The sequence below is a fragment of the Podarcis cretensis genome (assembly GCF_951804945.1).
Source record: "Podarcis cretensis genome assembly, chromosome: 11".
In the NCBI taxonomy this organism is placed as follows: domain Eukaryota; kingdom Metazoa; phylum Chordata; class Lepidosauria; order Squamata; family Lacertidae; genus Podarcis; species Podarcis cretensis.
In genome coordinates this window covers 11341992-11414080 of record NC_137180.1, presented here as the reverse complement: position 1 = coordinate 11414080, position 72089 = coordinate 11341992, and positions in this window count along the sequence as shown.

Below are 72089 nucleotides of genomic sequence, written 5' to 3'. Positions count from 1 at the left end.
CTTGTCCTGTGATAAAAAGCTTCTGTTTCGACCGCCAAACCTCTCAGGGGAGCATTTGCAACCGTTTGGCACCATTTTTGAATGAATGGGGAAAAGGCAGATTTTTGATGAAATTGTGACCCCGGGGCTTAGGGGTTTTTTCAATAAAATCATTTTCCGCTGGTTATGTTGTTGAGGGCTGATTTCTTGTCCTGTGATACAAAGCAATCTCTTTCAACCGCCAAACCTCTCAGGGGACCATTTGCAACCGTTTGGCACCATCTTTGAATGAATTGGAAAAAGTCAGAATTTTGCTGAAATTGTGACCCCGGGGCTTAGGGATTTTTTCAAAAAATCTTTTTCTGCCGGTTATGTTGTTGAGGGCTGATTTCTTGTCCTGTGATAAAAAGCCTTTTGTTTCGAGCGCTAAACTTCTCAGGGGAGCATGTGCAACCGTTTGGCACCATTTTTGAATGAATGGGGAAAAGTCAGATTTTTGATGAAATTGTGACCCCGGGGCTTAGGGATTTTTTCAATAAAATCTTTTTCCGCTGGTTATGTTGTTGAGGGCTGATTTCTTGTCCTGTGATAAAAAGCCTTCTGTTTCGACCGCCAAACCTCTCAGGGGAGCATTTGCAACCGTTTGGCACCATTTTTGAATGAAATGGAAAAAGTCAGATTTTTGCTGAAATTGTGACCCCGGGGCTTAGGGATTTTTTCAATAAAATCTTTTCCCGCTGGTTATGTTGTTGAGGGCTGATTTTTTGTCCTGTGATAAAAAGCCATCTGTTTCGACCGCCAAACCTCTCAGGGGAGCATTTGCAACCGTTTGGCACCATTTTGGTGTGTATTGCCAAAAGTCAGATTTTTGCTAAAATTGTGACCCCCCCGGGGCTTAGAGATTTTTTCAAAAAAATCTTTTTCTGCCGGTTAAGTTGTTGAGGGCTGATTTCTTGTCCTGTGATAAAAAGCCTTCTATTTCGAACGCCAAACCTCTCAGGGGAGCATTTGCAACCGTTTGGCACCATTTTTGAATGAATGGGAAAAAGTCAGAATTTGCTGAAATTGTGACCCCGGGGCTTAGGGATTTTTTCAATAAAATCTTTTTCCGCTGGTTATGTTGTTGAGGGCTGATTTCTTGACCTGTGATAAAAAGCCTTCTATTTCGACCGCCAAACCGTTTAGGGGAGAATTTGCAACCGCTTGGCACCATTTTTGAATGAATTGCCAAAAGTCAGATTTTTGCTGAAATTGTGACCCCGGGGCTTAGGGATTTTTTCAAAAAATCTTTTTCTGCCGGTTAAGTTGTTGAGGGCTGATTTTTTGTCCTGTGATAAAAAGCTTCTGTTTCGACCGCCAAACCTCTCGGGGGAGCATGTGGAACCGTTTGGCACCATTTTTGAATGAAGTGGAAAAAGTCAGGTTTTTGCTGAAATTGTGACCCCGGGGCTTAGGGATTTTTTCAAAAAAATCTTTTTCTGCTGGTTATGTTGTTGAGGGCTGATTTCTTGTCCTGTGATAAAAAGCCTTCTGTTTCGACCGCCAAACCTTTTAGGGGAGAATTTGCAACCGTTTGGCACCATTTTTGAATGAATTGCCAAAAGTCAGATTTTTGCTGAAATTGTGACTCCGGGGCTTAGGGATTTTTTCAATAAAATCTTTTTCCCCTGGTTATGTTGTTGAGGGCTGATTTCATGTCCTGTGATAAAAAGCTTCTGTTTCGACCGCCAAACCTCTCAGGGGAGCATTTGCAACCGTTTGGCACCATTTTTGAATGAATTGGAAAAAGTCAGATTTTTGCTGCAATTGTGACACCGGGGCATAGGGATTTTTAAAATAAAATCTTTTTCCGCCGGTTAAGTTTTCGAGGGCAGATTTCTTGTCCTGTGATAAAAAGCCTTCTGTTTCGACCGCCAAACCTCTCAGGGAAGCATTTGCAACCGTTTGGCACCATTTTTGAATGAATTGGAACAGGTCAGATTTTTGCTGAAATTATGACCCCGGGGCTTAGGGATTTTTTCAATAAAATCTTTTTCCGTCGCTTAAGTTGCTGAGGGCTGATTTCTTGTCCTGTGATAAAAAGCTTCTGTTTCGACCGCCAAACCTCTCAGGGGAGCATTTGCAACCGTTTGGCACCATTTTTGAATGAATGGGGAAAAGGCAGATTTTTGATGAAATTGTGACCCCGGGGCTTAGGGATTTTTTCAAAAAATCTTTTGCTGCCGGTTAAGTTGTTGAGGGCTGATTTTTTGTCCTGTGATAAAAAGCCTTCTGTTTCGACCGCCAAACCTCTCAGGGGAGCATTTGCAACCGTTTGGCACCATTTTGGAGTGTATTGCCAAAAGTCAGATTTTTGCTGAAATTGTGACCCCGGGGCTTAGGGATTTTTTCAATAAAATATTTTTCCGCTGGTTATGTTGTTGAGGGCTGATTTCTTGTCCTGTGATAAAAAGCCTTCTATTTCGACCGCCAAACCTTTTAGGGGAGAATTTGCAACCGTTTGGCACCATTTTTGAATGAATTGGAAAAAGTCAGATTTTTGCTGAAATTGTGACCCCGGGGCTTAGGGATTTTTTCAAAAAATCTTTTTCTGCCGGTTAAGTTGTTGAGGGCTGATTTCTTGTCCTGTGATAAAAAGCTTCTGTTTCGACCGCCAAACCTCTCAGGGGAGCATGTGGAACCGTTTGGCAGCATTTTTGAATGAATGGGAAAAAGTCAGATTTTTGCTGAAATTGTGACCCCGGGGCTTAGGGGTTTTTTCAATAAAATCATTTTCCGCTGGTTATGTTGTTGAGGGCTGATTTCTTGTCCTGTGATAAAAAGCAATCTCTTTCAACCGCCAAACCTCTCAGGGGACCATTTGCAACCGTTTGGCACCATCTTTGAATGAATTGGAAAAAGTCAGATTTTTGATGAAATTGTGACTCCGGGGCTTAGGGATTTTTTCAATAAAATCTTTTTCTGCCGGTTAAGTTCTTGAGGGCTGATTTCTTGTCCTGTGATAAAAAGCCTTCTGTTTCGACCGCCAAACCTCTCAGGGGAGCATTTGCAACCGTTTGGCACCATTTTTGAATGAAATGGAAAAAGTCAGATTTTTGCTGAAATTGTGACCCCGGGGCTTAGGGATTTTTTCAATAAAATCTTTTTCCGCTGGTTATGTTGTTGAGGGCTGATTTTTTGTCCTGTGATAAAAAGCCTTCTGTTTCGACCGCCAAACCTCTCAGGGGAGCATTTGCAACCGTTTGGCACCATTTTTGAATGAATGGGAAAAAGTCAGAATTTCCTGAAATTGTGACCCCGGGGCTTAGGGATTTTTTCAATAAAATCTTTTTCCGCTGGTTATGTTGTTGAGGGCTGATTTCTTGACCTGTGATAAAAAGCCTTCTATTTCGACCGCCAAACCGTTTAGGGGAGAATTTGCAACCGCTTGGTACCATTTTTGAATTAATTGCCAAAAGTCAGATTTTTGCTGAAATTGTGACCCCGGGGCTTAGGGATTTTTTCAAAAAATCTTTTTCTGCCGGTTAAGTTGTTGAGGGCTGATTTCTTGTCCTGTGATAAAAAGCGTTCTGTTTCGACCGCTAAACTTCTCAGGGGAGCATTTGCAACCGTTTGGCACCATTTTTGAATGAATGGGGAAAAGTCAGATTTTTGCTGAAATTGTGACCCCGGGGCTTAGGGATTTTTTCAAAATATCTTTTGCTGCCGGTTAAGTTGTTGAGGGCTGATTTTTTGTCCTGTGATAAAAAGCCTTCTGTTTCGACCGCCAAACCTTTTAGGGGAGAATTTGCAACCGTTTGGCACCATTTTTGAATGAATTGCCAAAAGTCAGATTTTTGCTGAAATTGTGACTCCGGGGCTTAGGGATTTTTTCAATAAAATCTTTTTCCGCTGGTTATGTTGTTGAGGGCTGATTTCATGTCCTGTGATAAAAAGCTTCTGTTTCGACCGCCAAACCTCTCAGGGGAGCATTTGCAACCGTTTGGCACCATTTTTGAATGAATTGGAAAAAGTCAGATTTTTGCTGCAATTGTGACCCCCGGGGCTTAGGGATTTTTTCAAAAAAATCTTTTTCCCCCGGATAAGTTTTCAAGGGCTGATTTCTTGTCCTGTGATAAAAAGCTTCTGTTTCGACCGCCAAACCTCTCAGGGGAGCATTTGCAACCGTTTGGCACCATTTTTGAATGAATGGGAAAAAGTCAGATTTTTGCTGAAATTGTGACACCGGGGCATAGGGATTTTTAAAATAAAATCTTTTTCCGCCGGTTAAGTTTTCGAGGGCAGATTTCTTGTCCTGTGATAAAAAGCCTTCTGTTTCGACCGCCAAACCTCTCAGGGGAGCATTTGCAACCGTTTGGCACCATTTTTGAATGAATTGGAACAGGTCAGATTTTTGCTGAAATTATGACCCCGGGGCTTAGGGATTTTTTCAAAAAATCTTTTTCTGCCGGTTAAGTTGTTGAGGGCTGATTTTTTGTCCTATGATAAAAAGCTTCTGTTTCGACCGACAAACCTCTCAGGGGAGCATTTGAAACCGTTTGGCACCATTTTTGAATGAATTGGAAAAAGTCAGATTTTTGCTGAAATTGTGACCCCGGGGCTTAGGGATTTTTTCAATAAAATCTTTTTCCGCCGGTTAAGTTGTTGAGGGCTGATTTCTTGTCCTTTGATAAAAAGCCTTCTGTTTCGAACGCCAAACCTCTCAGGGGAGCATTTGCAACCGTTTGGCACCATTTTTGAATGAAGTGGAAAAAGTCAGATTTTTGCTGAAATTGTGACCCCGGGGCTTAGGGATTTTTTCAAAAAAATCTTTTTCTGCTGGTTATGTTGTTGAGGGCTGATTTCTTGTCCTGTGATAAAAAGTGTTCTGTTTCGACCGCTAAACTTCTCAGGGGAGCATTTGCAACCGTTTGGCACCATTTTTGAATGAATGGGGAAAAGTCAGATTTTTGCTGAAATTGTGACCCCGGGGCTTAGGGATTTTTTCAAAATATCTTTTGCTGCTGGTTAAGTTGTTGAGGGCTGATTTTTTGTCCTGTGATAAAAAGCCTTCTCTTTCGACCGCCAAACCTTTTAGGGGAGAATTTGCAACCGTTTGGCACCATTTTTGAATGAATGGGGAAAAGTCAGATTTTTGCTGAAATTGTGACTCCGGGGCTTAGGGATTTTTTCAATAAAATCTTTTTCCGCTGGTTATGTTGTTGAGGGCTGATTTCTTGTCCTGTGATAAAAAGCCTTCTGTTTCGACCGCCAAACCTCTCAGGGGAGCATTTGCAACCGTTTGGCACCATTTTTGAATGAATTGGAAAAAAAGTAAGTTTTTTGCTTAAATTGTGACGCCGGGGCTTAGGGATTTTTTCAATAAAATCTTCTTCCGCTGGTTCTGTTGTTGAGGGCTAATTTCTTATCCTGTGATAAAAAGCAATCTCTTTCAACCGCCAAAACTCTCAGGGGACCATTTGCAACCGTTTGGCACCATTTTTGAATGAATGGGAAATAGTCAGAATTTGCTGAAATTGTGATCCCGGGGCTTAGGGATTTTTTCAAAAAAATCTTTTTCTGCCGGTTATGTTGTTGAGGGCTGATTTCTTGTCCTGTGATAAAAAGCCTTCTGTTTCGACCGCTAAACTTCTCAGGGGAGCATTTGCAACCGTTTGGCACCATTTTTGAATGAATGGGGAAAAGTCAGATTTTTGCTGAAATTGTGACCCCGGGGCTTAGGGATTTTTTCAATAAAATCTTTTTCCGCCGGTTATGTTGTTGAGGGCTGATTTCTTGTCCTGTGATAAAAAGCCTTCTGTTTCGACCGCCAAACCTCTCAGGGGAGCATTTGCAACCGTTTGGCACCATCTTTGAATGAATTGGAAAAAGTCAGATTTTTGCTGAAATTGTGACCCCGGGGCTTAGGGATTTTTTCAATAAAATCTTTTTCCGCCGGTTAAGTTGTTGAGGGCTGATTTCTTGTCCTTTGATAAAAAGCCTTCTGTTTCGAACGCCAAACCTCTCAGGGGAGCATTTGCAACCGTTTGGCACCATTTTTGAATGAATTGCCAAAAGTCAGATTTTTGCTGAAATTGTGACTCCGGGGCTTAGGGATTTTTTCAAAAAAATCTTTTTCTGCTGGTTATGTTGTTGAGGGCTGATTTCTTGTCCTGTGATAAAAAGCCTTCTGTTTCGACCGCTAAACTTCTCAGGGGAGCATTTGCAACCGTTTGGCACCATTTTTGAATGAATGGGGAAAAGTCAGATTTTTGCTGAAATTGGGACCCCGGGGCTTAGGGATTTTTTCAAAATATCTTTTGCTGCCAGTTAAGTTGTTGAGGGCTGATTTTTTGTCCTGTGATAAAAAGCCTTCTGTTTCGACCGCCAAACCTTTTAGGGGAGAATTTGCAACCGTTTGGCACCATTTTTGAATGAATTGGAAAAAGTCAGATTTTTGCTGAAATTGTGACCCCGGGGCTTAGGGATTTTTTCAATAAAATCTTTTTCCGCCGGTTAAGTTGTTGAGGGCTGATTTCTTGTCCTTTGATAAAAAGCCTTCTGTTTCAAACGCCAAACCTCTCAGGGGAGCATTTGCAACCTTTTGGCACCATTTTTGAATGAAGTGGAAAAAGTCAGGTTTTTGCTGAAATTGTGACCCCGGGGCTTAGGGATTTTTTCAAAAAAATCTTTTTCTGCTGGTTATGTTGTTGAGGGCTGATTTCTTGTCCTGTGATGAAAAGCCTTCTGTTTCGACCGCCAAACGTTTTAGGGGAGAATTTGCAAACCGTTTGGCACCATTTTTGAATGAATGGGGAAAAGTCAGATTTTTGATGAAATTGTGACCCCGGGGCTTAGGGATTTTTTCAAAATATCTTTTGCTGCCGGTTAAGTTGTTGAGGGCTGATTTTTTGTCCTGTGATAAAAAGCCTTCTGTTTCGACCGCCAAACGTTTTAGGGGAGAATTTGCAAACCGTTTGGCACCATTTTTGAATGAATTGCCAAAAGTCAGATTTTTGCTGAAATTGTGACTCCGGGGCTTAGGGATTTTTTCAAAATATCTTTTGCTGCCGGTTAAGTTGTTGAGGGCTGATTTTTTGTCCTGTGATAAAAAGCCTTCTGTTTCGACCGCCAAACCTTTTAGGGGAGAATTTGCAACCGTTTGGCACCATTTTTGAATGAAGTGGAAAAAGTCAGGTTTTTGCTGAAATTGTGACCCCGGGGCTGAGGGATTTTTTCAAAAAAATCTTTTTCTGCTGGTTATGTTGTTGAGGGCTGATTTCTTGTCCTGTGATGAAAAGCCTTCTGTTTCGACCGCCAAACCTCTCAGGGGAGCATTTGCAACCGTTTGGCACCATTTTTGAATGAATGGGGAAAAGTCAGATTTTTGATGAAATTGTGACCCCGGGGCTTAGGGATTTTTTCAAAATATCTTTTGCTGCCGGTTAAGTTGTTGAGGGCTGATTTTTTGTCCTGTGATAAAGAGCCTTCTGTTTCGACCGCCAAACGTTTTAGGGGAGAATTTGCAAACCGTTTGGCACCATTTTTGAATGAATTGCCAAAAGTCAGATTTTTGCTGAAATTGTGACTCCGGGGCTTAGGGATTTTTTCAAAATATCTTTTGCTGCCGGTTAAGTTGTTGAGGGCTGATTTTTTGTCCTGTGATAAAAAGCCTTCTGTTTCGACCGCCAAACCTTTTAGGGGAGAATTTGCAACCGTTTGGCACCATTTTTGAATGAAGTGGAAAAAGTCAGGTTTTTGCTGAAATTGTGACCCCGGGGCTGAGGGATTTTTTCAAAATATCTTTTGCTGCCGGTTAAGTTGTTGAGGGCTGATTTCTTGTCCTGTGATAAAAAGCCTTCTATTTCGACCGCCAAACCTTTTAGGGGAGAATTTGCAACCGTTTGGCACCATTTTTGAATGAATTGCCAAAAGTAAGTTTTTTCCTGAAATTGTGACTCCGGGGCTTAGGGATTTTTTCAAAAAAATCTTTTTCCGCCGGTTAAGTTTTTGAGGGCTGATTTCTTGTCCTGTGATAAAAAGCCTTCTATTTCGAACGCCAAACCTCTCAGGGGAGCATTTGCAACCGTTTGGCACCATTTTTGAATGAATGGGAAAAAGTCAGAATTTGATGAAATTGTGACCCCGGGGCTTAGGCATTTTTTCAATAAAATCTTTTTCCGCTGGTTATGTTGTTGAGGGCTGATTTCTTGTCCTGTGATAAAAAGCCTTCTATTTCGACCGCCAAACCTTTTAGGGGAGAATTTGCAACCGTTTGGCACCATTTTTGAATGAATTGCCAAAAGTCAGATTTTTGCTGAAATTGTGACTCCGGGGCTTAGGGATTTTTTCAAAAAAATCTTTTTCTGCCGGTTAAGTTGTTGAGGGCTGATTTCTTGTCCTGTGATAAAAAGCCTTCTGTTTCGACCGCCAAACCTCTCAGGGGAGCATTTGCAACCGTTTGGCACCATTTTTGAATGAATTGGAAAAAAAGTAAGATTTTTGCTGAAATTGTGACGCCGGGGCTTAGGGATTTTTTCAATAAAATCTTTTTCCGCTGGTTCTGTTGTTGAGGGCTAATTTCTTATCCTGTGATAAAAAGCAATCTCTTTCAACCGCCAAACCTCTCAGGGGACCATTTGCAACCGTTTGGCACCATTTTTGAATGAATGGGAAATAGTCAGAATTTGCTGAAATTGTGATCCCGGGGCTTAGGGATTTTTTCAAAAAAATCTTTTTCTGCCGGTTATGTTGTTGAGGGCTGATTTCTTGTCCTGTGATAAAAAGCCTTCTGTTTCGACCGCTAAACTTCTCAGGGGAGCATTTGCAACCGTTTGGCACCATTTTTGAATGAATTGGAACAGGTCAGATTTTTGCTGAAATTGTGACCCCCCCGGGGCTTAGGGATTTTTTCAATAAAATCTTTTTCTGCCGCTTAAGTTGCTGACGGCTGATTTCTTGTCCTGTGATAAAAAGCTTCTGTTTCGACCGCCAAACCTCTCAGGGGAGCATTTGCAAACGTTTGGCAACATTTTTGAATGAAGTGGAAAAAGTCAGATTTTTGCTGAAATTGTGACCGCGGGGCTTAGGGATTTTTTTCAATAAAATCTTTTTCCGCTGGTTATGTTGTTGAGGGCTGATTTCTTGTCCTGTGATAAAAAGCCGTCTGTTTCGACCGCTAAACTTCTCAGGGGAGCATTTGCAACCGTTTGGCACCATTTTTGAATGAATGGGAAAAAGTCAGATTTTTGATGAAATTGTGACCCCGGGGCTTACGGCTTTTTTCAATAAAATCTTTTTCCGCTGGTTATGTTGTTGAGGGCTGATTTCTTGTCCTGTGATAAAAAGCCTTCTGTTTCGACCGCCAAACCTCTCAGGGGAGCATTTGCAACCGTTTGGCACCATTTTTGAATGAATTGGAAAAAGTCAGATTTTTGCTGAAATTGTGACCCCCCAGGGGCTTAGGGATTTTTTCAATAAAATCTTTTACTGCTGGTTATGTTGTTGAAGGCTGATTTCTTGTCCTGTGATAAAAACCATTCTGTTTCGACCGCCAAACCTCTCAGGGGAGCATTTGCAACCGTTTGGCACCATTTTTGAATGAATTGGAAAAAAAGTAAGATTTTTGCTGAAATTGTGACCCCTGGGCTTAGGGATTTTTTCAAAAAAATCTTTTTCTGCCGGTTATGTTGTTGAGGGCTGATTTCTTGTCCTGTGATAAAAAGCCTTCTGTTTCGACCGCCAAACCTCTCAGGGGAGCATTTGCAACCGTTTGGCACCATTTTTGAATGAATTGGAAAAAGTCAGATTTTTGCTGAAATTGTGACCTCGGGGCTTAGGCATTTTTTCAATAAATTTTTTTTCCGCCCGTTAAGTTGTTGAGGGCTTATTTCTTGTCCTGTGATGAAAAGCCTTCTATTTCGACTGCCAAACCTCTCAGGGGAGCATTTGAAACCGTTTGGCACCATTTTTGAATGAATGGGGAAAAGTCAGATTTTTGCTGAAATTGTGAACCCGGGGCTTTGGGATTTTTTCAATAAAATCTTTTTCTGCCGGTTAAGTTGTTGAGGGCTGATTTCTTGTCCTGTGATAAAAAGCCTTCTGTTTCGACTGCTAAACTTCTCAGGGGAGCATTTGCAACCGTTTGGCACCATTTTTGAATGAATGGGGAAAAGTCAGATTTTTGCTGAAATTGTGACCCCGGTACTTAGGGATTTTTTCAAAAAATCTTTTGCTGCCGGTTAAGTTGTTGAGGGCTGATTTTTTGTCCTGTGATAAAAAGCCTTCTGTTTCGACCGCCAAACCTCTCAGGGGAGCATTTGCAACCGTTTGGCACCATTTTGGAGTGTATTGCCAAAAGTCAGATTTTTGCTGAAATTGTGATCCCGGGGCTTTGGGATTTTTTCAATAAAATCTTTTTCTGCCGGTTAAGTTGTTGAGGGCTGATTTCTTGCCCTGTGATAAAAAGCCTTCTGTTTCGACCGCTAAACTTCTCAGGGGAGCATTTGCAACCGTTTGGCACCATTTTTGAATGAATGGGGAAAAGTCAGATTTTTGCTGAAATTGTGACCCCGGGACTTAGGAATTTTTTCAAAATAATCTTTTTCCGCCGGTTAAGTTTTCGAGGGCAGATTTCTTGTCCTGTGATAAAAAGACTTCTGTTTCGACCGCCAAACCTCTCAGGGGAGCATTTGCATCCGTTTGGCACCATTTTGGAGTGTATTGCCAAAAGTCAGATTTTTGCTGAAATTGTGACCCCGGGGCTTAAGGTTTTTTTCAAAAAAAAACTTTTTCCGCCGTTTACCTTCTCGAGGGCTGATATCTTGTCCTGTGAAAAAAAGCCTGCTGTTTCGACCGCCAAACCTCTCAGGGGAGCACTTGCAATCGTTTGGCACCATTTTTGAATGAATGGGGAAAAGTCAGATTTTTGCTGAAATTGTGACCCCGGGACTTAGGCATTTTTTCAAAAAATCTTTTGCTGCCGGTTAAGTTGTTGAGGGCTGATTTTTTGTCCTGTGATAAAAAGCCTTCTGTTTCGACCGCCAAACCTCTCAGGGGAGCATTTGCAACCGTTTGGCACCATTTTGGAGTGTATTGCCAAAAGTCAGATTTTTGCTGAAATTGTGATCCCGGGGCTTAGGGATTTTTTCAAAAAAATCTTTTTCCGCCGGTTAAGTTTTCGAGGGCAGATTTCTTGTCCTGTAATAAAAAGCCTTCTGTTTCGACCGCCAAACCTCTCAGGGGAGCATTTGCAACCTTTTGGCACTATTTTTGAATGAATTGGAAAAAGTCAGATTTTTGCTGAAATTGTGACCCCGGGGCTTAGGAATTTTTTCAAAATAATCTTTTTCCGCCGGTTAAGTTTTCGAGGGCAGATTTCTTGTCCTGTGATAAAAAGACTTCTGTTTCGACCGCCAAACCTCTCAGGGGAGCATTTGCATCCGTTTGGCACCATTTTGGAGTGTATTGCCAAAAGTCAGATTTTTGCTGAAATTGTGACCCCGGGGCTTAAGGTTTTTTTCAAAAAAAAACTTTTTCTGCCGTTTACCTTCTCGAGGGCTGATATCTTGTCCTGTGAAAAAAAGCCTTCTGTTTCGACCGCCAAACCTCTCAGGGGAGCACTTGCAATCGTTTGGCACCATTTTTGAATGAAGTGGAAAAAGTCAGATTTTTGCTGAAATTGTGACCGAGGGGCTTACGAATTTTTTCAAAAAAATCTTTTTCCGCCGGTTAAGTTTTCGAGGGCAGATTTCTTGTCCTGTGATAAAAGCCTTCCGTTTCGACCGCCAAACCGGTGAAATTGTTGAGGGCTGATATCTTGTCCTGTGATAAAAAACCTTCTGTTTCGACTGCCAAACCTCTCAGGGGAGCATTTGCAACCATTTGGCACCATTTTTGAATGAATTGGAAAAAGTCAGATTTTTGCTGAAATCTTTTTCCACCAGTTAAGTTGTTGAGGGCAGATTTCTTGTCCTGTGATAAAAAGCCTTCTGTTTCGACCGCCAAACCTCTCAGGGGAGCATTTGCAACCGTTTGGCAGCATTTTGGAGTGTATTGCCAAAAGTCAGATTTTTGCTGAAATTGTGACTGCGGGGCTTAGGCATTTTTGCAAAAAAAACTTTTTCCGCCGGTTAAGTTGTTGAGGGCTGATTTCTTGTCCTGTGATAAAAAGCCTTCTGTTTCGACCGCCAAACTGCTCAGGGGAGCATTTGCAACCGTTTGGTACCATTTTTCAATGAATGGGAAAAAGTCAGATTTTTGCTGAAATTGTGACTCCGGGGCTTAGGGATTTTTTGAATAAAATCTTTTTCCGCCGGTTAAGTTTTCGAAGGCAGATTTCTTGTCCTGTGATAAAAGCCTTCCGTTTCGACCGCCAAACCCGTGAAATTGTTGAGGGCTGATATCTTGTCCTGTGATAAAAAACCTTCTGTTTCGACTGCCAAACCTCTCAGGGGAGCATTTGCAACCATTTGGCACCATTTTTGAATGAATTGGAAAAAGTCAGATTTTTGCTGAAATCTTTTTCCGCCAGTTAAGTTGTTGAGGGCTGATTTCTCGTCCTGTGATAAAAAGCCTTCTGTTTCGACCGCCAAATCTCTCAGGGGAGCATTTGCCACCGTTTGGCACCATGTTTGAATGAATTGGAAAAAGTCAGATTTTTGCTGAAATTGTGACCTTAGGGATTTTTTCAAAAAAATCTTTTTCCACCGGTTATGTTTTCGAGGGCAGATTTCTTGTCCTGTGATAAAAAGCCTTCTGTTTCGACCGCCAAACCTCTCAGGGGAGCACTTGCAATCGTTTGGCACCATTTTTGAATGAAGTGGAAAAAGTCAGATTTTTGCTGAAATTGTGACCGAGGGGCTTAGGAATTTTTTCAAAAAAATCTTTTTCCGCCGGTTAAGTTTTCGAGGGCAGATTTCTTGTCCTGTGATAAAAGCCTTCCGTTTCGACCGCCAAACCGGTGAAATTGTTGAGGGCTGATATCTTGTCCTGTGATAAAAAACCTTCTGTTTCGACTGCCAAACCTCTCAGGGGAGCATTTGTAACCATTTGGCACCATTTTTGAATGAATTGGAAAAAGTCAGATTTTTGCTGAAATCTTTTTCCACCAGTTAAGTTGTTGAGGGCAGATTTCTTGTCCTGTGATAAAAAGCCTTCTGTTTCGACCGCCAAACCTCTCAGGGGAGCATTTGCAACCGTTTGGCAGCATTTTGGAGTGTATTGCCAAAAGTCAGATTTTTGCTGAAATTGTGACTGCGGGGCTTAGGCATTTTTGCAAAAAAAACTTTTTCCGCCGGTTAAGTTGTTGAGGGCTGATTTCTTGTCCTGTGATAAAAAGCCTTCTGTTTCGACCGCCAAACTGCTCAGGGGAGCATTTGCAACCGTTTGGTACCATTTTTCAATGAATGGGAAAAAGTCAGATTTTTGCTGAAATTGTGACCCCGGGGCTTAGGGATTTTTTGAATAAAATCTTTTTCCTCCTGTTAAGTTTTCGAGGGCAGATTTCTTGTCCTGTGATAAAAAGCCTTCCATTTCGACCGCGAAACCTTTCAGGGGAGCATTTGTAACCATTTGGCACCATTTTTGAATGAAGTGGAAAAAGTCAGATTTTTGCAAAAAAATCTTTTTCCGCCGGTTATGTTATTGAGAGCTGATTTCTTCTCCTGTGATAAAAAGCCTTCTGTATCAACCGCCAAACCTCTCAGGGGAGCATTTGTAACCGTTTGGCACTATTTTGGAGTGTATTGCCAAAAGTCAGATTTTTGCTGAAATTGTGACCCCGGGGCTTAGGGGTTTTTTCAAAAAAATCCTTTTACCCCTGTTTAACTTCTCGAGGGCTGATTTCTTGTCCTGTGTTAAAAAGCCTTCTGTTTCGACCGCCAAACCTCTCAGGGGAGTATTTGCAACCGTTTGGCACCATTTTTGAGTGAATTGGAAAAAGTCAGATTTTTGCTGAAATTGTGACCCCGGGGCTTATGGATTTTTTCAAAAAAAACTTTTTCCGCTGTTTAACTTCTCGAGGGCTGATTTCTTGTCCTGTGATAAAAAGTCATCTGTTTCGACCGCCAAACCTCTCAGGGGAGTATTTGCAACCGTTTGGCACCAATTTGGAGTGTATTGCCAAAAGTCAGATTTTTGCTAAAATTGTGACTGCGGGGCTTAGGTATTTTTTTCAATAAAATCCTTTTCCGCTGGTTAAGTTGTTGAATGCTGATTTCTTGTCCTGTGATAAAAAGCCTTCTGTTTCGACCGCCAAACCTTTGAGGGGAGCATTTGCAACCGTTTGGCACCATTTTTCAATGAATGGGAAAAAGTCAGATTTTTGCTGAAATTGTGACCCCGGGGCTTAGGGTTTTTTTTCAAAAAAATCTTTTTCTGCCCGTTAAGTTTTCAAGGGCTGATTTTTTGTCCTGTGATAAAAAGCAATCAGTTTCGACCGCCAAACCTCTTAGGGGAGCATTTGCAACCGTTTGGCACCATTTTGGAGTGTATTTCCAAAAGTCAGATTTTTGCTGAAATTGTGACCCCGGGGCTTAGGGATTTTTTCAATAAAATCTTTTTCCGCTGGTTATGTTGTTGAGGGCTGATTGCTTGTCCTGTGATAAAAAGCCTTCTGTTTCAACCGCCAAACCTCTTAGGGGAGCATTTGCAACCGTTTGGCACCATTTTTGAATGGAAAAAGTCTGATTTTTGCTGAAATTTTGATCGCGGGGCATAGGGATTTTTTTTTAAAAAAACTTTTTCCACCGGTTAAGTTGTTGAGGGCTGATTTCTTGTCCTGTGATAAAAAGTCTTCTGTTTCGACCGCCAAACCTTTCAGGGGAGCATTTGCAACCGTTTGGCACCATTTTTGAATGAATGGGAAAAAGTCAGATTTTTACTGAAATTGTGACCCCGGGGTTAGGGGTTTTTTCAAAAAAATACTTTTTCCACCGTTTAACTTCTCGAGGGCTGATTTCTTGTCCTGTGATAAAAAGCCTTCTGTTTCGACCGCCAAACCTTTCAGGGGAGCATGTGCAACCGTTTGGCACCATTTTTGAGTGAATTGGAAAAAGTCAGATTTTTGCTGAAATTGTGACCCCGGGGCTTATGGATTTTTTCAAAAAAAACTTTTTCCGCTTTTTAACTTCTCGAGGGCCGGTTTCTTGTCCTGTGATAAAAAGTCATCTGTTTCGACCGCCAAACCTCTCAGGGGAGTATTTGCAACCGTTTGGCACAAATTTGGAGTGTATTGCCAAAAGTCAGATTTTTGCTAAAATAGTGACTGCTGGGCTTAGGTATTTTTTCAATAAAATCCTTTTCCACCGGATTAAGTTGTTGAATGCTGATTTCTTGTCCTGTGATAAAAAGCCTTCTGTTTCGACTGCCAAACCTCTCAGGGGAGCATTTTCAACTGTTTGGCAGCATTTTTGAATGAAGTGGAAAAAGTCAGATTTTTGCTGAAATTGTGACCCCGGGCTTAGGGATTTTTTCAATAAAATCTTTTTCCGCTCGTTAAGTTGTTGAGTGCGGATTTCTTGTCCTGTGATAAAAAGCCTTCTGTTTCGACCGCCAAACTGCTCAGGGGAGCATTTTCAACCGTGTGGCACCATTTTTGAATGAAGTGGAAAAAGTCAGATTTTTGCTGAAATTGCTTAGGTATTTTTTCAATAAAATCCTTTTCCGCTGGTTAAGTTGTTGAATGCTGATTTCTTGTCCTGTGATAAAAAGCCTGTTTCGACCGCCAAACCTCTCAGGGGAGTATTTGCAACCGTTTGGCACCATTTTTCAATGAATGGGAAAAAGTCAGAATTTGATGAAATTGTGACCCCGGGGCTTAGGCATTTTTTCAATAAAATCTTTTTCCGCTGGTTATGTTGTTGAGGGCTGATTTCTTGTCCTGTGATAAAAAGCCTTCTATTTCGACCGCCAAACCTTTTAGGGGAGAATTTGCAACCGTTTGGCACCATTTTTGAATGAATTGCCAAAAGTCAGATTTTTGCTGAAATTGTGACTCCGGGGCTTAGGGATTTTTTCAAAAAAATCTTTTTCTGCCGGTTAAGTTGTTGAGGGCTGATTTCTTGTCCTGTGATAAAAAGCCTTCTGTTTCGACCGCCAAACCTCTCAGGGGAGCATTTGCAACCGTTTGGCACCATTTTTGAATGAATTGGAAAAAAAGTAAGATTTTTGCTGAAATTGTGACGCCGGGGCTTAGGGATTTTTTCAATAAAATCTTTTTCCGCTGGTTCTGTTGTTGAGGGCTAATTTCTTATCCTGTGATAAAAAGCAATCTCTTTCAACCGCCAAACCTCTCAGGGGACCATTTGCAACCGTTTGGCACCATTTTTGAATGAATGGGAAATAGTCAGAATTTGCTGAAATTGTGATCCCGGGGCTTAGGGATTTTTTCAAAAAAATCTTTTTCTGCCGGTTATGTTGTTGAGGGCTGATTTCTTGTCCTGTGATAAAAAGCCTTCTGTTTCGACCGCTAAACTTCTCAGGGGAGCATTTGCAACCGTTTGGCACCATTTTTGAATGAATGGGGAAAAGTCAGATTTTTGCTGAAATTGTGACCCCGGGGCTTAGGGATTTTTTCAATAAAATCTTTTCCCGCTGGTTATGTTGTTGAGGGCTGATTTCTTGTCCTGTGATAAAAAGCCTTCTGTTTCGACCGCCAAACCTCTCAGGGGAGCATTTGCAACCGTTTGGCACCATTTTTGAATGAATTGGAACAGGTCAGATTTTTGCTGAAATTGTGACCCCCCCGGGGCTTAGGGATTTTTTCAATAAAATCTTTTTCTGCCGCTTAAGTTGCTGACGGCTGATTTCTTGTCCTGTGATAAAAAGCTTCTGTTTCGACCGCCAAACCTCTCAGGGGAGCATTTGCAAACGTTTGGCAACATTTTTGAATGAAGTGGAAAAAGTCAGATTTTTGCTGAAATTGTGACCGCGGGGCTTAGGGATTTTTTTCAATAAAATCTTTTTCCGCTGGTTATGTTGTTGAGGGCTGATTTCTTGTCCTGTGATAAAAAGCCGTCTGTTTCGACCGCTAAACTTCTCAGGGGAGCATTTTCAACCGTTTGGCAGCATTTTTGAATGAAGTGGAAAAAGTCAGATTTTTGCTGAAATTGTGACCCCGGGCTTAGGGATTTTTTCAATAAAATCTTTTTCCGCTGGTTATGTTGTTGAGGGCTGATTGCTTGTCCTGTGATAAAAAGCCTTCTGTTTCGACCGCCAAACCTCTTAGGGGAGCATTTGCAACCGTTTGGCACCATTTTGGAGTGTATTTCCAAAAGTCAGATTTTTGCTGAAATTGTGACCCCGGGGCTTAGGGATTTTTTCAATAAAATCTTTTTCCGCTGGTTATGTTGTTGAGGGCTGATTGCTTGTCCTGTGATAAAAAGCCTTCTGTTTCAACCGCCAAACCTCTTAGGGGAGCATTTGCAACCGTTTGGCACCATTTTTGAATGGAAAAAGTCTGATTTTTGCTGAAATTTTGATCGCGGGGCATAGGGATTTTTTTTTAAAAAAACTTTTTCCACCGGTTAAGTTGTTGAGGGCTGATTTCTTGTCCTGTGATAAGAAGTCTTCTGTTTCGACCGCCAAACCGCTCAGGGGAGCATTTGAAACCGTTTGGCACCATTTTTGAATGAAGTGGAAAAAGTCAGATTTTTGATGAAATTGTGACCCCGGGGCTTATGGATTTTTTCAAAAAAAACTTTTTCCGCTGTTTAACTTCTCGAGGGCTGATTTCTTGTCCTGTGATAAAAAGTCTTCTGTTTCGACCGCCAAACCTTTCAGGGGAGCATTTGCAACCGTTTGGCACCATTTTTGAATGAATGGGAAAAAGTCAGATTTTTACTGAAATTGTGACCCCGGGGTTAGGGGTTTTTTCAAAAAAATACTTTTTCCACCGTTTAACTTCTCGAGGGCTGATTTCTTGTCCTGTGATAAAAAGCCTTCTGTTTCGACCGCCAAACCTTTCAGGGGAGCATGTGCAACCGTTTGGCACCATTTTTGAGTGAATTGGAAAAAGTCAGATTTTTGCTGAAATTGTGACCCCGGGGCTTATGGATTTTTTCAAAAAAAACTTTTTCCGCTTTTTAACTTCTCGAGGGCCGGTTTCTTGTCCTGTGATAAAAAGTCATCTGTTTCGACCGCCAAACCTCTCAGGGGAGTATTTGCAACCGTTTGGCACAAATTTGGAGTGTATTGCCAAAAGTCAGATTTTTGCTAAAATAGTGACTGCTGGGCTTAGGTATTTTTTCAATAAAATCCTTTTCCACCGGATTAAGTTGTTGAATGCTGATTTCTTGTCCTGTGATAAAAAGCCTTCTGTTTCGACTGCCAAACCTCTCAGGGGAGCATTTTCAACTGTTTGGCAGCATTTTTGAATGAAGTGGAAAAAGTCAGATTTTTGCTGAAATTGTGACCCCGGGCTTAGGGATTTTTTCAATAAAATCTTTTTCCGCTCGTTAAGTTGTTGAGTGCGGATTTCTTGTCCTGTGATAAAAAGCCTTCTGTTTCGACCGCCAAACTGCTCAGGGGAGCATTTTCAACCGTGTGGCACCATTTTTGAATGAAGTGGAAAAAGTCAGATTTTTGCTGAAATTGCTTAGGTATTTTTTCAATAAAATCCTTTTCCGCTGGTTAAGTTGTTGAATGCTGATTTCTTGTCCTGTGATAAAAAGCCTGTTTCGACCGCCAAACCTCTCAGGGGAGTATTTGCAACCGTTTGGCACCATTTTTCAATGAATGGGAAAAAGTCAGAATTTGATGAAATTGTGACCCCGGGGCTTAGGCATTTTTTCAATAAAATCTTTTTCCGCTGGTTATGTTGTTGAGGGCTGATTTCTTGTCCTGTGATAAAAAGCCTTCTATTTCGACCGCCAAACCTTTTAGGGGAGAATTTGCAACCGTTTGGCACCATTTTTGAATGAATTGCCAAAAGTCAGATTTTTGCTGAAATTGTGACTCCGGGGCTTAGGGATTTTTTCAAAAAAATCTTTTTCTGCCGGTTAAGTTGTTGAGGGCTGATTTCTTGTCCTGTGATAAAAAGCCTTCTGTTTCGACCGCCAAACCTCTCAGGGGAGCATTTGCAACCGTTTGGCACCATTTTTGAATGAATTGGAAAAAAAGTAAGATTTTTGCTGAAATTGTGACGCCGGGGCTTAGGGATTTTTTCAATAAAATCTTTTTCCGCTGGTTCTGTTGTTGAGGGCTAATTTCTTATCCTGTGATAAAAAGCAATCTCTTTCAACCGCCAAACCTCTCAGGGGACCATTTGCAACCGTTTGGCACCATTTTTGAATGAATGGGAAATAGTCAGAATTTGCTGAAATTGTGATCCCGGGGCTTAGGGATTTTTTCAAAAAAATCTTTTTCTGCCGGTTATGTTGTTGAGGGCTGATTTCTTGTCCTGTGATAAAAAGCCTTCTGTTTCGACCGCTAAACTTCTCAGGGGAGCATTTGCAACCGTTTGGCACCATTTTTGAATGAATGGGGAAAAGTCAGATTTTTGCTGAAATTGTGACCCCGGGGCTTAGGGATTTTTTCAATAAAATCTTTTCCCGCTGGTTATGTTGTTGAGGGCTGATTTCTTGTCCTGTGATAAAAAGCCTTCTGTTTCGACCGCCAAACCTCTCAGGGGAGCATTTGCAACCGTTTGGCACCATTTTTGAATGAATTGGAACAGGTCAGATTTTTGCTGAAATTGTGACCCACCCGGGGCTTAGGGATTTTTTCAATAAAATCTTTTTCTGCCGCTGTCAGGGGTTCAGGGAGAGAGGCGCAGAGGAGGGAGGAGACCGAGAGTGAGGGAGAAGGATTCCAGCCTGACGAGGAAGAGGACGACAATGACCCGAGATGGTCCATGAGTCCGTCCAGTGAATCGGAGGATTCCCAAAAGGGAGCCCCCCTGGTCAAGCCAAGGGGAGCCCAAGGGGGAAGCAGTCAGGAGCAGGGGAACGTAGGGGGAACCGCCAGTGGGAGTTGGAGATCGAGACCTGCTTCTCCACCGGAACGGAGTGAAGAGGGTGGAGTTACCAGTGTGTCGGGAGGAATAGAACAAGGAGCAGAGGGGGGAAGGAGATCGGGGCAAGACGTCCTGCCGGAAGGGGCGGAAAGCAGTACCGGGAGCAGTGTGGCTGTTGAAAGGAAGGTGAGGAGCAACGTACGCGCGCCAAGTTCAAATGTGGAGGCGCGCGGAAGTGGGGAGAGCTCTGGGGAGGAGCCTGGTGCTAAAGCACGAAGGAGGGGGCAGCAGGCAGGAGAAGACTCAGCCTCTGGGGAGTCCCGGAAAGAGGGAACACAGGGGGGCAGGAAGACCCTGCGGAAAAGGAAGGAGAGGAAAAGGTGGAGCAGCACAAGCCTCTTAAATTGGTGCAGGGGAGGGACGGACTCAGAGGGGACCCCTAACATCTAAGGGTAACAGATGTGGAGCCACGGAGTTTGGATGTAATGACGACAATGATCTTCAATAAAACCTTTTGTATATAACTTGGACTGGACTTTGGTCTCTTGTGAGCTGGGACCCAGGGTGGCTCTGACAGCCGCTTAAGTTGCTGACGGCTGATTTCTTGTCCTGTGATAAAAAGCTTCTGTTTCGACCGCCAAACCTCTCAGGGGAGCATTTGCAAACGTTTGGCAACATTTTTGAATGAAGTGGAAAAAGTCAGATTTTTGCTGAAATTGTGACCGCGGGGCTTAGGGATTTTTTTCAATAAAATCTTTTTCCGCTGGTTATGTTGTTGAGGGCTGATTTCTTGTCCTGTGATAAAAAGCCGTCTGTTTCGACCGCTAAACTTCTCAGGGGAGCATTTGCAACCGTTTGGCACCATTTTTGAATGAATGGGAAAAAGTCAGATTTTTGATGAAATTGTGACCCCGGGGCTTACGGCTTTTTTCAATAAAATCTTTTTCCGCTGGTTATGTTGTTGAGGGCTGATTTCTTGTCCTGTGATAAAAAGCCTTCTGTTTCGACCGCCAAACCTCTCAGGGGAGCATTTGCAACCGTTTGGCACCATTTTTGAATGAATTGGAAAAAGTCAGATTTTTGCTGAAATTGTGACCCCCCAGGGGCTTAGGGATTTTTTCAATAAAATCTTTTACTGCTGGTTATGTTGTTGAAGGCTGATTTCTTGTCCTGTGATAAAAACCATTCTGTTTCGACCGCCAAACCTCTCAGGGGAGCATTTGCAACCGTTTGGCACCATTTTTGAATGAATTGGAAAAAAAGTAAGATTTTTGCTGAAATTGTGACCCCTGGGCTTAGGGATTTTTTCAAAAAAATCTTTTTCTGCCGGTTATGTTGTTGAGGGCTGATTTCTTGTCCTGTGATAAAAAGCCTTCTGTTTCGACCGCCAAACCTCTCAGGGGAGCATTTGCAACCGTTTGGCACCATTTTTGAATGAATTGGAAAAAGTCAGATTTTTGCTGAAATTGTGACCTCGGGGCTTAGGCATTTTTTCAATAAATTTTTTTTCCGCCCGTTAAGTTGTTGAGGGCTTATTTCTTGTCCTGTGAAGAAAAGCCTTCTATTTCGACCGCCAAACCTCTCAGGGGAGCATTTGAAACCGTTTGGCACCATTTTTGAATGAATGGGGAAAAGTCAGATTTTTGCTGAAATTGTGACCCCTGGGCTTAGGGATTTTTTCAAAAAATCTTTTTCTGCCTGTTAAGTTGTTGAGGGCTGATATTTTGTCATGTGATAAAAAGTTTCTGTTTCGACCGCCAAACCTCTCAGGGGAGCATGTGCAACCGTTTGGACCCATTTTTGAATGAATTGGAAAAAGTCAGATTTTTGCTGAAATTGTGACCTCGGGGCTTAGGCATTTTTTCAATAAATTTTTTTTCCGCCCGTTAAGTTGTTGAGGGCTTATTTCTTGTCCTGTGATGAAAAGCCTTCTATTTCGACCGCCAAACCTCTCAGGGGAGCATTTGAAACCGTTTGGCACCATTTTTGAATGAATGGGGAAAAGTCAGATTTTTGCTGAAATTGTGAACCCGGGGCTTTGGGATTTTTTCAATAAAATCTTTTTCTGCCGGTTAAGTTGTTGAGGGCTGATTTCTTGTCCTGTGATAAAAAGCCTTCTGTTTCGACTGCTAAACTTCTCAGGGGAGCATTTGCAACCGTTTGGCACCATTTTTGAATGAATGGGGAAAAGTCAGATTTTTGCTGAAATTGTGACCCCGGTACTTAGGGATTTTTTCAAAAAATCTTTTGCTGCCGGTTAAGTTGTTGAGGGCTGATTTTTTGTCCTGTGATAAAAAGCCTTCTGTTTCGACCGCCAAACCTCTCAGGGGAGCATTTGCAACCGTTTGGCACCATTTTGGAGTGTATTGCCAAAAGTCAGATTTTTGCTGAAATTGTGATCCCGGGGCTTTGGGATTTTTTCAATAAAATCTTTTTCTGCCGGTTAAGTTGTTGAGGGCTGATTTCTTGCCCTGTGATAAAAAGCCTTCTGTTTCGACCGCTAAACTTCTCAGGGGAGCATTTGCAACCGTTTGGCACCATTTTTGAATGAATGGGGAAAAGTCAGATTTTTGCTGAAATTGTGACCCCGGGACTTAGGGATTTTTTCAAAAAATCTTTTGCTGCCGGTTAAGTTGTTGAGGGCTGATTTTTTGTCCTGTGATAAAAAGCCTTCTGTTTCGACCGCCAAACCTCTCAGGGGAGCATTTGCAACCTTTTGGCACTATTTTTGAATGAATTGGAAAAAGTCAGATTTTTGCTGAAATTGTGACCCCGGGGCTTAGGAATTTTTTCAAAATAATCTTTTTCCGCCGGTTAAGTTTTCGAGGGCAGATTTCTTGTCCTGTGATAAAAAGACTTCTGTTTCGACCGCCAAACCTCTCAGGGGAGCATTTGCATCCGTTTGGCACCATTTTGGAGTGTATTGCCAAAAGTCAGATTTTTGCTGAAATTGTGACCCCGGGGCTTAAGGTTTTTTTCAAAAAAAAACTTTTTCCGCCGTTTACCTTCTCGAGGGCTGATATCTTGTCCTGTGAAAAAAAGCCTTCTGTTTCGACCGCCAAACCTCTCAGGGGAGCACTTGCAATCGTTTGGCACCATTTTTGAATGAATGGGGAAAAGTCAGATTTTTGCTGAAATTGTGACCCCGGGACTTAGGCATTTTTTCAAAAAATCTTTTGCTGCCGGTTAAGTTGTTGAGGGCTGATTTTTTGTCCTGTGATAAAAAGCCTTCTGTTTCGACCGCCAAACCTCTCAGGGGAGCATTTGCAACCGTTTGGCACCATTTTGGAGTGTATTGCCAAAAGTCAGATTTTTGCTGAAATTGTGATCCCGGGGCTTAGGGATTTTTTCAAAAAAATCTTTTTCCGCCGGTTAAGTTTTCGAGGGCAGATTTCTTGTCCTGTGATAAAAAGCCTTCTGTTTCGACCGCCAAACCTCTCAGGGGAGCATTTGCAACCTTTTGGCACTATTTTTGAATGAATTGGAAAAAGTCAAATTTTTGCTGAAATTGTGACCCCGGGGCTTAGGAATTTTTTCAAAATAATCTTTTTCCGCCGGTTAAGTTTTCGAGGGCAGATTTCTTGTCCTGTGATAAAAAGACTTCTGTTTCGACCGCCAAACCTCTCAGGGGAGCATTTGCAACCGTTTGGCACCATTTTGGAGTGTATTGCCAAAAGTCAGATTTTTGCTGAAATTGTGACCCCGGGGCTTAAGGTTTTTTTCAAAAAAAAACTTTTTCTGCCGTTTACCTTCTCGAGGGCTGATATCTTGTCCTGTGAAAAAAAGCCTTCTGTTTCGACCGCCAAACCTCTCAGGGGAGCACTTGCAATCGTTTGGCACCATTTTTGAATGAAGTGGAAAAAGTCAGATTTTTGCTGAAATTGTGACCGAGGGGCTTACGAATTTTTTCAAAAAAATCTTTTTCCGCCGGTTAAGTTTTCGAGGGCAGATTTCTTGTCCTGTGATAAAAGCCTTCCGTTTCGACCGCCAAACCGGTGAAATTGTTGAGGGCTGATATCTTGTCCTGTGATAAAAAACCTTCTGTTTCGACTGCCAAACCTCTCAGGGGAGCATTTGCAACCATTTGGCACCATTTTTGAATGAATTGGAAAAAGTCAGATTTTTGCTGAAATCTTTTTCCACCAGTTAAGTTGTTGAGGGCAGATTTCTTGTCCTGTGATAAAAAGCCTTCTGTTTCGACCGCCAAACCTCTCAGGGGAGCATTTGCAACCGTTTGGCAGCATTTTGGAGTGTATTGCCAAAAGTCAGATTTTTGCTGAAATTGTGACTGCGGGGCTTAGGCATTTTTGCAAAAAAAACTTTTTCCGCCGGTTAAGTTGTTGAGGGCTGATTTCTTGTCCTGTGATAAAAAGCCTTCTGTTTCGACCGCCAAACTGCTCAGGGGAGCATTTGCAACCGTTTGGTACCATTTTTCAATGAATGGGAAAAAGTCAGATTTTTGCTGAAATTGTGACCCCGGGGCTTATGGATTTTTTCAAAAAAAACTTTTTCCGCTTTTTAACTTCTCGAGGGCCGGTTTCTTGTCCTGTGATAAAAAGCCTTCTGTTTCGACCGCCAAACCTCTCAGGGGAGCATTTGCAACCGTTTGGCACCATTTTTGAATGAATTGGAAAAAGTCAGATTTTTGCTGAAATTGTGACCTCGGGGCTTAGGCATTTTTTCAATAAATTTTTTTTCCGCCCGTTAAGTTGTTGAGGGCTTATTTCTTGTCCTGTGATGAAAAGCCTTCTATTTCGACCGCCAAACCTCTCAGGGGAGCATTTGAAACCGTTTGGCACCATTTTTGAATGAATGGGGAAAAGTCAGATTTTTGCTGAAATTGTGACCCCTGGGCTTAGGGATTTTTTCAAAAAATCTTTTTCTGCCTGTTAAGTTGTTGAGGGCTGATATTTTGTCATGTGATAAAAAGTTTCTGTTTCGACCGCCAAACCTCTCAGGGGAGCATGTGCAACCGTTTGGACCCATTTTTGAATGAATTGGAAAAAGTCAGATTTTTGCTGAAATTGTGACCTCGGGGCTTAGGCATTTTTTCAATAAATTTTTTTTCCGCCCGTTAAGTTGTTGAGGGCTTATTTCTTGTCCTGTGATGAAAAGCCTTCTATTTCGACCGCCAAACCTCTCAGGGGAGCATTTGAAACCGTTTGGCACCATTTTTGAATGAATGGGGAAAAGTCAGATTTTTGCTGAAATTGTGAACCCGGGGCTTTGGGATTTTTTCAATAAAATCTTTTTCTGCCGGTTAAGTTGTTGAGGGCTGATTTCTTGTCCTGTGATAAAAAGCCTTCTGTTTCGACTGCTAAACTTCTCAGGGGAGCATTTGCAACCGTTTGGCACCATTTTTGAATGAATGGGGAAAAGTCAGATTTTTGCTGAAATTGTGACCCCGGTACTTAGGGATTTTTTCAAAAAATCTTTTGCTGCCGGTTAAGTTGTTGAGGGCTGATTTTTTGTCCTGTGATAAAAAGCCTTCTGTTTCGACCGCCAAACCTCTCAGGGGAGCATTTGCAACCGTTTGGCACCATTTTGGAGTGTATTGCCAAAAGTCAGATTTTTGCTGAAATTGTGATCCCGGGGCTTTGGGATTTTTTCAATAAAATCTTTTTCTGCCGGTTAAGTTGTTGAGGGCTGATTTCTTGCCCTGTGATAAAAAGCCTTCTGTTTCGACCGCTAAACTTCTCAGGGGAGCATTTGCAACCGTTTGGCACCATTTTTGAATGAATGGGGAAAAGTCAGATTTTTGCTGAAATTGTGACCCCGGGACTTAGGGATTTTTTCAAAAAATCTTTTGCTGCCGGTTAAGTTGTTGAGGGCTGATTTTTTGTCCTGTGATAAAAAGCCTTCTGTTTCGACCGCCAAACCTCTCAGGGGAGCATTTGCAACCTTTTGGCACTATTTTTGAATGAATTGGAAAAAGTCAGATTTTTGCTGAAATTGTGACCCCGGGGCTTAGGAATTTTTTCAAAATAATCTTTTTCCGCCGGTTAAGTTTTCGAGGGCAGATTTCTTGTCCTGTGATAAAAAGACTTCTGTTTCGACCGCCAAACCTCTCAGGGGAGCATTTGCATCCGTTTGGCACCATTTTGGAGTGTATTGCCAAAAGTCAGATTTTTGCTGAAATTGTGACCCCGGGGCTTAAGGTTTTTTTCAAAAAAAAACTTTTTCCGCCGTTTACCTTCTCGAGGGCTGATATCTTGTCCTGTGAAAAAAAGCCTTCTGTTTCGACCGCCAAACCTCTCAGGGGAGCACTTGCAATCGTTTGGCACCATTTTTGAATGAATGGGGAAAAGTCAGATTTTTGCTGAAATTGTGACCCCGGGACTTAGGCATTTTTTCAAAAAATCTTTTGCTGCCGGTTAAGTTGTTGAGGGCTGATTTTTTGTCCTGTGATAAAAAGCCTTCTGTTTCGACCGCCAAACCTCTCAGGGGAGCATTTGCAACCGTTTGGCACCATTTTGGAGTGTATTGCCAAAAGTCAGATTTTTGCTGAAATTGTGATCCCGGGGCTTAGGGATTTTTTCAAAAAAATCTTTTTCCGCCGGTTAAGTTTTCGAGGGCAGATTTCTTGTCCTGTGATAAAAAGCCTTCTGTTTCGACCGCCAAACCTCTCAGGGGAGCATTTGCAACCTTTTGGCACTATTTTTGAATGAATTGGAAAAAGTCAAATTTTTGCTGAAATTGTGACCCCGGGGCTTAGGAATTTTTTCAAAATAATCTTTTTCCGCCGGTTAAGTTTTCGAGGGCAGATTTCTTGTCCTGTGATAAAAAGACTTCTGTTTCGACCGCCAAACCTCTCAGGGGAGCATTTGCAACCGTTTGGCACCATTTTGGAGTGTATTGCCAAAAGTCAGATTTTTGCTGAAATTGTGACCCCGGGGCTTAAGGTTTTTTTCAAAAAAAAACTTTTTCTGCCGTTTACCTTCTCGAGGGCTGATATCTTGTCCTGTGAAAAAAAGCCTTCTGTTTCGACCGCCAAACCTCTCAGGGGAGCACTTGCAATCGTTTGGCACCATTTTTGAATGAAGTGGAAAAAGTCAGATTTTTGCTGAAATTGTGACCGAGGGGCTTACGAATTTTTTCAAAAAAATCTTTTTCCGCCGGTTAAGTTTTCGAGGGCAGATTTCTTGTCCTGTGATAAAAGCCTTCCGTTTCGACCGCCAAACCGGTGAAATTGTTGAGGGCTGATATCTTGTCCTGTGATAAAAAACCTTCTGTTTCGACTGCCAAACCTCTCAGGGGAGCATTTGCAACCATTTGGCACCATTTTTGAATGAATTGGAAAAAGTCAGATTTTTGCTGAAATCTTTTTCCACCAGTTAAGTTGTTGAGGGCAGATTTCTTGTCCTGTGATAAAAAGCCTTCTGTTTCGACCGCCAAACCTCTCAGGGGAGCATTTGCAACCGTTTGGCAGCATTTTGGAGTGTATTGCCAAAAGTCAGATTTTTGCTGAAATTGTGACTGCGGGGCTTAGGCATTTTTGCAAAAAAAACTTTTTCCGCCGGTTAAGTTGTTGAGGGCTGATTTCTTGTCCTGTGATAAAAAGCCTTCTGTTTCGACCGCCAAACTGCTCAGGGGAGCATTTGCAACCGTTTGGTACCATTTTTCAATGAATGGGAAAAAGTCAGATTTTTGCTGAAATTGTGACCCCGGGGCTTAGGGATTTTTTGAATAAAATCTTTTTCCGCCGGTTAAGTTTTCGAAGGCAGATTTCTTGTCCTGTGATAAAAGCCTTCCGTTTCGACCGCCAAACCGGTGAAATTGTTGAGGGCTGATATCTTGTCCTGTGATAAAAAACCTTCTGTTTCGACTGCCAAACCTCTCAGGGGAGCATTTGCAACCATTTGGCACCATTTTTGAATGAATTGGAAAAAGTCAGATTTTTGCTGAAATCTTTTTCCGCCAGTTAAGTTGTTGAGGGCTGATTTCTCGTCCTGTGATAAAAAGCCTTCTGTTTCGACCGCCAAATCTCTCAGGGGAGCATTTGCCACCGTTTGGCACCATGTTTGAATGAATTGGAAAAAGTCAGATTTTTGCTGAAATTGTGACCTTAGGGATTTTTTCAAAAAAATCTTTTTCCACCGGTTATGTTTTCGAGGGCAGATTTCTTGTCCTGTGATAAAAAGCCTTCTGTTTCGACCGCCAAACCTCTCAGGGGAGCACTTGCAATCGTTTGGCACCATTTTTGAATGAAGTGGAAAAAGTCAGATTTTTGCTGAAATTGTGACCGAGGGGCTTAGGAATTTTTTCAAAAAAATCCTTTTCCGCCGGTTAAGTTTTCGAGGGCAGATTTCTTGTCCTGTGATAAAAGCCTTCCGTTTCGACCGCCAAACCGGTGAAATTGTTGAGGGCTGATATCTTGTCCTGTGATAAAAAACCTTCTGTTTCGACTGCCAAACCTCTCAGGGGAGCATTTGTAACCATTTGGCACCATTTTTGAATGAATTGGAAAAAGTCAGATTTTTGCTGAAATCTTTTTCCACCAGTTAAGTTGTTGAGGGCAGATTTCTTGTCCTGTGATAAAAAGCCTTCTGTTTCGACCGCCAAACCTCTCAGGGGAGCATTTGCAACCGTTTGGCAGCATTTTGGAGTGTATTGCCAAAAGTCAGATTTTTGCTGAAATTGTGACTCCGGGGCTTAGGGATTTTTGCAAAAAAAACTTTTTCCGCCGGTTAAGTTGTTGAGGGCTGATTTCTTGTCCTGTGATAAAAAGCCTTCTGTTTCGACCGCCAAACTGCTCAGGGGAGCATTTGCAACCGTTTGGTACCATTTTTCAATGAATGGGAAAAAGTCAGATTTTTGCTGAAATTGTGACCCCGGGGCTTAGGGATTTTTTGAATAAAATCTTTTTCCTCCTGTTAAGTTTTCGAGGGCAGATTTCTTGTCCTGTGATAAAAAGCCTTCCATTTCGACCGCGAAACCTTTCAGGGGAGCATTTGTAACCATTTGGCACCATTTTTGAATGAAGTGGAAAAAGTCAGATTTTTGCAAAAAAATCTTTTTCCGCCGGTTATGTTATTGAGAGCTGATTTCTTCTCCTGTGATAAAAAGCCTTCTGTATCAACCGCCAAACCTCTCAGGGGCGCATTTGTAACCGTTTGGCACTATTTTGGAGTGTATTGCCAAAAGTCAGATTTTTGCTGAAATTGTGACCCCGGGGCTTAGGGGTTTTTTCAAAAAAATCCTTTTACCCCTGTTTAACTTCTCGAGGGCTGATTTCTTGTCCTGTGTTAAAAAGCCTTCTGTTTCGACCGCCAAACCTCTCAGGGGAGTATTTGCAACCGTTTGGCACCATTTTTGAGTGAATTGGAAAAAGTCAGATTTTTGCTGAAATTGTGACCCCGGGGCTTATGGATTTTTTCAAAAAAAACTTTTTCCGCTGTTTAACTTCTCGAGGGCTGATTTCTTGTCCTGTGATAAAAAGTCATCTGTTTCGACCGCCAAACCTCTCAGGGGAGTATTTGCAACCGTTTGGCACCAATTTGGAGTGTATTGCCAAAAGTCAGATTTTTGCTAAAATTGTGACTGCGGGGCTTAGGTATTTTTTTCAATAAAATCCTTTTCCGCTGGTTAAGTTGTTGAATGCTGATTTCTTGTCCTGTGATAAAAAGCCTTCTGTTTCGACCGCCAAACCTTTGAGGGGAGCATTTGCAACCGTTTGGCACCATTTTTCAATGAATGGGAAAAAGTCAGATTTTTGCTGAAATTGTGACCCCGGGGCTTAGGGTTTTTTTTCAAAAAAATCTTTTTCTGCCCGTTAAGTTTTCAAGGGCTGATTTTTTGTCCTGTGATAAAAAGCAATCAGTTTCGACCGCCAAACCTCTCAGGGGAGCATTTTCAACCGTTTGGCAGCATTTTTGAATGAAGTGGAAAAAGTCAGATTTTTGCTGAAATTGTGACCCCGGGCTTAGGGATTTTTTCAATAAAATCTTTTTCCGCTGGTTATGTTGTTGAGGGCTGATTGCTTGTCCTGTGATAAAAAGCCTTCTGTTTCGACCGCCAAACCTCTTAGGGGAGCATTTGCAACCGTTTGGCACCATTTTGGAGTGTATTTCCAAAAGTCAGATTTTTGCTGAAATTGTGACCCCGGGGCTTAGGGATTTTTTCAATAAAATCTTTTTCCGCTGGTTATGTTGTTGAGGGCTGATTGCTTGTCCTGTGATAAAAAGCCTTCTGTTTCAACCGCCAAACCTCTTAGGGGAGCATTTGCAACCGTTTGGCACCATTTTTGAATGGATAAAGTCTGATTTTTGCTGAAATTTTGATCGCGGGGCATAGGGATTTTTTTTAAAAAAAACTTTTTCCACCGGTTAAGTTGTTGAGGGCTGATTTCTTGTCCTGTGATAAGAAGTCTTCTGTTTCGACCGCCAAACCGCTCAGGGGAGCATTTGAAACCGTTTGGCACCATTTTTGAATGAAGTGGAAAAAGTCAGATTTTTGATGAAATTGTGACCCCGGGGCTTATGGATTTTTTCAAAAAAAACTTTTTCCGCTGTTTAACTTCTCGAGGGCTGATTTCTTGTCCTGTGATAAAAAGTCATCTGTTTCGACCGCCAAACCTCTCAGGGGAGTATTTGCAACCGTTTGGCACCAATTTGGAGTGTATTGCCAAAAGTCAGATTTTTGCTAAAATTGTGACTGCGGGGCTTAGGTATTTTTTTCAATAAAATCCTTTTCCGCTGGTTAAGTTGTTGAATGCTGATTTCTTGTCCTGTGATAAAAAGCCTTCTGTTTCGACCGCCAAACCTTTGAGGGGAGCATTTGCAACCGTTTGGCACCATTTTTCAATGAATGGGAAAAAGTCAGATTTTTGCTGAAATTGTGACCCCGGGGCTTAGGGTTTTTTTTCAAAAAAATCTTTTTCTGCCCGTTAAGTTTTCAAGGGCTGATTTTTTGTCCTGTGATAAAAAGCAATCAGTTTCGACCGCCAAACCTCTCAGGGGAGCATTTTCAACCGTTTGGCAGCATTTTTGAATGAAGTGGAAAAAGTCAGATTTTTGCTGAAATTGTGACCCCGGGTTTAGGGATTTTTTCAATAAAATCTTTTTCCGCTGGTTATGTTGTTGAGGGCTGATTGCTTGTCCTGTGATAAAAAGCCTTCTGTTTCGACCGCCAAACCTCTTAGGGGAGCATTTGCAACCGTTTGGCACCATTTTGGAGTGTATTTCCAAAAGTCAGATTTTTGCTGAAATTGTGACCCCGGGGCTTAGGGATTTTTTCAATAAAATCTTTTTCCGCTGGTTATGTTGTTGAGGGCTGATTGCTTGTCCTGTGATAAAAAGCCTTCTGTTTCAACCGCCAAACCTCTTAGGGGAGCATTTGCAACCGTTTGGCACCATTTTTGAATGGAAAAAGTCTGATTTTTGCTGAAATTTTGATCGCGGGGCATAGGGATTTTTTTTAAAAAAAACTTTTTCCACCGGTTAAGTTGTTGAGGGCTGATTTCTTGTCCTGTGATAAGAAGTCTTCTGTTTCGACCGCCAAACCGCTCAGGGGAGCATTTGAAACCGTTTGGCACCATTTTTGAATGAAGTGGAAAAAGTCAGATTTTTGATGAAATTGTGACCCCGGGGCTTATGGATTTTTTCAAAAAAAACTTTTTCCGCTGTTTAACTTCTCGAGGGCTGGTTTCTTGTCCTGTGATAAAAAGTCTTCTGTTTCGACCGCCAAACCTTTCAGGGGAGCATTTGCAACCGTTTGGCACCATTTTTGAATGAATGGGAAAAAGTCAGATTTTTACTGAAATTGTGACCCCGGGGTTAGGGGTTTTTTCAAAAAAATACTTTTTCCACCGTTTAACTTCTCGAGGGCTGATTTCTTGTCCTGTGATAAAAAGCCTTCTGTTTCGACCGCCAAACCTTTCAGGGGAGCATGTGCAACCGTTTGGCACCATTTTTGAGTGAATTGGAAAAAGTCAGATTTTTGCTGAAATTGTGACCCCGGGGCTTATGGATTTTTTCAAAAAAAACTTTTTCCGCTTTTTAACTTCTCGAGGGCCGGTTTCTTGTCCTGTGATAAAAAGTCATCTGTTTCGACCGCCAAACCTCTCAGGGGAGTATTTGCAACCGTTTGGCACAAATTTGGAGTGTATTGCCAAAAGTCAGATTTTTGCTAAAATAGTGACTGCTGGGCTTAGGTATTTTTTCAATAAAATCCTTTTCCACCGGATTAAGTTGTTGAATGCTGATTTCTTGTCCTGTGATAAAAAGCCTTCTGTTTCGACTGCCAAACCTCTCAGGGGAGCATTTTCAACTGTTTGGCAGCATTTTTGAATGAAGTGGAAAAAGTCAGATTTTTGCTGAAATTGTGACCCCGGGCTTAGGGATTTTTTCAATAAAATCTTTTTCCGCTCGTTAAGTTGTTGAGTGCGGATTTCTTGTCCTGTGATAAAAAGCCTTCTGTTTCGACCGCCAAACTGCTCAGGGGAGCATTTTCAACCGTGTGGCACCATTTTTGAATGAAGTGGAAAAAGTCAGATTTTTGCTGAAATTGCTTAGGTATTTTTTCAATAAAATCCTTTTCCGCTGGTTAAGTTGTTGAATGCTGATTTCTTGTCCTGTGATAAAAAGCCTGTTTCGACCGCCAAACCTCTCAGGGGAGTATTTGCAACCGTTTGGCACCATTTTTCAATGAATGGGAAAAAGTCAGATTTTTGCTGAAATTGTGACCCCGGGGCTTAGGGATTTTTTTCAAAAAAATCTTTTTCTGCCCGTTAAGTTTTCAAGGGCTGATTTTTTGTCCTGTGATAAAAAGCAATCAGTTTCGACCGCCAAACCTCTCAGGGGAGCATTTTCAACCGTGTGGCACCATTTTTGAATGAATGGGTAAAAGTCAGATTTTTGTTGAAATTGTGACCCCGGGGCTTAGGGATTTTTTCAAAAAAACCTTTTCCCACCGGTTAAGTTGTTGAGAGCTGATATCTTGTCCTGTGATAAAAAGCCTTCTGTTTCGACTGCCAAACCTCTCAGGGGAGCATTTGCCATCATTTAGCACCATTTTGCAGTGTATTGCCAAAAGTCAGATTTTTGCTGAAATTGTGACCTTAGGGATTTCTTCAAAAAAATCTTTTTTTGCCGGTTATGCTGTTGAGGGCTGATTTCTTGTCCTGTGATAAAAAGCCTTTTGTTTCGATCGCCAAACCTCTCAGGGGAGCATTTTCAACCGTGTGGCACCATTTTTGAATGAATGGGGAAAAGTCAGATTTTTGTTGAAATTGTGACCCCGGGGCTTAGGGATTTTTTCAAAAAAACCTTTTCCCACCGGTTAAGTTGTTGAGAGCTGATATCTTGTCCTGTGATAAAAAGCCTTCTGTTTCGACTGCCAAACCTCTCAGGGGAGCATTTGCCATCATTTAGCACCATTTTGCAGTGTACTGCCAAAAGTCAGATTTTTGCTGAAATTGTGACCTTAGGGATTTCTTCAAAAAAATCTTTTTTTGCCGGTTAAGTTGTTGAGGGCTGATTTCTTGTCCTGTGATAAAAAGTCTTCTGTTTCAACCGCCAAACCTCTCAGGGGAGCATTTGCAACCGTTTGGCACCTTTTTTCAATTGTTGCTGAAATTGTGACACTGGGTTTTCCGCCGGTTAATTTGTCAAGGGCTGAAATTGTGAAGCCCCGGTTTCACAATTTCAGCAAAAATCTGACTTTTTCCAATACATTCAAAAATTGTGCCAAACGGTTGCAAATGCTCCTCTGAAAGGTTTGGCGGTCGAAACAGAAGGCTTTTTATCACAGGACAAGAAATCTGCCCTCAACAACCTAACAGGCGGAAAAAGATTTTATTGAAAATATCCTTAAGCCCCGGGGTCACAATTTCATCAAAAATCTGACTTTTTCCAATTCATTCAAAAATTGTGCCAAACGGTTGCAAATGCTCCTCTGAAATGTTTGGCGGTCGAAACAGAAGGCTTTTTATCACAGGACAAGAAACCTGCCCTCGAGAAGTTAACCGGCGGACCAAGATTTTTTTAAAAAAATCCCTAAGCCCCGGGGTCACAATTTCAGCAAAAATCTGACTTTTGGCAAAACACTCCAAGATGGTGCCAAAGGGTTCCAAATGCTCCCCTGAGAGGTTTGGCGGTCAAAACAGAAGGCTTTTTATCATAGGACAAGAAATCATCCCTCGAAAACTTAACAGGCGGAAAAAGAGTCTTTTGAAAAAATCCCTAAGCCCCGGGGTCACAATTTCAGCAAAAATCTGACTTTTCCCCATTCATTCAAAAATGGTGCGAAACGGTTGCAAATGCTCCCCTGAGAGGTTTGGCGATTGAAACAGAAGGCTTTTTATCACAGGAGAAGAAATCAGCCCTCGAAAACTTAACCGGTGGGAAAAGATTTTTTTGAAAAAATCCCTAAGCCCCGGGGTCACAATTTCAGCAAAAATCTGACTTTTTCCAATTCATTCAAAAATTGTGCCAAACGGTTGCAAATGCTCCTCTGAAAGGTTTGGCGGTCGAAACAGAAGGCTTTTTATCCCAGGACACAAAATCTGCCCTCGAAAACTTAACCGACGGAAAAAGAAAGCCTTCTGTTTCGACCGCCAAACCTCTCAGGGGAGCATTTTCAACTATTTGGCAGTATTTTGTAGTGTATTGCGAAAAGTCCGATTTTTGCTGAAATTGTGACCCCAGGACTTAGGGATTTTTTTTTAAAAAAAAACTTTTTCCGCCAGTTAACTTCTCGAGGATATTCCAACTTCTTGGAATCTCAACATTCAAAATGAGCTAAAAGCAGCAGTTCTCTTCCTATTTACCTGGGAGTCTTCTTCTTTGGCGACCCCTCGTAGCCGAGTAAGATTCCATAAGTGACTGTGGAGACCAATTCTGGATCCACACATCCTTCCACAGTGGGGACAGTGGTTTCTGGGTGGGAGTTGATCAAAGTGTGGATTTGCCAAGCGTGCCTTCCTCTTAGCACATTTCTCCCTTGCGTCATGAGTTCGAGTGTCTTCAAAGCCCTTGACACCTTTGGTAAAGGCTTTCCTCCAGCTGGAGCGCTCGCAGGCCAGTGTTTCCCAGTTGTCAGTGTTTATACAACATTTTTAAAGATTTGCCTTGAGACAGTCTTTAAACCTCTTAACCTGGGAGTAAAGCCCGGTGAAGACAGATGGGCTCACTTCTGAGTAGATAGGTATAGGATTGTGCTGTAAAAGATGAAAACAGGGGTTGCCCCCTTAAAACACACACACACACACACTGGCAAATCTTTAGCATGGAGATATGTTATTATCAGGTCTGGTTACATGAAGTGCTTCTCTGGAAGTGGAAACACAGTTGTTGGCCAACAACCATACGCCAAGCTTAGCATGTACTTAATTTTCTCATCAGCCTCCTTCTGTTCTCTTCTTTCTTTTCTTTTCCTGTACTCATTCTCTTGTGTTATTAATTAGACTCAAAAGGTTTCAAGTAGGGTATTTTTTATAAAAAAAGAATTTTCCATAGTGGCAAATATTATTCAGTGTATAGCTGAATAATATTAACAGTTGTATTCCTAACAAGACAACAACGACAACAAAATAATGATTATATTAACTTGTGGGATTAAAGGCTGTTGGAACAAGTTGTGAAGCAAAACTCAACATATTTTGCTAAAACAAAGAATATTGTCTGGAACAGAAAATGCTTTTCAAACAGACCCCCTATCAGAATTCCATGAAACATTATACAATATCCTGGCTTCAACGTTAACACTCAGGAGCAGGCATAGTCCCCACATTCCAGAAGTTGAATGTTTTTCTCCCTCTCTGTCTTTTTTTTTAAACATAATTTTTATTAAATTTTTCTGTTTTACAATTGAAAATAGTCATTTAAACAAACTTAAAACACCAGCGACTTCCTTTCTTCTCTTTCCAGGGTTCATTTTGCATAACATAAATCCCTGCATATTTTATATAAACTAGGCCATTCAGTTTTCCATTATTACATCTGTCAAAACTTATTTACACTGTGGAATTTATCTTAAGGCTGCCAACATTTTCAAGTGTACACAATTTGTCCCCATATATTCCATAAACATTTTCCAATCTTCTTTAAACGTATGTCCTTCTTGTTCTCTTATTCTATGAGTTAGGTCTGCAAGCTGCGCATATTCCATCAGTTTATGTTGCCATTCTTCTTTGGTTGGGACCTCACTTTTTTTCCATTTGGGGGCTAATAAAACACGGGCCGCAGTAGTAGCTTACATAAACAACCTGTTTTGACACCTGGGAATTTCCATCTGAATTATCCTCAACAGAAAGGACTCTGTTTTTTGTTTTTGTTTTTTGATAAGTGCTTTTAAACATTTTTTTCAATGAATTATAAATTACTTCCCAATACTCTTTTATCCTTTTACAGGTCCACCACATATGAAAGAATGTACCCTCGATCTCATTGCATCTCCAGCACTGATCTGATTCAGTTTTATACATCTAACAGGCCAACTCGCAGTTAAATACCATCTGTAAATCATTTTCAAGTAGTTCTCCTTCAAGGAATAACATGCCGCAAACTTCAGATCGCTCTTCCAGAGTTTTTCTCCCTCTCTCATCACACTACAACTTGTGGGCATTCAAAGAAGATGAACATTGGAAGATTTAGGACACATAAAAGTAAGTAATTCTTCACACAGTCAAACTAGGGAAGTCGCTTCCCCAAGAGGCAGTGATGGCTACCCACTTGAATGGTATTATTATTATTATTATTATTATTATTATTATTATTATTATTAATTATATACCGCCCTATACTCTGAGGGTGGTTCACAGAAAAGACTACAACATATATAAACAGAATGAAAACAACCCAGTAACATCCCTCCTACAAAAGAGCCACATTTTAAATGTAAAACAGATCAACCAAAGGCCTGGTTTAAAAGCAATGTTTTTGCCTGGTGCCTAAAGGTGTATAATAAAAGTGCCAGGCGAACTTCCCTGGGGAGAGTGTTCCACAGATGGGGAGCCACTGCAGAGAAGGCCCCGTTCTTGTGCTGCCACCCTCCATACCTCTCGAGGAGGAGGCACACCAATCCTCTGAAGATGATCTCAGGGTCCAGGTAGGTTCATATGGAAAGAGGCTGTTCTTGAGGTATTGCAGTCCTGAGCCAAAACCAGCACTTTGACTCGGGCCCGGAAACTAATTGGTAGCCAGTGCAGTCAGACCAGGATTGGTGTAATATGCTCAAACCGTCTTGCTCCAGTGAGCAACCTGGCCGCTGAATTCTGCGCTGGCTGAAGTTTCCGAACCGTGTTAAAAGATGATTGGGGGGGGGGGAATTAATGTTCACTAGCAGGCTATCAATGATTACTAGCTGTAATGGCTATGTTTTACCTCCACAGTTGGAAGCAGCAATACCAGTTGCTGGAAACTGCAGAAGGGGAGAGGCCTCTTGTTCTCATGGTCTGCTCACTGGTTTCCCACAAGCATCTGGTTGGCCAGTGTGAAAACCGGATTCTGGACTAGATGGGCCATTGGCCTGATTCAGCAGGCTCTTATGTTCTTAATGCAGCCTACAGTGTAAAAGATGGGTGTGAGAAGTAACTGCCTCCAGAAGTAAGGTAAAGGTAAAGGGACCCCTGACCATTAGGTCCAGTTGTGGCCGACTCTGGGGTTGCGGCGCTCATCTCACTTTATTGGCCGAGGGAGCCGGTGTACAGCTTCCGGGTCATGTGGCCAGCATGACTAAGCCACTTCTGGCGAACCAGAGCAGCGCACGGAAATGCCTTTTACCTTCCTGCCAGAGCGGTACCTATTTATCTACTTGCACTTTGTGCTTTCAAACTGCTAGGTTGGCAGGAGCAGGAACCAATTGGCAAGTCCTAGGCTCTGTGGTTTAACCCACAGCGCCACCCGCATCCCTAACCCGCCTCCAGAAGTGGTGGGCTCTTATTCACTGGAGATATTTAAGCAGAGGCTGAGTGGCTAGTCGTATTGTGGATCCTGTATCAGGCTGGACTAGATCATATTCTTGTTCCCTGATACCAAGATGAGGGATTCTATGGAATGCAGATAGAGAAAATTGATAAGAATAATGATCTGTTGTGACCTTGACCGAAGCGTACAATAGATGAGCCTTCTTGTGTTTTGGCTCATTCCCCCCCTTTCCCCCTTCCTTCCTTCCTTCCTTCCTTCCTTCCTTCCTTCTCCTTCTCCTTCTCCTTCTCCTTCTCCTTTTTTCTTTCCCATAATGGCTTATGTTCTATGCCATGTACTTTGATATTTTTTGTAGTTTTTTTTTAGCCTTTTCCATTATTATTATTAAGGATTTTTCTTTTGTAATTTTGGTTGTTTATATTTATCTGTATTTGTTTAAAGCAAAATATAAATTACTATTTATTTATTTTTAAAAGATCATATTCTTAAACCTTGGGTCCCTGGATGCCAGGCGGCTGAGGTTGCCAGGAATGGATAAGACAAGGAAAAGTCCTTACTATCTTCTTTTATTCAATATTTACAGAGAGAGGCTTGGGAATGCAGCCTCTTAGAATAATGGCGTTGTCCTGAGTAAATCTCCATTCCCCTTCTCTTCTGCTTACCCATTTGCCATCTCTTCTATGGGTGGTGCTAAGGGCCCTTTGCGCTCTCCTCCTTTTAAGGCTCATTGGGTTCTGGGAGATGATGGGTCTGGAATGCTTTCTAGTGATAGCATGTCAGCCAGCTGCTCCGGCCCTGCTTCCTCCTCATCTCCCATTATTTCCCAATTCCATCCACCACCCTTCCAAGATGGTGAATTTGCAACTCAGTACCTCTCATGTGATCTAAGGTTAAAACACTATGTCAGAGCTGCCTGAGAACAACAAGTTAATTATCAACCCATCAAGGCAGCTCACAGAGCCCTTTTTGTTCTTCATTTAGCTTTGTCTATTTCATTAGGAATGGAAATGGTTTATTGAATATTTACAGATAAATTGTAAACAGATAAGAACATTGGCAGGATTATTGTAATAAACTGCAGTTTCATAAGAGTACATATTTAAAGCAGATGAATAAATGAGCAAATTAAGTTAATTTGGATATGCAGAAGATACCCGTATTAAAAATAAATTTAAGGAACTGCAGAAAGAGGGGGAAGTCAAGTTTTGAAATGTTAAAATGATTGTAAAATTAGTGAAATGTGTAAACCTGAAAAGTATGTATATATAAGCTTTGTATACTTCATTGGACTCTTCCACCAACACAAACAGGCATTCCTATTTCAGTGTGAATTAATCCAATTATACTTAATAGGGTGCACACACATGAATAAATGGCTTGCTTTTTACCATATGCATGCAAATAAATTATGTGACAGGTTTATGTGAATCCATGGTTTTGACTGCCCATTCCAACTTTTGACCCTGCCTACCAGTGGAATGTGGAACTTGGATGGTTGGCCGACCCCTCTGAATCCACTCCTCTGACCAAAATAACTTTGTACGTGAATAACTTTGCAATGAATCTTTTCTGTGAAATGTTGCCAGTCTCTGATTGCTTCCACTTGCTTCACTACGAAAAGGATGGGTGGGAAAGTTCTGCTGCTTGAAGAATATACAGCAGAGGAGCAAACTTATATCCCCAACCCTGCACAAATCTCTTTAAATCTCTTTAAAGGAATTGCATGTTCTCCTATCAGCAGTTCTCCATTTGCTTCATTATTTTTTGCATTCCATGCAAAATAATTCCTAAACTGTGATGAAAGTACAGTCCTCTAGTTACCCATCCTAATTATTAAAGAAAAGCTTTCTCTGTGTTGATTAGAAAACAAGCTCACTGTATACCAGCAAACTCAGCAACTGACAGGCTTCTGCAGGAAATTGGAGAATAAAATAAACATCACAGAACTGAGTCCAATTAGCTATGCTCTCACTAAGCTCAGAACTGCCAAAGAATGTTTTTTTTGTGTCAACTGAGAGCAGTTGATCCTGAATAGACATGGAACAGCTACTCAATTGACCCTAAGCAGTCATTTCCATACATCACTTGGCCTGCGGTAACATTTCCCTTGCCTCTTTTCCACCTCTGACTTGTTTACATGTTCAAGGGTTGATCAGAGCCTCAAGTTTCTAAAAGTGAGACAGCAAACTTTGGCAAAACTTTGACTTGCGTGTCATAAATTGTGTGTGTATGATATAAATACAGCAGTAGTATTGTTACCTCTCGGTTTGACAAGGTGGATGAAGTTTACTTTGACAGACACTGATCATCTGCGAATAACTCAGATCCAAGGGTGTTTTGATGCTTACTCCCTATGACTCCCTGCTGTATAGTCAATGTTGGTTCAGGATGTCAATCCTGAGATAATAACCTCTGAATTCTATTGAATAAATGCCTTAAACCAACAGAGGAGATGAAGGAACTTGCAGGGAACTTAGATATTCTCCAGTTCACTTCTAGACTTCTTTTCTTTAAAGGTGATGCAAGTCCCTCCTGGAGTGAATTAGGAAATGTCCGTGGAGTGGGAAACCTGTGGCCCAAACTGAAATTCCCAACATCTCTGACCATTGGCCATCCTGGCTGGGAATGATGGGAGTCCACCAAGATCTTGAGGACCACAGAGTCCCTATTCCTGCTCTGTTACAGAACACTCAATTCAATTAAGGAACCAAAATATTTTTGTTGAGTTCAAGGATTGGAAGGAGATAATCTAGAAACTTGGGACATTTTCATACATGCATGGTTTCTCACTGCTTGATTACTTGTAGCTTGGAATGTGTGAATGGTCATTCTCCCCTCTCCTCGCCTCCATGCTCTGGAATGTTCTCCAGCTCTCCTTCCCATATGACCCCCTTGAAATCTGTTCTGTGGTTTCTACCAACCCTCCAGAGCAGATTTGGAGATGGCATAGGGCACACATGGGGGGAGGGGAGGAGGGGAAAATCTTGTGGCAATCCTTGCATGAACATTGGTATCTGAAGTCTTATGAAATTTCCACCTGTAGTGTTTGAGCTGTGATGGCTCATTCACACATGGAATGATGGGCAGCTCAGTGACAGAGCAATCTTGCTTTGACCTCTGTCTGATATCCTGGAGAGCCCTGCCAGTGTGTAGACGACACTGAGCTACATGGACCAATGGTCTGACTTAGTATAGCTCAGCTTCCTATGCTTCTTTCTTTATTTAAGATATAATTTATTAATTTTATAATAACACAAAGCCAAATACACACACACACACACACACACACACACACCAGAATCGAAAAGCCTCTCCTCCTCCAAGAGGGGAGGTGTTGTGGGCGGGACGCGATTTCTGCGTCATACAGGGGGCATTACGCCCCCTGCTCCACACACCTGGATGGTGCACCACGCCCATAGGTAAGCGCCCAACCGGGCGGCTTGGAGGGGGTGTGGTTTGCAGTTTAACTTACTGCTGCACCAGCCATTCCGCCTCATTTTCCGCCTTCTCGTCGTGAGTCAGCTTGGAGTCAGCTAGGAGTCATCGTCGCGGTTAGCAGAAGCCAGGGAAGAGCTCGGCCACAAGGTTTGGAGTCGGGGTGTATGTGTGTGGAGGCTTCCTGGTTCCTGGCTTGCCTTTTAAATTTAGGAGGCTTGTGTGCGCTCATTGCTTTACTGCTTTTAAAAACCCAGGCATCCAGGTTCGCTATCTGTGTTAGTTTTTGCAATCTGCCTTGCTGTGTTCTCTTTTCCATACAAAAACCTACATTTAACCTTCTATTAATCAATAAAGTTGTGGCCTTTTCTTGCCCATTAACCTTATACTCTGTGTCTGTGTGTCTTCATTCCACAAAGCGGGGATCGGGTCCTCGAACCACAATCATACATATTAATTCACTTCCCTTCAACTCCCCCTCCTGGTTCCATTATTTTATACTTATTTATACACATACACAAAATCTTATACTTAACTATCTATTTTTAAAACCTTATTCATGTTATTACAAGTGATCTTTTAAAGTTCAACTAATGTAAAAGCCGATACACAAAGCTTGCTAATTATGCCTTAAACATGTCTCTCCCCCCCCCTTTTTAAAAAGAAAACAATGTCCCTTTTCTTTCTAGGGTTTCAGATTGTCTAGTATGTCCACCATAGTTCCTTAGTTTGTTTTGCCAATCTCCTTCATCTTCTTTGGCCGTGGCTTCTTCCTTCTATAGGGATGGGCTGGCTTTCGCCTGGCATCCTTTCTCAGATGAAGGAACAAAGTCTTTAGCATGGTAAATCCATTAAGTCCTGTACCTTTCAAAATCATAGCTTCTATTTTTTTTTTAAACAAAAGTCATTTTCAGCATTCTCTTCAAATCTTTATACAGTGGGTGCTTGGGTTGTGAACGTGATCCGTGCGGGAGGCATGTCCGCAACCCGCAGCGCCACGTCTGTGCACACACAGGTTGCGATTCGGCGCTTCTGCGTGCGAGCACTGAAACCTGGAGGTACAGTCATACCTAGTCTTACAGACGCATCAGGTTGCGTGTTTTGCAGGTTGCGCACCATGCCAAACCTGGAAGTACCAGAATAGGTTACTTCCAGGTTTTGGCGCTTGTGTATGTACAGAAGCGCTAAATCGTGCTTTGTTTTTTAAAATTAATTTTCCACTTTATAACAAACATAACAACAAACATAAAAAGAAAACATCAAAAAACAAACATACAAACAAACATTTATCCTGACTGTAACAAACCCAGTTTTGTTATCATTGTTGGGTGACTTCCTCGAGTCCCTCTGGCGGATTTTCCATATAAGTAATTGTAGCAGTTTTCCAAAACTATTTTCACATAATATTTACTTGGTCAATTAGCATCTTTCTTTCTTTTCATTTTGACTTTTATCCATATTATTCTACAGCATCACATTTTAAATCCTAGGCCAATCTGTTACCCGCAAGTAATTCTATTTAAGTTATCTTAACATATTTAACTAAATAACCTTTAAATTTCTTCCATTCCTCTTGATACTCCTCCTCCTTCTGGTCACGGACTCTTCCGGTCAGGTCGGCTAGCTCCAAAAAGTCCATCATCTTCATCTGCCATTCCTCCACTGTTGGTACATCTTGTAACTTCCAATTTTTGGCCAGCAAAATTCTAGCTGCAGTTGTGGCATACAAAAATAATCTAACATCTTTCTTGGGCAATTCCAAACCTGTTATTCCAAGTAGAAAGGCTTCTGGTTTCACTAAACGCATGCACAACAGCACCCAATCATGACCCGCGTGTGCACAGATGCAGCACTGTGGGTTGCGAATGTGCCTTCTGCACGGATCACGTTTGCAACCCAAACATCCACTGTAACCCGTTCTGGTACTTCCGGGTTTCGGCACATCCGTAACCCGAAAACACACAACCTGAAGCGTCTGTAACCCAAGGTATGACTGTATATCACTTCCCAGGCTTTTAAAATACCTTTTACCTGCCCTTCCTGCTTCTTCTCCATCACCAGTTTCCTATGCTTCTATGCCGTCACATGATTAAATGGTCTCCCTTCCAACTCTACAATTCTAAGTGATGGTTCTGCATGTGAGAATCAGCCTTTACTTGCTACCACGAGGACGAAAAAGAAGTGAAGTTTTAAATCTCCCACTGTATATATTGTTGTCCTCTTAAACCACATGTTGCTTTTGTATAGACTAGAGAACGAACCAAAGCCACAGTTCTGTTAGGTGCAATAAATCAGCGACTACTGAAAAGAGCTGCCAGGTTTGTGGCAGGGACTGTAAATTATTCAAGTATTTCCAATAGCAGCTAAAAAACGAGAATATCTAGAAAAGCCAGAGATCAATCATCTTGCAGGGAAAAAACCAAAAAACCTTTCTCAGACTGCCAAAGGAAATTAGGTGAGACAAAGTCCCACAGCCTTATCAGAAGACCTTTGTCACTGGCAATAGCCGGGAAAGGACATATTTGTGAAAACACTTACACACTGGAGAGACCGGGTCTCCTTCCTCTTTTTTATATATGCAACCTTCATTTGATGATCTTTGCTTTCACTCCAGAGAAAATGGCATAAATTTAACACTGGCAGGGCACTTAAAAGGTAAAGGTAAAGGTACCCCTGCCCGTACGGGCCAGTCTTGACAGACTCTGGGGTTGTGCGCCCATCTCACTTAAGAGGCCAGGGGCCAGCGCTGTCCGGAGACACTTCCGGGTCACGTGGCCAGCGTGACATCGCTGCTCTGGCCAGAGCCAGAGCCAGAGCCGCACACGGAAACGCCGTTTACCTTCCCGCTGGTAAGCGGTCCCTATTTATCTACTTGCACCCGGAGGTGCTTTCGAACTGCTAGGTTGGCAGGCGATGGGACCGAGCAGCAGGAGCGCACCCCGCCGCAGGGATTCGAACCGCCGACCTTTCGATCGGCAAGCCCTAGGCGCTGAGGCTTTAACCCACAGCGCCACCTGCGTCCCCCGGCAGGGCACTTAGACATCGGTAATTGGCTGCAATAATCTCTTACTCAATATCAAATAAATATCAAAGGGAGCTAGCACTCCAACTGATCACATGCCACTTAGGCGAAAGGAAGGGAGAAAGAAGCAAAACATTAATGGTAATGGGGAGTGAGCATAACTATGACATCAGTTTAGCAGTAAGATAAATGGAATACAGTCCACTTTTTATAATTTAGTACAACATGGCACTATATTGATCAAAATGCTGCAGTTCCATAACACAACAGGTACAGCAATGTAAAAGAACGTTAGGAATCAGAACAAAACCACTTGCATTATAACCAGGCGAACTAAAGCAACAAACTGCGTGTGAGAATGAAGCCTAAGCCAGCTGTTTTCTCCAGTTTAGTAAGATGTGGGGCTGCATATCAATGCTTCTCTTTCTCAAAGACCTGGCAAAATGCCAAGGACTTGGCAAAATGGCAGCTGTAGAAGGCATGCCTAGTAAGCTGCCATTTAGTACTTTCCATGGGGCACATGATCTCACTTGCTGTCAGTGATTTCATATGTAAAGGTAAAGGGATCCCTGACCATTAGGTCCAGTCATGGCCGACTCTGGGGTTGTGGTGCTCCTCTCACTTTACTGACCGAGGGAACCAGCGTACAGCTTCCGGGTCATGTGGCCAGCATGACTAAGCCGCTTCTGGCGAACCAGAGCAGCGTACGGAAACGCTGTTTACCTTCCCGCTGGAGCGATACCTATTTATCTACTTGCACTTTGATGTGCTTTCGAACTGCTAGGTTGGCAGGAGCTGGGACCGAGCAACGGGAGCTCACCCCGTCATGGGGATTCGAACCGCCGACCTTCTGATCGGCAAGTCCTAGGCTCTGTGGTTTAACCCACAGCGCCACCCGCATCCCTACAGTGATTTCATAACATAGCTAAATATGATTGGTGAGGAAGTGAACTGACACTATCCTGCACACCAGGCATAGGCAAACTCGGCCCTCCATATGTTTTGGGAGTACAACTCCCATCATCCCTAGCTAGCCTGACCAGTGGTCAGGGATGATGGGAATTGTAGTCCCAAAACATCTGGAGGGCCAAGTTTGCCTATCCCTGCTGTGCACCCTAGGAAGTAGGAAGCAGTAGCAATGGTGGGTGGGGAACTGGAGCTGAGCACCATGGAACAAAATATTGGGGGGCTCCAGGTAAGCTATGCCTTACATAACTGATTGCAAGTCACGGCCCATGCACACCATTTGAATGACAATGCTCATCAACTTGAGGGGTTTGTGTGAAGGAACCTCATCCCCTAGGAGTTGGCTCCTGTTATGTACTGAGTTGAATAGGATCCAAAATGCAGCAGTCTGATTGGTCCTAGAACAATAGGATCCAAAATGCAGCAGTCTGGTCCTAAAACAATAGGATTCAGAATGCAGCAGTCTGATTGGTCCTAGAACAATGCAGCAGTATGATTGGTCTGCAGGAGCCACCCAATCCAGCTCCAGATGGAAGTGAATCCACAACCTGATTGGCCTCCAGGAGAATTCCGGAATTAGCCAATCACGTGGGGCCCATTGTGTAAATAATGTATATAAAGCAGATACTTTGGGGAAACTTTCATTCCTCCTCACCACTATGAGCTGAATAAAGAGCATGAAATCCACTCGCGACTCTGAGTATATTTCAGCTCCTATGGTGCCGAGCACACAGGTTAAAACAATAAGGATTCAAGGACGGAAGATGCTTTTGTCAGGCGTGAGCTGCAGCGACATCCCGGAGCCGAGCTAAATGTGACGTCAGTTGAGTGAATGCAATTAATGGATATTCTTAAAAAGATACATAAACAGCAGCCGGATGATGGGACAACGGGAGGCATGGTGGGGAAATTCAACCCTGGTGTGGTGCTGATAAACATCCTTGCTCCACAAAGCTCCCTGATGCAAACAGCTACTTGGGAGCGGTAATCCTTGTCAGGATCACTTTGGTGAGTTCATCATTCTCTCCACTTCCTGTGGTTCAGATGTTGCTCCCCGGCTGTTATTTACATTTTTAAAATGTTAATTGCATTCCGGCAATCAGATTTACTTTTTGTTTTACTAATCAGTGGTCGTAGCCTGACAAAAGGCATCGGGAAGAACTTTGGTCTTATCTCATCTGAATAATAAACCCTCCCCATTTTAGCTTCAGGGCCACTGGGAGCATCCCAGATAGCTCTGTCAACTTCAAAGCTCTCGCACAGAGGGGCTTGTTTGGGATTTCAGTCTTCCGCAGTGAATCTTTGACCTGTGTCTGCTTGAGAGAAACAACAACCATAATAAAAAGAAGAAGTATGTTCTATCAGTCCGTACCGTGGGATTGACAGGATAAGACCCAGTTGTGTTTTCAAATTGGCAATCATTGCACTGTGTTAAAGAGCAAAACAGCATGGAAGCCGCTGCACACTGCTGAGCCTTGTTGTTGTGTGGGCTTACTATGCATCGCAGGGGTTTACATGAATGACATTTCTAACAGAACATATTGCTGCTCTCCCAGAGCCTTGGTTCTGATGTTCCTGGCAGCATCTGTCAAAGGAGGAAGAAGTGACCAAAAAAAAGGAGGGATAACTAAAAATGATCATTGGGAACGAAGCATATTTTAATTTTTAATTTTTTGTACATAATTTTTATTACATTTTCTGTTTTACAATTTAGAATATTTATTTAAACATCCTTAAAATATCCATGACTTCCCTTCATTTTGTATATCACAAATCCTTGCATATTTTACAAAAACTAAACCATTCACTATTCCATTATTACATCCATCAAAACTTACGTACGCTGTTGAATTGATGTTAATGCTGCCAACGCTTTTAAGTGTACACAATCCCCCCCATATATTCAATAAATGAAGCATCTTTTTAAAATAAACTTAACACTGATAGAGCTTTAGGAAAGAAAGGAAAGCCAAAGGATCTTGGTACTAGATGATAGCAGAACAGGATGTAATAATATCCCCCCCTTTCTAAACTGGGGGGGGGGAGGAGCTGTGGCCCTCCATATATTGTTGGACTACAACCCCATATCATTCCAGACCACTGGCTGGACAGGCTGAGGTAGATGGGAGATAAGAGTCCAGCAATATCTGGAGGACCACAGCTCCCCCACCTGAGCCAGTGTGGTGTAGTGATTAAGAGCGGTGGACTTGTAATCTGGTGAACTGGGTTCGATTCCCCACTCCTCCACATGCAGCTGCTGGGTGACCTTGGGCCAGTCACACTTCTCTGAAGTCTCTCAGCCTCACTCACCTCACCTCGCAGAGTGTTTGTTGTGGGGGAGGAAGGGAAAGGAGAATGTTAGCCGCTTTAAGACTCCTTAGGGTAGTGATAAAGCGGGATATCAAACCCAAACACCCTCTCTCTCTCTCTCTCTCTCTCTCTCTCTCTCTCTCTCTCTCCTTCATATCATAGAATCATAGAATCATAGAACTGCAGAGTTGGAATGGACTGTTAGAATTCCTACTCCATGATTGCAGTCATGGGATTGTTGTCTTTCACATGACGGTATATGTTTTGACTCCACAGAGTGGGAAGTGATGGAGACAGGATGTTTGTGTTACTGTGTTCCGAGAAGTGGGACTATTGTCCTTTGTTGACAGGGTCGTCTAGTCCAACCCCCTGCGATGCAGATCGCCATCCAACCTCTGCTTAAAAACTTCCAAGGAAGGAGAGTCCACCACCTCTGGTGGAAATCTGTTCCAATGTTGAACAGCTCTCGTGGTCTGAAAGTTCTTCCCAATGTTTAGTCAGAATCTCCTTTTTTGTAACTTGAATCCATGGTTTGATTCCTACCCTCCAGAGCAGGAGGGGAAAAAAAAAGTTGCTCTATCTTCCACGTGACAGCCCTTAAAATGTACAATCTTGATTATTTGGATTAAAAATAAAACCTGAGACATTCTGTACCAACAGACATTTGAGTAGTGTAAATTCTAAGAATATGTTTATATGCAGAATTGTTGGTTTGGGGCATGTTAATGTTGAATGGAAAACAGACAAGGAAACCAAAGTACACTTTCTTAAAAAGAAGAAGAAGAAGAAATCATGAGAATTTGAAACTCTGTGGAATTTCCATGTCGACTTCTTCTTTCTTTTGTGAATATTGTATTTAAGAATAAGAAAAATATGGGGTCTGGGTGATTATTTATAATTCCTTTTACTATTCTGATTAATTCATAGCATATTAAAGTTTTAAACTGTGATTTAGCTTGTAAAATAATAATAAAGCGCAGTTCCTCGGTGCCATTAAAATGTGTATTATTCATTTGCAAGCGCGCTTACCGACAAAAGACAAGTTGTACAAGCTTCTCAAATTTTAGTTGACGATTGAGGATAAGATAGCAATGAGAACACCTACACCACATTAATTCAAGGTTAGGGTGAATAAATAGGTTCCTTTGCCAGTGAAACCACGGGAGCGCCTGTTGCTGTGTCCACGCTGCCCCCAGCTGGAACAATACTTGTACAAATGCCACACAGATGAAAGTATTATAGATTCACCAGATTTTTCACAGAATTCAGGGTTGTTGTTTTTTTGTAGTAGAAGAGAAAGCATTTTCTGACTACATTATTCTGGAACATTAGCTGAATACTGGCATCATCATGTGGCAGCATGTCCCCAAACCGGGAAAAACACAGCAGCTATACCAGAGGCTCCGAGTTGCATCCGACATTGGGAGGGTCTGTTGCGGGTGTGTGATCTCACGCATGCATTGTCATATGTGCAACGCGCAACACATGATATTGCATGCATCAAAATGTCCTTTTACTGCTGCAGATGATGTGCAGCTCAGGACAACCTCTAGCCAAGACACGCCAGGTTGCGTGGCATCTCTGAAGGCAGTGGACAACAGCAGACAAAGGCAGGGGTGGAGGAAGGGGGATGCGGTAGGGGTGGGCTGCCCCAGGTGTCACCACTGAGGAGGATGACAAAAGGCTCGGTGGCACTCACCTCAGGGTCTGCAGCATGCCTGAGCCACATGTCTCTCCTGGGAGTGACGCGGTGGCTTGGGCACCCGCAGGCTCTGTGCTGCCCCAAGCGGTCTGCCTGCTGCCTCTCCCTTAGCTGTAGGGTGGCTGAGTGGGAGGAGGCAGGCAGACTCATTGGATGCCCCACAGAACATCCTGCCCTGGCTGGCCCTGCCCCGCAAGCAGCTGGCCCTGCCCCTGGGCACAGGGCACACACGCCACCCCAGGCACCCGATCGGCTTGCTCCGCTGCTGGACAAAGGTAAAAGAGAGTGGGGAGGGAGGGGGCCAGTGGGCAAGGAAGGGATAGCTCTTCCACCCCCTGAAGATTAGGGGGGCTCAGCCCCATCCCAGCAGACATGTGGGGGACTGAAGACATCTCAGCCCTATAGAGCTGGTGTCTGTGAGTTTTCAACCAGTGTGCCGTGGCAGCCTGGGATGCCTTGAATGGTGGTCAGGGGTGCCATGGGCAACCCTGGTCTCGGTCCCTCTTTCCTTCCCTCCCTCCTCTGCAGGGCCGGATTTAGATGAAGAGGGGCCCTAGGCTACTCCACTTGTGAGGCCCCTTCCCCACCTTCAGAACTAGAAGAAAATGGAAGTGTGTTATAAACAAAATTGAGTGACACCAAGGATGGTGATGGGTATTTAAAATTCTGCAATTCACAATTTCTCCTTTAAAGAACATAAGATATTGTTGTTAAATACCATGGTGATTTTTTAAAAATGCATAAACTTAACACTGAAAAACTTTTCAGTAACTGAACTTTGTAAACCTGGACTTCCTGTTATACAGCCTGCTGGGATTGACAAGGCACCTGACCCTCACCTGAATCTCATAGCTCTCCTGACGAGTGCTTTGGTCTGTTACAATCTCCTTCTCATTTAAGTAATCATTTTTTTTTTATCTAGAATTTAAATTCTGAAAACTTTCCTATTTGTTTATTTGAGCAAGTAAACTACTGCTCTCACTTCATTACAAACAGTAATTCTACCTGCAACACACTTGCAATTAACCAACTAGGATTACTCCTAATAGCACATTTTCCTATAACTAGATATTGCTGGATAGCTTTGATGAACTGCAAAAGCATTTTTAGTTTGCTTTCTGTTGCCCTGGAACTGTTCTTTATTAGTGCCACTTTGTTTTGTATGATTCCTTGCAAATGAAAGAAAACAACTTTTCTGCTTGTATATGTTGGTAATATAATTTTGGTTACTGAGGACAAACAAGATTGTACAAAAGACAAAGATTGGGTGCAGGCCTGGCCAGGACATAGGCATCCTGACTGTGACAAAGGTGACCTGTGTGTCTGCTTGCTTGATTAGCAGCTGTTGGGAACTTCAAGGCCCTTGCTCTCCCTTCTTATGGTCTTTGTACTGGACCTGGAGACTCCAATAGAGAGCATTCCATGTCAAGAAGGAGGGCAAGTGGGCACCCTATCAAATGACAGGGCAGGAGCTACATGGAGCAGGGCCTTTTCACTGGTGGTGCCCATTGTATGCCTCGCTCTTCCCAGACCTGCTTTCTTTTGGCCTGTATTTTAGAGCTTTATAATTTAGGAAAACCTTGGAAGAACTGGTTGACAAGTCTTATGAGTCACTGACATATGAGCGGATTTTATTTGCTGCTATTCTGGGCTTCTGGTGCACCAGGGTTTACACCAGCATAATAGAGATGGCCAGGATGCCAGAAGGGATACAATTTACGAGCTTTCTCCATTATTTGCACAGCAGGGGGTGTTCAGTCAACAGTGCAAAGGCTGAGCTGAAGCATTCCCTGCTGATTACCTGCTTTCAGCAATAGGGGTCGCTGTTTGGTAGTACCCAATTGGTTAGCTGTCAGATTCTAGAGCTCCCTATTGGTGGCTCTTAGATAATTCACAAAATACAGAGTCCATTCATAAAACACAGTGTTCATTCATAAAGCAGTAACATAAATCTCCATTGCTAGATATTGGGTGTATATTTCAGCAGTTGAACGTACAGGTTTATGGCCATGCTGTAGTGTAGTGCTTATGCGATTGTGAATAAAAGGTGGCTGGGCTGATTGTCACAGGGTTGAGGGGGGGGGGGAAGAGGTGACAAAACTGATTTCCAATAAGTGCCCCCCCTTTATTTCCATAACAAGTCCTTGAGTCTGTACTCTGAATAGTGACACCAGGGACATAGAAGGTGCAGGGCTTGTCAGTCCAACCTCTGCACAGTCTCATCAGGGCTGGCCTTAAGGCAATTGGAGAAATTTGGCCAAATTGCTCCTAAGGGGGGCCCTGCACCAGGGCAATCTAGATGGATTTTATTTATATCTATAAGATTTTGCAGACTTTGGCTGTGAACTGGGGCCCTGCCAATAAATAAATAAATAAATAAATAAATAAATAAATAAATCAAGTTGTACCCCACTGCTTCAAATGGGGCCCCACTGGCTAGTCCGGAGTCTCATAGTTGCTGGGCCTGAGTTGCCCTGCCCTTGCATGAAGTCTTGGGTTCACAATTTTGGGAAAGGGGAGACTGCAGCACGGGGGAGCAGGCAGGTTGGCAAGGCCCCCTAGGTTTAGAGGCCCAAGTTGCCCTACCCTCGCATGAAGTCTTGGGTTTGCAATTTTGGGAGATGGGAGACTGCCCACTGGGAAGCGGGCAGGCTGGCAAGGCTCCCTAGATTTAGAGGTTCTAGGCTTCAGCCTACTTAGCCTATGCCTAAATCCAGCACTGCTCCTCTGATGCCCTCTTGTATCTTTGCTTCCCAAAGGCTCGCACAGCTGTTTGTTGCAGCGACCCTGGCTACAAGCTCCCCAGGTGAATGGTGCTTCTGGGGCTGGCCAGGGGGTGCTTCCCAGGCCCCTGTGTGGCATTGTAAGGAGGCACCTCTCTTTGGAGCAGGGGCACAGCTCAGAGAGTGGGGCAGCAGCAGCGGCTGCTGGAGGACTCCCAAGGAGAGGGGAGAGGAGGCTGAGGGAGCACTCCACAAGGGAGGGTGTTCAATAAAAGGTGAGAGGCTGCCAGCTCTGCAGGCAAGGGGTGACATAACTGGGCTCCTGAGTCCCACAGGGGTGCTTCAGAAAGAATGTGGTTCAAGGGAGCCGTGGACTCAAAAAGGTTGAAAGCCTCTGAGCTATACCACCAAAAATGGTAAGTGTAGAAAGATGCAAAGACAGGTCAGCATGGGAATTGCTGTCTTCTAGTGGGGCCATAGCATCTGCTTCTCTGCCATCTTATCTCTCATGAAATGCTGTGTGTGAATAAGCCCTTTGAGTGTGTCATCTTAACTAAAAGCATCTAATTGCTTTTGTGAAGTACTGTTGTCCTAGTTTTCGTACATTACCAGTAGGATGATAAAAAAACCACTGGTATTTTCCCCCTCTGTGTTATTGAGGAAAGCATTATCGAAAACCTTGTTTCTCTCCATTTATTCTGTGCTGTTAGGAAAGGTTTGTTTTCCACCCCACCCCACTCTCAACAACTACTTATATTTCTTTTCTTCAATTGCTTCTGCCTTGTCTAGGGTGAAAAATAATTTGACATGCTTTAGAAATGTTTGGGGGAGCTGATCCTTTTGTCATATGATAAACCACTTTGTTCTCCCTCACACAACTGTATATTCTGAGGGGAAGAAAAACCCACACACTTCCTAGCAGAGTACTACATTCTGAAGTTTGCTGCAGGTTTATTGATCTTTACCATCACCCCCTCCACCTCCCTCCCCAGATCTCCTTACATTCTTGGTCTACTTGCTCTGCTTGCTGTGCACAGTCTTTGTGATAGTTTCACTCAAGTCTTTCCCCCTCTTTATTTTGCCTGACAGGCAAGCGTTATTTCTAGAATGGAGTAATGCTCAATATTTTCCATACCCTATATGTAATAGCACTTTTGATTGATTCACACACACACACACACACAGCTCCCCATTTTACTCTCTTAACATTTACAACTTCTCTACTTCACCGCAGACCCAAGACTACTTCTTTTTTTTATCTTAAAGTTTAAAATCATTGCTTTCCTTGCAGAGGGTACTTTCAGACCTTTTAGAAATCACAGCAGCCTGAGGTTACTTTGACCGAAACTGCTCCAGTTTTTAAAAGGGTACGTCTAAAATAGTCACATGTAGTTCGGTGGCAAATTGGTGTAAAGGTTGTCGGGATGAAGCATAGTTTTCCAAGTCCCTTCTTTCTCTTCATTTTGCTTTTGCTATCTCCTGTTCACCCTGGCTCTCCACAAATTGTCCATGCAGCTTACCTTAATCTTTCACTCCCTCGGTATATAAGGACATGCCTTACACAGAGTAAAATCAATGTTCTATTTAGCCGAGTACTATCAACCTTGACTTCAGATATTGGCATCTCAATCTTATCCTGCTGCAGCTTATGATGGTAGGATTGAGAACAATCCTGATCTGACTAAGTAGGAGAACACATGCAGCTTACAATAATAGGCATTTCTGTGACAAACCACAATGAAGGCTGGTACAAAACCCAAACCCAAAGGTAGACATGAAAAAAATGCAAAATTCACATTAGGGCAATACTTAAAAAAATTAAAAAACTGGCAAGATGTTACACAAAGCACAGGGGCGGGAATTTTATTTTATTTTTAAGTACAGAAATGAGGCTGGCTGGTCTAGCTTTTAGAGTCAGTTCCAAGGTACAGATTGAAGACTGGATACCAAGCCACATACCTAGGACTCTGGGCTGCAATGGCTGCTCCGCTGTTTCTCAAAGCGTAAAGGCTGACTGTTACAGATCATCGTTCCGCTCCTTGTTCTGTGTCACATCTGGCCTTATGAAATGTCCTGGAGAGAGACTAGAAAGCTTGCTGCTATTTTTACATTATGGCTGGCTCTAAAAAAATGGTATTGCCCAGCTGAGGATAAAAAAGAATAACAAGTTGCAAAGCAAGACCACATATCACATAGCCCTAATATATTGATGACATTTGATGCTTGCATTGGACTGGATTAATATGGGAAAACCAGGCCTCATAAATCACACTCAAGAAGCTAAGTACAACCTCTAACCTGTGAAGTGACACAAATGAGGATTGCTCAGGGGGGTGGAGCCTGGGCCAAAGAAAAGAAAATGGTTTATCTGATGCAGGGAGCATGTTCCTAGAGCGAAGGTCTACTTGTGCTCTGGGTAGGACATAGATGAATTGGAGGGCTTTAACCCTTAGCCTTTTCTTTTTAAAAGAGTCATACCAGGCCAAAACATAATGTCTAGTTTGGCCCCTAGAACTTTATTTCAGTACAGTTAGTTAGTTAGTTAGTTTGATTTATTACGGCCATTGGCCCATATCGAAAACAATACATCAAAATTTATCCATAAACAATACAATTTAAACAGTTAAAATCCAAGTTAAAACACCCATATAAAACCAATTTTACTTCAATTAAGTAAACACTATACACAATAAGCTCCCTCTATGTAAACCGAAATTCAAATCCCTCGGATTTTGGGAGATATGCGTCTTAGTTCTGGCACTTATTGATGGTTCTTAAGTTTAGCTAAGCTGTCAGAGTCATACAGTGATCCATTTCTCCTCTTTTGAAATAAGACATTAATCAGGTATCTAGCGACTGCAAGGGATCTACTTGTGTCTTCGTCGTTTAATAAGTATATTATTTGGGCTTCCTGAGGTCTGTCAGCAATTCTCGATAAATATGGGGCCAGAAACTTGGACCGTGAAGCCGAATGTAATGGACAACAGAAGATTATATGATATAACGATTCTATAGATCCACTTTTACAGTCACAGAGGAGTGAGATCTGTCCGTTGGAGAGTCTGTTACCCAACACATTTGATGGGAAAACATTGAATCTAGCCTTTATAAAGGCGTATCTGTGCATCACCACAGATAAGGTAGTTAAATAAGATGGAAGTTTTGTTGGAGGTGTTAAGCCAAGGTTTATCGGCGAACAGGTGCCACCACCTGTCGTAATATTAAATTGTAAATCCATCTCCTCTAATTTGTGAGTTATAATTCTCTTGGCAGAAATTAAATCCAATTTTAGTAGTTCAGATGGAGATAATCCTAAGGACACAAGTTTCCCATGTATTATTTTTGCCCAAGGGCTAGGGAAGTCATCTCTCCAGAGACACTGTATCAAGTGGAGATTTGGAAGTTTATGCCATAATGCCAACCAGTAACAGAGGATGCATTTCCATAATGTGGTTTCTAGAGATGTAACATTTAGTTCGAGTCGTATAGCAGTATTGCTTACACACCTGGGTAATTTTAGCAACCTTCTTAGAAGCTGGTTTTGGATTACCTCCAATTGGGTTAGATTAACAAAAGACCCCCATATTGGAATTGCATATGCTATTGTTGCAATCACCTTTGCCTTGAAAACTTTTAACACTGATGGAATATGGAAAGCCCCATCTGAAAAGAAAAAACGCAGTAGCGCAAAGGAAAGGGCTTTAGCTCTATTTAATACATATGCAAGATGGACCTTCCAGCCCATGTTGTGTTTATTTCAGTAGAATTGACTGTATTTTGTAACTCAAGTTTGAAGCGCACAGGAAATGAAGCCCAAATCTTCTTCGGAGTAGATAACAAGATCCCCGCAATAGCCCCTTTGAGATGTTATTCGAGGGTTAAATGTGCATGTGCAGGGAGCAGCTCTGAGGCAGTGGCAGCAGGCCAACCAACCTATGTTCAGTATAATTGGTTTAATTGACACTGAAATGAAAATGTGTGTGTTAACGAAGGTTTGAAATGGAAAATGACTAAATATGTATTGCTAACATTGGGGTTTTTTCCACGGTAGTTTTCTAAGAGCACTCTGAGCTCTTGCTAAGTTGATAATTAAATAACAGAACGTTGCTCTTTGGCAGCTAACATGTGAGTGTTGTAACCTTAGATCATGTGATGGAGGTATAGGGTTGCAAATCTCCACTTTGAAAGGGAGTTGCCTTTAGTTTTTGTCTCCCAAACTCCATGCAGTGAGGATGTAAAGAAAGTTCTCCTGAAAGGAGAGTAAACAACATAAGGCCAATGGAGGCAGGAAAGCAGGCTATGGGGAGAGACAGACCTTTGCTTCTAGGTCTGTTTGGATTATTTCATATTTTCTAAGATGCTGAACCTGTGCTGAGCAGCACAAGACATTGTATGGATATTTTGGGATGCACCTTTGATGCTTATATTCTGTTTTTGAAGAGTTCTGCCACTAAAGGTTTGAATAATACTTTTATGGATCTGGACAATGGTTCATTTCCAAAAGAAGTCAAACTGCACAATACTAATATCTGCAATAACCATAGGCCCTTGTGAGCAAAGCTTTACACATGAGGACTATCTACATATATTTTAAGGAATGCACATATCTGAGGGGATGGCTTTATATTGGAGGCAGTAAACCAGTTGCTAGGGCCAGCCCAAAACATGTTGGCACCTGAGGTGAACCACAAAATGGTAACACCCCCCTCCCCAGGAAGAAGTGAGTGAAGCTCTACATTGGGAACAAGGGTGAGAGGAGACCAGAAGTGCCTCTTATTGGTCAAGAGGCCATTGAAGAGATGGCATGGGGGGTTGGGAATTTCACCTCCAAGGAGTGCACCGAAGCTATCACTGCCAACACTGCAGCAGCAGCAGTATGTGATGCATTCCTTGGAGGACAGATTTGCTGCTCCTGTGGATTCTGCCACCTGAGGCAGTCGTCTCACCTTGCCTCGTGGGTGGGCTGGCCCTGCCAGTTGCTGGGAGAGTGTTGATGCACTCAGGTCCTGCTTCTGGGCTTCCTGTGGGCATCTGGTTCACCGTTATAAGAACAGGACAGGATGGGCCTAGGATCTGAATCATAGAATCATAGAATCATAGAATCATAGAATCATAGAATCATAGAATCATAGAATCATAGAGTTGGAAGAGACCACAAGGGCCATCGAGTCCAACTCCCTGCCAAGCAGGAAACACCATCAGAGCACTCCTGACATATGGTTGTCAAGCCTCTGCTTAAAGACCTCCAAAGAAGGAGACTCCACCACACTCCTTGGCAGCAAATTCCACTGTTGAACAGCTCTTACTGTCAGGAAGTTCCAGTTACAGATAGGTAGCCGTGTTGGTCTGCCATAGTCAAAACAAAATAAAAAAATTCCTTCTAGTAGCACCTTAAAGACCAACTAAGTTAGTTCTTGGTATGAGCTTTCGTGTGCATGCACACTTCTTCAGATACTGTGTAGTTCTTCCTAATGTTTAGGTGGAATCTTCTTTCTTGTAGTTTGGAACCATTGCTCCGTGTCCACTTCTCTGGATTCAGCTGGGCTCTTCCTTTGTTCCCATGATGCCGTGATGGCATCCCACAACATGTTTAGCCTTGCAACCACATCTGAAAAGGGCTAATATTAAATTATCTGTGATCTCTTTAGGGCAGAATAATAATAATAATAATAATAATAATAATAATAATAATAATAATAATAAAAATTTTATTTATATACCGCCCTCCCCAGCCGAAGCCGGGCTCAGGGCGGCTAACAACAATCAAACAATCAAACAATCAGATAATCGCACATTCTAAAAATATTTCATTATAAAAATCAATTAAAATCAAATTAATGGCAACTGATTAAGCAAGATTCTGTGCAGGTTGCCAAAGGAGGGAGTCAGGCTGCGCCCTGACCAAAGGCCTGGTGGAACAACTCTGTCTTGCAGGCCCTGCGGAAGGATGTCAGGTCCCGCAGGGCCCTAGTCTCTTGTGACAGAGCGTTCCACCAGATTGGAGTCGCAGCCGAGAAGGCCCTGGCTCTAGTTGAGGCCAGCCTAACCTCTCTGAAGAAACATGGGAGTGCAGAGAAGCATTATTCTACAAGTTCCAGCAAGCATTTTGAGCTTTCTAATCATGCCATTAATTTTTGGTCAAAAAAAAAATCCATCAGCAATGCAATGTTTCCTTCACAGTGTTCTTGGCCTTCCAAAGCACGTGGCTGGTCATCTGTGAGCTGCAGATGCAAGATATGACATCTGTTTCCTTGGCAGACCCCAGAGGCGTCACTGTGAGCAACCCGGCTGTTGCCTCTGGCTATGCCACCTGCTTCAGCTGCTGCTCAATGTGCAGTTTGCAAGAGAGCTCATAACCCACTTGTCCTGATTGTGAATGCACATTTTGTTGCTGTGTACACCGGCAGTGAGAATTCAACCTCCTTCTCAAGAATGAACTGCAGGACAGACTTGTAATAATTTATATACAGCACTGAACCCACTAGGTATGAATAGTGAATACAATCACTGGCTCACTTACTTAACACTGACTAACACACTTGTGACTACCATTGCTGGGAAATTCTAAGAAGTCATTAAAATTTTTTTTTTAAAAAATATTTTTTTAGAGCCATTGTGGTGTAGTGGTTAAGAGCAGTAGACTCGTAATCTGGTGAACCGGATTCGCTTCCCAGCTCCTCCACATGCAGCTGCTGGGTGACTTTAGGCTAGTCACACTTCTTTGAAGTCTCTCAGCCACACTCACTTCACAGAGTGTTTGTTGTGGGGGAGGAAGGGAAAGGAGAATGTTAGCCGCTTTAAGACTCCTTAGGGTAGTGATAAACCGGGATATCAAATCCAAACTCTCTCTCTCTCTCTCTCTCTCTCTCTCTCTCTCTCTCTCTCTGTCTCCCTCTCTCTCTCTCCTTCATATCATAGAATCATAGAATCATAGAATCATAGAACTGCAGAGTTGGAATGGACTGTTAGAATTCCTACTCCATGATTGCAGTCATGGGATTGTTGTCTTTCACATGACGGTATATGTTTTGACTCCACAGAGTGGGAAGTGATGGAGACAGGATGTTTGTGTTACTGTGTTCCGAGAAGTGGGACTATTGTCCCAGGATATCAAATCCAAAACTCTAAAAAATATATATCAGTGCAGCTTTGAAAGGTTCACTCTGTCAACTTGATTCAAAATGCCATGCAGTTGTATCCAAACATAGATAAAAAAAGTTGCTACTTGACCTCAGGGGGGGGGGGGGCAAGGAGCATGTGTGCTGGCCATCTCCACTCCAGCCCTGCTGGGTAGGTCTGAAATGGGTTTCTATTTATGATCAGCTGAATGTGCTTAGAATCCCCCTCTGACAAGGAATGGAAACAGGGAAGATTCTAAGCACTTCAAGCTCAGTGTGCTTAGAATCAACTAGCAAAGATCAGGAGTGAAGGAAGCAGGTGTAGCACAGGCAAGAAAGTTGTGGCATGGGTGGACATTGGTAATATGGCACCCTGAGCAAGGACAAAATTTGGCACCCCCTGGCAAATAGTTCTTCTTTTCACAATCATTCCTTTTCGTACAGTTGCTTTTTTAAAAAAACGTATTTTTTATTAAAGATTTCTTGGTTTACAAAAGTATGTGCATGCCTCTTTTTTCAAGTTACATTTTCTACAGATCAGTTTCACTCGTTGAGACATCTGTGTTACATTAGGAAGAAAAGGGGGAAAGAGGTGGAGGGGGCCGTGGTGAGGGGGGTGGAGTCGGGTGCCGATGTTTCTGTTTTACTTATTCTATGTGTGGGGTTTTGTGTCAGCGTCGCTTGTGCCGGTTCTCTTTACTATTCGCTTGTGTTCCTTTGGTGGTGAGAGAGGTGGGGGTTGGCCTAGGGTGTGGTTGCTCATTTGTGGTGAGCTTTGTTTTCATGTGTGAGTGGGGTGGATGGGTGTTTTGGATCAGGTTAGCGAAATGATTTGTATGCTGTTGGTGGATTCTTGTCATTGTCTTGTTGGGTTGTGTATGTGATAAAGGGGAGCCATACTGGGGTGAAGGCTTCTTCATCCATTTGTCCCCATGTCAGTTTCAGTTTATTGGTTAGTTTTTCTAATAAGGCTGTTTCCCATACTCTTTGGTACCATTGGCCCATGCTTACTCCTGACAGGTCTCTCCAGTGTATGGCTATGATGCTTCTGGCTGCTGAGAGTAGGTGGGTTATGAGCTCTTTGTGATGTGAGTAGGCGTTGTTATCTTGGAAGATGTTTAGTAGGGCCAGTTCTGGGGTGACTTCTAATACTTGCTTAGTTATTTTGCATATTTATTGTACAGTTGCTTTTTAATAGATCTTTTCAATGGGCTCACTGAAACTTCCTGTTGTTGTTGTTGTTGTTGTTGTTGTTGTTGTTGTTGTTGTTGTTGTTATCTTGGCTCAGTGCCCTGTGTGGGGATCAATACATTATGGTGGCTTTAGGAAGTCATAAAAGGACAGCTTGAGGGGCATTCTGATGCAACCTCTCACATGATTGTTCCTGTACAAGGTCTGAATGTTGTGTACGTGGCAACCCTCTTGTGCCAGACTATTTCCTTGTCTAATTAAGAGATAGGATATAAATATTTCAAGGTAAACATGACATTAATATCTGCGAACTTCAGGGGAGATGACGCAATGGTTCTTAAGTGATTTTTCCAGTTGAAATCGATACTTTGATGGTGGTAGATCCTTCCCCCCAGTTTGCTGACTTTGCTTCTGTTGGGAATACATTTTCCCTATCTTTTTCTGGAATTTTATAATTAAAAGAAAAATTGGAACAAAGCCAGGCTAGCTCACAGATTTAGTGTTGTCTCCGATTTTCCTGATGGACTTGGGCAGCTAATTATTTACAACTGTGATGTTCTACCAAAGCACAGAGATATGAGCCTGGACCTTGCCCAGAAATGCTTGGAAGGCTTTCAAAATATTGCTAGTATGTTTTAATAATAATATGTTTTAATAATAATATAGTATATTTTAAGGTGCAAGAGAGAGATGGCCACTTGCTAAGGCCAACAGAGTCTTAAGGTACTGTGCCTAAACAGCTGTAATGAGACTGCAGTACAAAGCAACATTTATTAGGAGGTGCATATTGAATTCAGAAGGATTTAGTATCAAGTTAAGATACTTACAATTGGACAATTGGACTTCATTATGGCTGTGGGCATTCTCTTAATTCCTGGCTAAACTAAATTTGTTTCTGCCTTCTAACCAACAGTTTCCTTGTTGCCTGGAACTTGTTGACATAAGTGCTAACTTAAAAACCTTTACGTGTTCTTGCTTTTGAGAAGAAATCTTGTTCTTAAAGTGTTATTGATCAATGCATTTTTGGTGATTAACTCACATAACCGGCTTGAAGCTGCTGTTTCCATTTTCAGGTGACAAACAGCTACAAAGACTGCTCCCAACTTCTGAGATTATACAGTCTAAGAATTGCACAGAAACACAAACAGTAAACACAAACCACTGTGTTAGTATTTCACTCCCCCGATGCTTCAGATGAGATTGGTGTAAATCACATGCCCGTCTGGGAAGAGTGTGGGAACAGAAGACAGTCTTACTTTTCCGCTGTATGTACTACAGTGGTACCTCAGGTTACAGACGCTTCAGGTTACAGACACTTCAGGTTACAGACTCCACTAACCCAGAAATAGTACCTCAGGTTAAGAACTTTGCTTCAGGATGAGAACAGAAATCGTGCGGCGGTGACACAGTGGCAGCGGCAGGCCCCATTAGCTAAAGTGGTGTCTCAGGTTAAGAACAGTTTCAGGTTAAGAACGGACCTCCAGAACGAATTAAGTTCTTAACCTGAGGTACTGTACTTTTGCTTTTACTTGTTCCTGTTTTCTCCTCTCAGAGCTGGAGAGAGAGGACGCCATGATTTCTTTGTCTGTACATAGTGTGTAAATAAATACGTAGATTAGCTCTACGATGTCTCACGCTTCTTGCTGTGTTATGCTAGAAGATTAGTGTGCATCTATCATTTGATATATGTCACTGAAGCGCACTGGAGAAGAAGGGAAATGCCTTTTCCAGAGCTGTGCATACCGGAGGACGCTCGGAGTTCGGGGCTGCAGGGGCACCCCCAGGGCGTTATCTAACGGTTGCATGAGTGGAAGGCATCTTGCACAACCATTTCCCCCCTACTTCCTTGACTCCCTTGCCCTTAATGTTGGAGAGATAATGACTGCAGTGGGAAGCCTTCTCTGTTGATGCTCCCACTGACTGCATAGAAAGCCACTCCCGACCTAATGAGGGGGTGGGGTTGCGGGTTCATGCCCCCAACTACAATCTCGCGGGGCTGGCGTCAGCCCCGCGGGACCCAGGGATTCCTTTAGCTCATCAATATTCATCACCCTCAGCGCCAGCCAATCGGATGGCGCTGGGGGCGGGCTTACCAGGTGCACTTAAGGTCAGGGCAGCCCTGACTCGCCCCCTTTTCTTTCCTGCAGCAGCTGCGGTTTCCCACCCACCCGCCCTCTAGGTTTGCATTCGGACTTTGCTATAGGCTTTGGCTGGTCACCGCAAGGGGCCTGGTAGGAGTTTTTCCATTTGGCAAATTGGCTGTATTTTTAAGCCACTTGGTTTTTTTGCCTAAAGGTAAAGGTACCCCTGCCCGTACGGGCCAGTCTTGACAGACTCTGGGGTTGTGCGCCCATCTCACTTAAGAGGCCAGGGGCCAGCGCTGTCCGGAGACACTTCCGGGTCACGTGGCCAGCGTGACATCGCTGCTCTGGCGAGCCAGAGCCGCACACGGAAACGCCGTTTACCTTCCCGCTGGTAAGCGGTCCCTATTTATCTACTTGCACCCGGAGGTGCTTTCGAACTGCTAGGTTGGCAGGCGCTGGGACCGAGCAGCGGGAGCGCACCCCGCCGCAGGGATTCGAACCACCGACCTTTCGATCGGCAAGCCCTAGGCGCTGAGGCTTTAACCCACAGCGCCACCTGCGTCCCCTGGTTTTTTCGCCTACCTCGTAGCAAAACGTCACAACTCTTGGTTTTGGCGGTTAGGCATTGGCAGGGGTATTGTTATGCAAATGAAGTCGGGGGGGAGGAACGCCATCACCTCCCCCAAATCTTGATGGGTAGTTCGTTAAAGGACTCCAGGGGGCATCGCCTTGTCCGAAACCTACGGAGGCTAGGGCCTAAAGCGCGCCCCTGAGCGGTAACCCCTTGGGGAGCGCCCAGGGATGTGCATCTCGGGGGCTCCCCCTGTTGGTGCTTAACCCTTCCTGGTTAGATGCCTAAAAGCCTAAAAGCCAATACCGCTCTTACCTGTAATCAATAAAGTTGTGGCCATTTTCGCCCATTAACCTAAATTCTGGTGTCCGGTGTCTTTATTTACTCCATCTGTGGGAGGGGGCGGGTATTGCCACGCAAGCTACTTCTCTAATGCATGGAGGGTTATGGAGCCAAATGGCAGGAACATGATGGAGGGTGTGGGGCCAACAAATCCACTAATCCAGTTATTTTGAGACTTATAAAGTTTGTACATCTATTGAAAACACACACAGAAGACCAAAAGGTGATACGATAAGTCATCTTCAAATATATGAAGGGTTGTCACGAGGGCTGTCACAACAGGCTTGTTTTCTGCTGCTCCAGGGAGTAGGATCCAAGCCAATTGATTCAAATTACAAGAAAGATGATTCTGACCAAATACTAGGAAGACCATGCTGGAATAGTGGAGCAATAGTGGAATGGACAACCTTGGAAGATGGTGGATTCCCCTTCACTGGAGGTTTTTGAAAGGAGGTTGGATTGCCAACTGTCAGGGATACTTTAATTGCATGTCAAAGCCCCAGGCCACCCCCACGAGAATAAATACACAAGGGCACAGGATTTTAGGTTAATGTTAATGGGCAAAATTTAGGCCACAACTTTATTGGTTACAGAATCTGAGCGGTATTGGCTTAGGCATTGGCATCAACAGACTATATCTGACTCCTGTCCGCCTTGCAGGGAGTCTGGTAAGGGTAAACCACCAGTAGGGGGAGCCCCGCCAATGTGGATCGACTCGAGCATCCCCTGGGTTCCCACTGCGGTTGTGGCATTGCCCTAGCCCCTCCCTGGGCTTCGGATGATATCCACACCCCCAGATTCCTTTAACGGAATACCCTTGAGCATGGAGGGGCAGGTCATGGCCGCACCTCCTCTCCCCTACACATCGCTATTCCAATGCCTAACCGCCAAAGCCTTACAATGTTGCGATGACTGCTACGAGGTAGGCGAAAACCAAGTGGCTGGTGCCAATTTGCCAAGTGGAAAAAGTCCTACCAGGCCCCTCAACGGTGACCAACCGAACGGGGCGATTCAGCATCATTTTGTGGTTTAAATTGGCCCTGGCCACACCCCCAAGCCACCTGATTGGCCGCTTGGCTAACTGGCATGGCCGGGCCTCCCCAGCGCAAGGCAGAATGCAGTCCCACCCCCCACACTGAGGGGGGAGGCTTGGTGGCTTGCCCCCAATGTGTCCCCACAAAGAGGTGGAGTTGATTGTGATTCTAGCATTGCAGGGGTTGGACTAGATGACTCTGTGGGTCCCTTCCAACTCCGCTGTCAGGGAACTGCCATCAGAGCCAGAGGGAGAGGGAGGGCTCCAGAGGGATTCCGGAGAGCGTACCAGGAGGGAGAGAAGCAGCCCATCTTCTGGGGAAGAAAATCAGTGTAACGCTAGTGGAGAAGGGGGGCAGATGGGGGAATTGGCAAGGTGGCTCCATGACTCCTCGCTGGAGACCAGCGGGGAGATCACTGGTCCTCTGCTGCCCACACCCTCCCTGCGTAGAAGGCTTCCGCGCAGGGAGAGTAGGCGGAGACTAGGCGTCAAAGAGCTTCTTTGCTGGAAGAAGTTCAAGAAACGCCCACTGACAGATTCTGCCAGCGATTGAGACAGCCACGGGTGAGTGGCTGTCCGGACGGAAAGGGTTAATCCAGGTAACTCAGCCAAGCATGGCGCCGATTTACGCACGAGCAACCCCTAGAACCATTACATCCGCAATTCTATGGTTCTATATGCACCCAAGAAGAGAAGGAAAATGGAGACAGGACAAACAAGGGAATTGACCTGCTTGGTAGCCTGGAGGGGGCAGAACCTGGGTTGGTGCCTTTCCTGTTGTGCCCCACTACCTCCATGCTGCTATATTGCTATAAATACTCACAGCTGAGGTTTTCAACTTTGAAGTGTGTGAGAGAGGAAGCCATTAAAAGAAGACTGGAGTGGGGTGGGTCAGAAACTCCCCTGTTGAGCAAAGGGTCTGAGCAAAGCTACATTTTGTTGAAGTTCCCACATGTCTAAACCATCTGTGGCAAATGGCTTTCCCCTCAAACCCATCAACTCTGATAGGTTGTACCCGTGTTAGCTGTTGGAATAGACAGCCTCTAGACTGGACAGTCTGTATTAAGATTGTAAAAAAGAAAGAAAGTACAGTGGTACCTCGGGTTACATACACTTCAGGTGACATATGCTTCAGGTTACAGACTCCGCTAACCCAGAAATCGTGCTTCAGGTTAAGAACTTTGCTTCAGGATGAGAACAGAAATCGTGCTCTGGCGGTGCGGCAGCAGCAGGAGGCCCCATTAGTTAAAGTGGTGCTTCAGGTTAAGAACAGTTTCAGGTTAAGAACGGACCTCCGGAATGAATTAAGTACTTAACCCGAGGTACCACTGAAAAGGTAAAGGACCCCTGGACGTTTACAGTAAGTCCAGTGAAAGACAACTATGCGGTTGCAGTGCTCATCTCGCTTTCAGGCTGAGGGAGCTAGTGTTTGTCCACAGACAGCTTTCCAGGTTGTGTGGCTAGCATGGCTAAACTGCTTCTGGCACAACGGGACACCGTGAAAGAAACCAGAGCGCACAGAAACGCCATTTACCTTCCCCCCACCATGGTACCTATTTATCTACTTGCACTGGCGTGCTTTCAAACTGCTAGGTTGAGGTGTTGGCTAAGATGGCGGCTGTAACAACTTCTCCTCCGTGAACCCTCTGGATTACAAACCTTTTACAGCCTTTTACAGCCTTTTATAGCCGTTTTATAGTTGTTTTTATTAGACTTTTAATTATTTTACCTCTGTTAGAAGTTTTAACTGTTTTATCTCTACTGTTGGCCAGTCGTGGCCAATATACGTATTAACAAGGATATTCAAACCTTCTGCTGAGAAAGCCTGCTGCCGATTAGAAACGCCGCCTTGAAGACTGGGTTATGTTGAGCAGTGAACTGCTAGGTTGGCAGGAGCCGGGACAGAGCAACGGGAGCTCATCCCTTCGTGGGGATTCGAACCGCCGGCCTTCTGTTTGGCAAGCCCAAGAGGCTCAGTGGTTTAGACCACAGCACCACCTGCATCTCTGTCTTAAGGCTGTATCCCATGTTGGAACAGGTAACTCCTTGATTAATTCTTTATACCTAGGAAGCCACAGTTCAAGCTGGGGGAATCTTCATTTGAAGGAGAAAAAAAATCCAGAAGAATGACCTTTCTCCATGGTGTGTGTGTGTGTGTGTGTGTGTGTGTGTGTGTGCTGAAAGTTTTCTTTGGCAACATCTTGAGGAAATTAAGCCAAGTGCATCCTCTGCCAGAGTACATGTCCTTCTGGAAGCCTCTTGAGGAACTGGCTGCTTGCTTGAGCTAAGCCAGCTGAATTGCTGCCAAGCTTCCCTTCAGATACGTCTCTAGGCTCTGCTATGGGCACTGGCCCCTCTCCTTTTTGCAGTCTCATGATATTTGATCTTGTTTTCAGCCCTGCAGCTTGAAATTTGACACACCTGCTTTCTTAATTGCTTTTTCTCACTTGGAAATTAAATGTTCCTTAAAGAGTTAAACACAATTATCTTTGCCTTGAAAACTATTTTGAGTCTGTAGTCATTTTTTTTTTAAAAAAACCATGCTTATTATTGCAATATTTAGACGAAGACTCGTCAAAAATTAGTAGCGGAGCTCCTATCATGGTGTCCCAAGTGTATGTGCTTCTTACCCCATGTTTTTAACTTCATAATTCAATAGCCAAGGGTAAAGCTTTCTCTGTAAATCCTGCCTTCAATATGAAAGTTTAAAATGAGGACTTGTAGGTAAAAAAATATTTTTAAAATCCCATACTGGAGATATCCCAACAGTAAAGCTGTCAGCAGCACAAGATCAAAGCAAAATTTGTCTTAAAATCCAGAGGGTTGCATAATTGTCCTTAATTTTTTAAAAAATCATTAGTACTCAAAGACCAATTATGCTCTTGCTTCTATCGTGGCTCTCATCTGATCAAGGACTCAGACTCAGACTATGGATTCTGCCAGAAACTTCAACGATAAAATCCGTAGAGTACCAAGGCAAAGTAGAGATCAAAGGCATGACAGGCATGGCTATGCTAGCTAAGACATTGATCCAATGGTTGCCATTCCCCCAAAACTACTACTACTACTACTACTACTACTACTACTACTATTAATATACTGACTTTTCCCCTGATGGGGCCTGGAGTGGGCATGGCTTTAGCCTGGGAAGTGTGAAGCATCTTTGGACTAGTCAAGCAAATGGGAACGTCACACTGATGCTGGCATCTCTCTGGTGAGACAGCACCAGCTTGGAGTCAGACTTGGCTTGGGACACTTCCTCCATGCGTGGAGGTTTGTCCACACAAAAAGATGGAAGGGAAGGTGCCGGCAGCTCCAGCACTTGCCTTTCAGATCTGGGATGTATTTCATACTATTGCTGACATATTAACCATGGTTTGGCTTATGGGAACCAGGGCTTGTGGTTTACCTCACGGCAAGCAAAATACAAACAATAGCCAACACTTGTCCTAAGAAACAGGGCAGCCCTCTGGGAGCCCATATGTTTGCTTGTTTGTGCTAAACCATGGTTTGGCTTAGTGTTATGTAAGAACTGGGACTCAGTCTGTTTGATTAAATGTAGATTAGATCTAATTAGATTAACTTTTATAAAAGAATAAATTGTTTAGAAATAACGGCTCCTTTTAAAAATAAGGTTTTATTCGTTTTTCCATGTAGAAATCACATTTGTTGCTCAACAGTTATATTCCAATTCAACAAAGCTAGTGACTTCACACTCACCCAACTTAATGTTTATAACCCGAATTTCATACAACTGCATTTTAAGGTCCTGTCTTATCTAATTTCAGCCTTCCTAACATGTTTCTTAATGTATTCTGCTATTTTCTTACACTTCAAACCCTGCTGTGGTCTTCACATATGGGAAATAATTTTTTATATAGACTAAAAGGGGTGTCCAGGCTTCTTTAAAAGATTCCAAATTTGTATCTTTTATCAGTGCCATCAATTTTGCCACCTCTGCATATTCCAAGATTTTCATCAACCGTGCAGGACTTGACATCTTTCTGCAAGGCCTGCAAGACAGAGCTGTTCCACCAGGCCTTTGGCCAAGGCGCAGTCTGACCCCCTCCTTCTGTAATCCTCATAGAACTCTAGCCCAATGGTTGCCATTAATTTGATTCTGAATTGATTTTAGAATGAATTGGTTTTAGAATGTATTCCAATTAATTGATTGTGATTTTATTTAAATTGTGCTATTTTTACTGTTGTTAGCCGCTCTGAGCCCGGCTTTGGCTGGGAAGGGCATGATATAAGTAAAATTTTATTATTATTCTTCCTTTGAGAGTGTTCTTTCCTCCTTCCATTTCTGTGCATAGAGAATCCTTACAGCTATAGTCACATACATAAATACTGTTGAGGTTTTCAATATTTCATTTTCTAGTATCCCCAACAGGAATAATTCTGTCCTCTTGGGAAAAGTCACTTTTAAAAATTCATTAATTTCATTATATATCACGTCCCATAGAAATATTAGAGCCTGAAGAAATCTTGAAGATGGGAAAGGACTGGATTACAATCAAGTAGGTTTCTGAAGGTTTGTACCACTTTGCAATCTTGTCTGAGCCTCTGGTTTACTTATATGACATTTATATTCTTATTGCAGTTGGAAACATGGCAGTTCATCTGGCAGCCCTGTGTCTTACATGGTGGACCTAGTGACAAATTATTTTTCTGAGTTGCCTTTTTCTTGGCCTGATCTAACTACAGACCAGCAAGACTAAGAATTAATCAGGTTTGGTGACCTTTTGAACCAGAACTTCACTCTCTATTATTCTCCTAATTTATCTGAAATTGCATTTCATCTTCTTGTCATAGAGGCAAGATACTAATTTCACTTCCAGCTTGCTTTTCGATTCAAAAATTGACAACAGAGAAAGAATATGCATCTTTCTTCACCTCCAGCAGGAGTGTGGGGAAGCTCTACTCTCATATAAATGACCAAAATATTTGCCGCTGTTGTGTTATTGTCTTATCTGATGCTGGTTTTGCTTTAAGTGTAGTAAGCCTACTGCAATGATGCTTAGTGATATTGCTGATTTCACAGGAGAAGCTACACTTGTCAATCATCTGCTGCCTCATGACCATTAAAGGCACAGGAGCTGTTTTCAAAGCGGTAGTATTCAATGTTATATTGAGTACTTTTATAAGCTATGTTTTCTACAAGAATCTCAGAGCAATTTGCACAGATTAATGAAATTTTGGAGTTGGAAGGGGCCTTGGAAGTAATCTGGTCCAACCTCTCGCTCTTGCTCAGTGCAAGAGTTAAGCCATTTGATCCTTGGAACAACTTGTGGGGCAAGTTAGATAGCAAGCTATTCCCTTGCCCAAGCCCATCCAGCAAATTCCACAGCTCTGCAGGGATGACAAGCTAGGGCTTGCTGGGTCAAGTCTAACTTTGGCCATTGCACCCCACTGGATTTCCAAAAGCTTGTATCCAAAATATTACTTGTGGGCAGGGGTGCTGTCTCCTAGGGGCTAAGGTGTCTTGGGCCTTCCCAATAATTATTTTGAGCCCCCACAATGACAGGAGCAGCAGGAGGCCAAGTGTCAGAGAGATGAAGCCATCGGCCATTGAAGAATCAAGTATACACTTTCACAGTTAACACTAAATACATTACTTCTGGTAAATGAGCCACAATAGCAGCTAGAGGGCCATGAAAATTGTATGCCTGGGCTTTTTAGACTCGTCTACCCATGTACTAGGGATGCGGGTGGCGCTGTGGGTTAAACCACAAAGCCAAGGGCTTGCTGATCAGAAGGTCAGCGATTCAAATCCCCGTGATGGGGTGAGCTCCCGTTGCTCAGTCCCTGCTCCTGCCAACCTAGCAGTTCAAAAGCACAAAGTGCAAGTAGATAAATAGGTACCACTCCAGTGGGAAGGTAAACAGCATTTCCATGCGCTGCTCTGGTTCGTCAGAACCAGACCCGGAAGCTGAACACCGGCTCCCTCGGCCAGTAAAGCGAGATGAGCGCTGCAACCCCAGAGTCGTCCGTGACTGGACCTAATGGTCAGGGGTCCCTTTACCTTTACTTTTTACCCATGTACTATTTGAAACCAAAGGTGTGCATTGGTTTCCAGATGTGAAATATATTGACATTATTTTCAGCTCTCCTAAATATAAAAAGGCAAAGGACCCCTGGATGGTTAAGTCCAGTTAATGGCAACTATGGGCTTGTGGCTCTCATCATGCTTTCAGACTGAGGGAGCCAGACTTTGTCCACAGACAGCTTTCTGGGTCATGTGGCCACCATGAATAAACTGCTTCTGGTGCAATGGAACACTGTGACAGAAACCAGAGCACACGGAAACGCTGTTTACCTTCCTGCCACAGCAGCACCTATTTATCTACTTGCACTGGCATGCTTTCCAACTGCTAGGTTGGCAGGAGCTGGGACAGAGCAATGGGAGCTCACCCTGTTGTGGGGATTCGAACCCCCAACTTTCTGATTGGCAAGACCAAGAAGCTCTGTGGTTTAGACCACAGCACCACCTTCAGCTCTCCTATCCCACTATTGGCTCCTCTTGATGTTGTGATGTGACATCGTACACTGCGCAACCCCTCCCCCCAATCTTTGGCTCAAGATGGAGCCTCTGCTTGTGAGCATAGGAATTATTTCATCCATTTTACCTTCTAACTGATGGCAGATGCACTGATGGCTCTCGGTTAGGAAAATTGTGTGGAGAAGCAGCACAGTCTTTGCATTACAGGGCTTCGTCTGCATGTTTTTCTTCCATGGTTGAGTAACCCAAGATGTAAAAGGCATTTTTGTTGAGACAAATACCTGTGTCAGATTCAGAGTATCTCCTGCATGGTCTGCCACCCGTTCATCTCCTCTTCTTCATTTTGAAAATTTGTTGCAGTTTGTGCTTTCTTGAAGTGATATAGTTACTTGTCTCAGTGACGATGCCGATCCTAGAATGAATATTTGTCTTGGGATTGTTTGTGTGTGTGACAATGGTCTTGCGTATCCTTGCCTAAGTAGCCTTGCTCTTTTAGAGGCAGCTGTGAGCTAGCCTTCTGTTGGGGTTGGACACGGCTGGCTCAGCCATTAGGCTTAGGCTAACAAGGCTGTAGCATTAAGTCTTCATATTTTCAGACTCACATTTTTCCAGCTTAAATAGTTCACTGCGTCAGGAGTTCAGCCTACACTTGAGTAGGGCCCTGGCAGAGACACATGCCCGACTGGCATGTTCCCTCCCTCCTGGTCGATCGTTAGGGAGCTTCATAAGCTTTCTTCAGCCCGAACATCACAGCGACCAATGCCAACCGACACTAGCACACTTAGGGATCCACAGAGTTTGTGTATCATGGCGCATGACAGACCTCAGCAACTCAGCATTTGGCTAATCTACTTTATTTACATATAAACACACATGGAGCACTGCAACATGGCTCCCTCTCTCTCTAGCATCAGACAGCAAAGAGAAAAAGAACAAAGGACAACAGTCCCACTTCACGGAACACAGTAACACAAACATGCTGTCTCTGTCACTTCCCACTCTGTGGAGTCAAAACATATACCATCATGTGATAGACAACAATCCAACGACTGCAATCATGGAGCAGGAATTCTAACACACTGGGTGACTATGTACCAATCCTCTCTCTCGCTTGCTCAGTCATGGAGTTGGAAGAAACCACAAGTGCCATCTAGTCCAACCCCCTGCAATGCTGGTATCTTTTTGCCCAACATGGGGCTCGAACCCACAACCCTCAGATTAAGAGTCTCATGCTGTACCATCCCATTTGTACCTTCTTCACAGGGTTGCTGTTGAAAAGGCAGGTGAAGAGGGAAATCCGTGTATGTATGCCAC